The 72089-nt window shown below is 40.0% G+C and overlaps 2 protein-coding genes across 2 annotated transcripts; both read right to left on the bottom strand.

Annotated features, from left to right (window-relative positions):
• Positions 1–29151: 29151 nt before the first annotated feature.
• MAGEB5 (MAGE family member B5) lies at positions 29152–34671 on the bottom strand. The gene is given in 4 exon segments (XM_012500870.2): positions 29152–29300; positions 33165–33519; positions 33521–33723; positions 34347–34671. Coding segments are annotated over 4 exon segments (1032 nt in total).
• An 18690-nt stretch (positions 34672–53361) lies between these two features.
• Positions 53362–54802, bottom strand: LOC115833367 (melanoma-associated antigen B6-like). The gene has a single exon (XM_030807583.1). It carries the CDS (start codon positions 54800–54802, stop codon positions 53705–53707), a length of 1098 nt encoding a protein of 365 aa, XP_030663443.1. The 3' UTR covers positions 53362–53704.
• Between the last annotated feature and the right edge of the window lie 17287 nt (positions 54803–72089).

Raw genomic sequence — 72089 nt, 5'->3', positions numbered from 1 at the left:
TGCTATGATGATTAAATTAGCAAAATGTCTAGAAGTGACTGGCAGAGAGTAAGTACTCATATCAGTATGTATATTGAATATATATTTTTAAAAGTCAGTAACAAATAGATGCATTTGTAATAAAATCGAACAGCCAGCTACTTCATTAAAGTCCCATGAATGTTTTGTATTCATATAAACCAGTATATTCAAAACTACACCAATGGTACAAACTTTGATCTTAAGAGGAAAACAGTTGGGTTTGTCTCCTTAATTTTATTAATTATTTATCTATTTTAATGGATTTCACACATTGAACATTGTTTTTAGTGATAGCAACAACTTTCCATTTTGAGTATTTTTTTAAAAAATGCAAAAAGAAATTTAAATATAAGGAAATGATGGCATGGATGGTATGTAGGTATGACAAATGCAGATATGACAAAAACAGTACATATAAAGCTAACATTTTAAAACATACTGATATGAATGAAATAAATAACTACATTTTTCTTTCTTTAAACCATTTTGTTTCAGTTTTGTATATCAACTTTTAAATCAACTAATTGTCTGGCATGAATTATGAAACCATATGACACTCAGTAATAATTTATCTAACAAATGATATATGAGACCTTTATGGAAAAATTACAAAATGATAAATGTATGAAAGGACATAAAATTATCTAAGTGAATGTAGTGTGATGCCATGATTATTAATGAAAAACTTAATATTGTGAAGGTGATGATTCTCCCCAAATCATCTATTAATTCAATGGAATTACAATGAACAAAAACTCCTATCACCTTTTACATGGAACTAGATAAATACATCTAAACATCACAGCAAAAACAAGTAGAGGGTAACTTTTCTATCAACATTCATAGTAATTTTAACACATTTGAGCCTGAACCTTTGCCCCTCACCTCATGGGCTCCAATGTGGAAACTATATTATCCCAGAAAAAATAGAGCCCTGAAGCTCAACAAAAATTATAAACCTAGTGTTTTAGCTTCATGCAACAGGATAAAGGAGCACAATTACAAAGAAATCAAGAGAAACAAGGAGCTCAATGACTTCCCCAGAGAATCTGACAGACAGAAGCGTGAGTATTATCACACAATTCTAGTTTCAATTAAATCAAATGAGCAGGATAGCCTGAGAACTGAGTGGGATGAGTACAATGACTACAAGCTTTCGAAAAAATTGTACGAAAAGCCAAGGATGCTATGAAAAGATTATCATTAAGACTGAAGAAAAATGAACTAAGTAATGCTCCTTTATTGGAAAACCAACCTATGAAACGTTGCTGAAAGACACAACTCAAAATGAAACAACAGTAACAAACATGAATTAAGTGATATATTAAAGTATGTACCAGATCTGGGAGATTCAACTCTCAAAAGAATAACTAATGCTTATTAGGTTTAACCAAAAAATCAACTCTCAAAAGAATAACTAATGCTTATTAGGTTTAACCAAAAAAACTAAGTTCTTTGTCTGTTCTGTCTGTTTGATGGAAAGCAGAAAAAACCCAAAACATATTTCTTTGCATAGCTTGTTTCTTTAAGATCTGTTCCATTCAATTGTGATTATATATGTGTGAGTGTCTGTACACACATTCGTATTCAAACCAAATATGGCTCAAAACATTAACAATCACTAGTAGATATGTACCATGAGAAACCTACTTTAAAAGGCAACTTGTCTCATGTTATACGAACATTTTTTAACATATTACATCTTTTCCTTCTTTTGCTTATAGAATTGTTGACTATACATACAGAAATTGAATCTAATAAAATTTTAAAATACTTTAATAAATTAACTTTGACATTGATGCAGAAAACATATATGCATGTTAATATTTATAGATATACATAAAACAACGTATATGACTCAGAATGATTCAGAGAGCCATCACATAGACCCATGATCAGATGTGCATGTACATTTTTACCTCTTCTAAAATATACATAAAATAAAATTTTCTAGTTTGACTATGTTTATATGCACAGTTCAGTGGCATTAACTACATTCACATTGTTATCCAAGTACTAAGTTTTTGATAGAGGTAACCATATAAATCATTGGAAAAAGGATGGTCTATTAATGGTGCCGGGACCATTGATTTTCTAAATGAAAACAAAATAATTTCTTTCTTATATAATAAACAAAACTAAATCCTATGTGACTTAAAGATCCAAATGCAAAAAGCAAATTTTTCACATTGTTAATGAGAAGAAAATACAGAATATCTTTATGACTTCAAATTATGAAAGGATGTGTTAAACAAAATACAAAAAATGCCAACTTTAAATAAAAATACACATGAATTTGGCTACCATATAAAAAAAATTGTCTGTGTCAAAGATACCATCAACTAGAGAACAAGCAAAATCACAGTCTAAGGAACTGTTTTAACAATATTAATAGTTGAAAAAGATTACGTTATACTATATATCAATAACTGACAATCAAAATAAAAATGAGAAAAACCTATTTTTTAAAATGGGCAGAATAAGAAATCACCATTTTGGCTGGCTGGCATATGGGTGTTTATTTTAATATAACATTCCTGATCATTTCTGTCTTTTTTAGATGCTTTCATAAAAAAATTCACACAAGAGAGAATCATAATGACGGAATGATGGATAATGGGCAAGAAAATAAGAGCAGTGAACAAATTGCATCCAACTAACAGGATTTTTAGAAAAAGAATATATAACTTGGTTAAAAAAGTTGTTTAAAAAAATGAACAAATGAATGAATGAAGTGGTGAGGAAAAGCAGAAGGAAGGAAAGAAGGAAGGAAGGAAGTAAGGAAGGAAGGTAGGTCGCTCCCAGACTGGAAGAATATGATTTCTTGATTGAAAAGGCCCAATGGCCATCTGAAAATAAATTTTAAAGCCCCATCCAAGCAACATCAATATAAGATTTTATGTAAAATATATAAAATCTCAGAAGTTATTTAAATTGAAGAGTTTATGTAAAAAAGATGAAGAAGTGGAATGGCATTAGTCTTCTCAACATCATTAATAGAATCTTGAAGACAGTAGAACAATGTCTTTAAAATAATAAATCTGTCTTAATTTGTGAATTCTTTACTCAAGATTAACTATAATTTAACATTTCTAGAGCTGAGTGATAGTATAAGTAATTAAATTATTATATTTTCTTTTGCTTTTTAAATGTTCAATATTTTTCTTTATGGAACAGGCTATTTAAAGAGAAAAATTAAAATGAATTGTAATTATATAACATTTGAATAAAATATTATTGAACTATTACTGACTATGAATATAGAAGACATTAAGAGTTCCAGGTATCTGCTGGAGAAATATTCAGTAGCTAATAAAATACAAATATAAATTGCTGCATTATTTCCTGTCATAAGCTAAGTAAACTTGAATTTGAGTATAGACTTAGTTTTCTTAGGGATTGAAATTGATTTTATATATGAAAAACACCTACTATAAAATGCTTCTTTGTAGGAGGCCATAACATACCAAATGAACAATTAGTTATAACAAATGTAAAGTGATTTTGCTGTGACAGTTTTTACCATGACCTGGAAGAAAAAAAGATTTACCAATAAAATACACTCAGCATATTTTAAACAATGCACTGGGGGATGCCCAGTTTAAGAAAAGTGGGCACGTGTAAATACAAGGAACTAAAAGTAGAAAGAACATATACAGAAAAATGAAGGGACTGGTTGACCTTGCTGTTTGGATTTGGAGGAACCTCCCCAACTTCTCTTAATAGCTCCTATTACTATTAGGATGTTAAATAATCTTAATACCAATAGGTCTTAAACTAAATTCTCCTTAACTGGTTTATGGATTTTTTTTTTTTTGCAGGGGGTAGGGTATTCAACAGGTATTTTGGAATAATGAAATATAACTTATGCTACTAATATCACACATGAAACTAGGCATTTTTCTTAGGAGAACAAGATATATTAAGTAATTGATAAACTGAAAATCAGATAAGTGCTATAGACATAAAATAAGAGATTTACAAAGGAGGCATCTAAAAGAGGTTCCTAGAACCTGAAACATCAGAATTTTATCTCCTTCACCTCTATTGCCTGTCACTGGGTGATAGAATTTACAGGCTACTAAGAATAAATAAAACTTAGGCTCTACTGGGGCTCAAACCAAGAAGACAAGAAAACTGATCCAGTTTTTTACCTTCATTCCAGATTCTTTGGTTTGGATGTACATCTGGAGAACCAGGGACAAGGGTACATGATCATACATTTATACAGAAGAATAAATGTTGCAGAATAAACATGAAAACTATGGTAAAGAACAATCATGAGGAATAACTTGTCATTATAGATATTAGGACATGTTGGGAACAGGCCCCCCAAAATCTGGCCATAAACTGGCCCCAAAACTGGCCATAAACAAAATCTCTGCAGCACTGTGACATGTTCATGATGGCCATAATGCCCACGCTGGAAGGTTGTGGGTTTACTGGAATGAGGACAAGGAACACCTGGCCCACCCAGGGTGGAAAACCGCTTAAAGGCATTCTTAAACCACAAACAATAGCATGAGCGATCTGTGCCTTAAGGACATGTTCCTGCTGCAGATAACTAGCCAAACCCATCCCTTTATTTTGGCCCATCCCTTCATTTCCCATAAGGGATACCTTTAGTTACTCTAATATCTATAGGAAGAGTGCTACTGACTGGCTTGCTGTTAATAAATACATGGGTAAATCTGTTTGGGGCTCTCAGCTCTGAAGGCTGTGAGACACCTGATTTCCCACTCCACACCTCTATATCTCTGTGTGTGTGTGTTTAATTCCTCTGGCACCACCGGGTTAGGGTCTCCCCGACCAAGCTGATCTCAGCAAGGACATTATATAAAGTCAATTATTTCAAGCCAGTTTGGCATCGCTTTATAGAGTCAAATATCCAAAAATATCCAGCCAGCTGAGTCTCTCTTTTTTAATCTCAGAAAAAATAGGATTTTTCCATAAGTGCCATATAGAAGACCTCTATTTATGCTATTTGACCAGACCCAGGTTATATAGCCACCACTACACCACTGCCCAACAAATATCACAATTGTCAATTTGTATAATCTTCCACTGTATTTGGAGCAAACTTTTCTTCTCCTTGAGCTTCAGGTCCTTCTCTGATTGTAACAATTGAGTATCTCTTAACAGGAATGGGGTAGGTATTAAGCACTTATAAGATTATGTTTTTCACAATGTAGAAAAAGACAGCAGGGGAAGGAAATAGAGAATATAGAAATGTAGTGTTATTTAAGAACACGATATATAGCAAAACTAGTAGTTCAATTCAGTGGTAAAACTGATAGTAAAGAATAGTGGGGACATAATCTAAAATATATCTGAAAGAAAATAAAAGCAGGCCTCCTTTGCAAATCATAAATTAACATTGATTCCAGATGGGTGATAAATTTAAATGTAAAAATAAAACAAGAAAAATCTTCAAACCATCTTGAAATCCTCTTATGAAAGCAATAGCAGAGAAGACTTTAGCCAACTTTAATCATGACTGAAAGACAAAACTGTATAAAAGAAAAAATAAAAGTATTTTTAAAAAATCAAATACGACAAAAGATATCATCAACCAAGCTAATTCACAAGTATTAGAACAAAAACACAATGTAACACAATTAGCAACTAGTTAATTTCTATAAAATATTAAATGCTCTAACAAACGGACAAGAAAAGAAAAACATGTGATCCATTAGAAAATAATGTAAATAGACATTTCACAGAGATGCAATTCCAAGAAGTAAACAGACATATGAAACAATCCTCAAATTTCCCGGTAGTTAGGGAAATGCCAATTAGAGTAACAATAATATACCATTCTACCTATTAGAATGGCTAAAATTAAAAAGGGCTATAATTTCTATTGTTGATGGTGACTGAGGAAAGAGGTACTTTCATAATTAGTAGTAGAACTGTGATGCATTAAAGCCTTTTTGAAAGCCAACATATATTAAAACTGAAAATATGTGTGCCCACTCCTAGAAATCCATCCCATAGAAATAAAAGCACATAAGGACAAATGCGTGGAATTATTTATTGCTGCAATTCTTTTGGCAAAAAAAAAAAAAACTAGAAAAAAGTAAATCTGTTGTCATTAGGAAAATATTAAGATTAATCATGGCACATCCATATCAGTCATTATATTGCTACTTAAAATAATGAATTAGAACTTAATGGGGTTGGATGCTTTCCATGAGTTATTATTGAGTGAGAAAAGCAAGTTGTTGACACATGTGTACAGTGTGATGTCATTGTTATAAAATCAGCAGTAGCAAAAATGAATCATTCTTATATACATAGCTATGTATATCTATTTATACAGGACATACTTATATTTCTGTATATATTAATCGTATTGAAGGCAAATAAGGGGGTATATACTGATTTAAGGGGAGAGAGAAGAAAAAAGGAAAAGGAGGGCCAAATAAAAGAGGAAATGTAAAAAAAAGCTGCACTAAAAGTAAAGCATCTTTATTTATTTTACGTATTTATTTAAAATTTTGTATCTACCTCCACATAACATATATTTAATAAAATAAAAATACAAAAGTCCAGGGGTATTTGAATATCAATAACAACATGCTAATAAGTTTTCAACTTATTCTAGTTTGTTATTAGACACATAATAACCTTCAAAGTATCAATTTGTGTGTTTTAATGTTGTATTCCATTTTTGGTTGCTTAAAACCACTCATTGAGAAAATGAACTAGTTGTTCGGCTATGTGAGACACTTTTGTACCTGGCTTAGGTTGGCATTTTATGATGTTCTCTTTTATCATTCATATCCTCAGTGCTCCTTTTGTGTGCTTATTGAGCTTTCTATTGGGTACATAATAAATTGCATCTTCTTTTCTGTGATGGTTTCATTTACCCTACTGATACTTTTCTCAGTTCTGCTATCTTTACTATTTCATACTGTCATCAGGTCACCTCTTCCCTGAGTTCTTGTGTTTCTGCCTTGGGTCTTCTGTTGGAAAGCTGAATTTTCTTAAACATTCACTACAAAATATTCGATTACACTTAATTTCTGCTCTATGGCAACACATGTCTAGTGAGTGCTTTTTTAAGTTAATGAATGTTGATACTCCTGATTTTATTGTTTGTTTGTTTATTTATTTATTTTGAGACACAGTCTTGCTCTGTCACCCAGGCTGGAGTGCAGTGGCGCTATCTCGGCTCACTGCAATCTCTGCCTCCTGGCTTCAAGCGATTCTTGTGCCTCAGCCTCTTGAGTAGGTGGGATTACAGGCATGCACCACCATGCCCAGCTAATTTTTTATATTTTTAGTAAAGACAAGGTTTCACCATGTTGCCCAGGCTGGTCTCGAACTCCTGAGCTCAGGCAATCCCCCCGCCTCAGCCTCCCAAAGTGCTAGGATTACAGGCGTGAGCCACTGTGCCCAGCCTTGATTTTATAGTTTAATTGTGTCTTTATACATCTGTTGCATTCGTTTTCTTTTAATGGTAACTTTTTGAAAAATGCAATTTTCATGAACTGGGTATTTGCAAGAGGTTTCTGTATTTTGGAATGCCAAGATAGAGAGGTTCCCTAGTAACGGTTTTACAACAGAAAGGCCTTCTTCTTTCCAGTTTCTATCAAGACTTCTCTTAACATTCCTCATAGACTCCATTGCATCTGTTGCTCTAAAGCAGACTGGATTGACTATGTGTGTGTCGGAAGGGAGGTGCGGTAATCAGTGTGTGTTGTTGGGGGTGAGCATGCACACACGTGTGCATTATTATGCTGCCACCCAGCTTATACACAGACAACACACATACATACTGCCTTCCCCTTGCCCTCAAGCACATATTTCCACACACTGTTTTTCATATAGATAATATTGATTTTGCCCCCCGGGGAATGTTCCATGCCTTCAGGGAGTACACTTAAGGATGTATGGGTTTGTTGGCACCTTCTGAGATGTGTTGCAGTTGGGGTTTTAATGCTTAGATCTATCCTTGACTTCCCTCCTTTTCTTCTCCCCTGATTTCCAGTTTTAGCATCTCACAAAAATATCTTGAAGTTTGCTTCCGAGTTTTGTAGAAAATAGAATTTATGTTTTCTGTTTTGCTTTTCTCCTGCTGGATGGTTTCCCGAAGGAGAATGGGAGTGCTGTCTTAATCAAACATATTCATACCAGAAATCAATGATTATTTTTAACGTATGTGTTATTCACTATATTATTCTTTATATATTCTTGCATATTTTAGTTATGTAATAATCACATTTTAAAAAGGGAGCCTGATATGGTTTAGCTCCAAGTTCCCATTCAAATCTCATGTTGAATTGTAATCCTCAATGTTGGAAGAGGGACCTGGTGGGGGTTGATTTGCTCATGGTTGTAGGCTTCCTTTTTGCTGTTTTCATGATAGTGAGTGAGTTCTCATGAGATCTGGTTGTTTGAAAGCATGTATTGCTTCCCCCTTCACTCTCTTCCTCCTGCTCCACCATGTGAAGAAGGTGCTTGCTTCCCCTTTGCCCTTTTGCCATGATTGTAAGTTTCCTGAGACCTCCCCAACCATGCTTTCTGTACAACCAGTGGAACTGGAGTTGATCAAACCTCTTTTTTCATAAATTACCCAGTCTCACATAGTTTGTTATAACAGTATGAGAATGAACTAATACAGAAAATTGGTACAAGAGAAATGGGGCATTGCTATAAAGATACCTGAAAAAGTGGAAGCAGCTTTGGAACTGGGTACCAGGCAGAGGTTGGAATAGTTTGGAGGGCTCAGAAGATGACAAGAAGATGTGGGCAACTTTGGATCTTTCTAGAGACCTATTGAATGGTTGTGACCAAAAGACAGATAGTGATATGGACAATGAAGTCTAGGCTTAGGTGCTCTCAGATGGAAATGAGGAATTTATTGGAAACTAGAGCAAAGGTCACTCTTGCTATGCTTTGTCAAAGAGACTGGCAGCATTGTGCCCCTGCTCTAGAGATCTGTGAAACTTTGAACTTGAAAGAAATGAGTTAGGGTAGCTGGCAGAAGAAATTTCAAAGCAGTAAAGCACTGAAGAGGTAACCTGACTGCTTCTAAAAAGCCTATACTAATTTGCATAAACAAAAAATGACCTGAAACTAGAACTTATATTTAAAAAGGAAGCAGAGCATAAAAGTTTGGAAAATTTGCTGCTGGACCATACAGTAGAAAAGAAAAATCTATTTTCTGAGGAAGAATTCAAGGCTGCAGAAATTTGCATAAGTAAAGAGAAGCCAAATGTTAATAGCCAAGACAATGGGGAAAATGTCTCTGGGGCTTTTCAGAGACATTTGCAGAAGCCCCTCCTGTCACAAGCCTGGAGGCCTAGGAGAGAAAAATGTTTTTGTGGACCAGCACCAGGGCCCTGCTGCTCTGTGCATTCTCAGGACATGGCACCTGCATCCCAGCCACTCAAGCTGCAGCTGTGGCTAAAGGGGGCCAAGGTACAGCTTGGGCTGTTGCTTCAGAGGATGCAAGCCCCAAGCCTTAGCAACTTCTATATGGTGTTGGGCCTGCAGATGCACAGAAGACAAGACTTGAGGCTTGGGAGCCTCTGGCTAGATTTCGGAGGATGTATGGAAATTCCTGGATATCCACTCAGAAGTCTGCTGCAGGAGCAGAGCCCTCATGGAGAACCTCCACTAGGGCAGTGGAGGAGAAATGTGTGGTTGGAGCCCCTATACAGAGTCCCCATTGGGGTACTGCCTAGTGGAGCTGTGAGAAGAGGGCTACAATCCTCCAAAACCCAGAATGGTAGATCCACTGACAGCTTGCACTGCGCACCTGGAAAAGCTGCCAGCACTCTATCCCAGCCCTTGAAAGCAGCTATAGGGGCTATACCCTGCAAAGCCACAGGAGTGGAGCTGCCCAAGGCCTTGGGAGCCCACCTCTTGCATCAGTGTGCCCTGGATATAAGACACGGAGTCAAAAGAGATCACTTCGGAGCTTTAGGATTTAATGACTGCCCAGCTAGGTTTTGGCCTTGCATGGGGCCCCTTGGTTTTGGCCAATTTCTCCCTTTTGGAATGGGAGCTTTTACCAACAGAAAACTTGTTTTTTATTTTATAGGCTCATAGGCAGAAGGTACTTGTCTCAGATGAGACTTTGGACTTGGACTTTTGTGTTAATGATGGAATGAGTTAAGACTTTGGGGGACTGTTGGAAAGGCATGATTGGTTTTTGAAATGTGAGAAGAACATGAGATTTAAGAGGGGCCAGGGGTGGAATGATGTGGTTAGACTATGTGTCTCCACCAAATCTCATGTTGAATTGTAATCCCCAATATTGGGGGAGGGACCTGGTGGGAGGTAATTGGATCATAGAGGTGGATATCCCCCTTGTTGTTCCCATAATAGTGAGTTTTCATGAGATCTGGTTGTTTAAAAGTGTGTAGCACTTCCCCCTTCACTCTCTTCCTCCTGCTCCACCATTTGAAGAAGGTGATTCCTTCCTCTTTGCCCTTCTGTCATGATTGTAAGTTTCCTGAGGCTTTCCCAGCCATGTTTCCTGTACAGCCGGTGGAACTGTGAGTCAATTAAACCTCTTTTCTTCATAAATTACTCAGTCTCAGGTAGTTCTTTATAGTAATGCAAGAATGAACTAATACAGTGCCTATGTTAAAGGAATACTTATAACCTAATTAAAATACTAGGTTTAATTGTCCTCATCCAAGAAAAGAGGAAATGAAGGGAAATAATATTTGAATATTGACCACCGTATTAGTCAGGATATGATAAGCCATCCTACCATATTTTAAAAAACTCAAGATCTTATCTTATCAGAATTAAAAATGTTTATTTTTGCACACACTTTGTGACCAAAACTGCTCCAAAAAGTGTCTGAAAGAACCAGGCTGATGAAGGGTCTGCTAACTTGCAGCTGCACTAAAGGTAATGTTGGCCATTCATTGTTACCATGGGAGGGGAAAGTGAACTGGGTATTTGCATGTGGTGTTTGAACAGGCTTGGAAGTGACAAATATGACTTTTACACTTCTGCCTGCATTCCTCTGTCCATAACACAGTATTGTGGAATGCTGAGAAATGTAGCTCTCCCATGTACTCAGGAAAAGAAAATGAACATGGATTGGATGAACATATGGCATGATCTCAGCCATAGCCATCAGGATAGTAGTATCTTTGCTACATTATTGCATTCAGTCGTCATAAAAGCAGTATGATAGTAACTATGATCCGTGGATGAGGAAACTGAGACTCAGAGACATAGCTTAATTTACTTGAAGTTAAACAGCAAGTAGATGGCAACATAGAGTTCATTATTTAATAAACACACTAACACATACACACAAAAATACACAGATGCGTGTGATTTAGACAGAGAGTTTTGAAACACTGAGTTGATGTGAGTGATTTGAAATCTTAGACCCTCCATTGAGTATATTAACTATTAACTCAAAATAGTTATTCTGCAAAAAAAAATCCTAAAATGAGTATAACCTGAAATTAAAACTCCAGCATCAGTTTTTAGAATTATGACAAATGGAAATCTCTGATTAGCATTGTTACCCTAGATATCAGCAATAATATGAAGAATCATAGTTTTTAGTTATTCTTATCTGTTCTTTCCACTTTGGTAGTCAAAAAAATCTTGGAATTTTGACAGCCTTCATCACATTGGACAAAGCAATATACATGCCTATTTCTTGCACCTTTTGAACTTTAATGTCTAACTTATTATTTAGTGTTTTAGATGTCACAGATGTCCATTTAACTGCCTGAACAATTTAGAGAATAATTAGTAATTAAACACTATTTCTATGACAATAATAACTCTTGCAAAGCAGTAAAACAAAATGAGGTATCTGATGAAATTTGTGACTTAACAAATATACTTTAAAATAGTAACATAAAATAATATTCATCAGCAAAAATCTCTGGGCATTTCAGGACTACATAAATCAAAGCAAAAAGTGGAATTTATGTACATAGCCATTACATTTGCTCCACATTTTAATATCAATTTTTAACCCAACCACTGACCTCACAGTCCAGAAGTATAATTTCTAAATGCTTGTCCTGAGTTTTTTGACTGGATTGTTGCCATTACCTGAAACTCCTTATTTTAGAGAATACAACAAGGCAAGGAGGGGATTTAAAGTGTGTCTTCTTGTTGGTACCTTTATGGTCCCTGTTCACTTCTCACATTCTATGGACCTTTATTGTTCTTAAAGGTTAAAGGTATTCATTTGTTCTACACAGTATTTTTTTTTCTATTATCTGGCTTGGAAGGATAATGCAGTGAGCTGATTAATATTCTGTTTGAAGAATTGATAGAAATTTCATGCAAAAATAACCAGTTTCCAAGAGCATGTGATTCAACACAAAATAGCAACTATAATTCAACATATAATGCTCTTAATCTGTTGATTTGCCTATCTTATACATTCACTAAGTATTGATAATATGCCTTATGTTGTCCTGCACACTGGGAATATTTTCAAAAGGTAATGTATGTTATTTAATCTTATTTGATTGTTCAAATTAAGTACCAATATATTAAAGTATATTAGGAGCATTGTTAATTATTGTGCAAGATAATTTAATGGGAATTCTAATTTGTGGTATTTTTGTTATTTTCACAATATACTAGCAAAGACTACAAAATAGAAGACAATAATTCATTATTTTCTTTATTACCTCAGCCATTTAATGATTTTTACTTTCAGCTAAATAATCAGATAAAAAATTTAACTCAATCACAGGTAAGTATAATTATTTTATTCTACATAAATACATTTTGGATTATATGTGTGGGATGATCTGACTTAAAATAAATTATATATGTACATCATATTCAGCACAATACTTTCATTTTATAAAGGACAGTGTGCTATACCATTTTAAAGATTTTTGTTAAGAAATTTACTTACCCTTAGTTTTCTGCAATTAATTACAAAAGTTCTCCCAGCTATATAGAATTATGCTATGTAAAACGAAATTCAAAAGACAAGTAACTCTTATTTGCAAAATGAATAACTCCCCATCTGCAAAGGCTAAAAACAAATTAGTAATTTGAGGGTTGGAAGAATTTTAATCAGTATGGTCACATGAATGGAAGTCAAAAGAAGAAATTTTAGCTTCTGTTTTATGCATTGGTCCAAAGAAATTGTTTCTCTAAAATAAATTTTATACACCACCGGACCACATCATGAACTAGTCACATTTGATTCAAAAATAATCTTACTATAATTGGAACTACCCCTACAATTCTCATATGCCAAACTCTTAAATTTCCAAATATTGTTTTAAGAATACTATCATACACATGGATAGCAGGTGGCTTAGATCCATGCAGTATTTCAGCATTGTGGCCTAAATTTCAGTTTTCACAAGCAGCTTTTCATGCAATGAAAGTAATTGTACATGTTAATTCTAATGGGACTCCCCCTAGTACTCACAATATGCACTCTTTGTAAGAATGGGCATTATTATTTTGCTATCTAGTGTACACGCAGAAGGCTAAATGCCATCATAAATTATATATTACTATTTTTGAAATCAATATTTTAAAAGATTTTTTAAAAATAATTACATAGAAGTGGTATTCTAGACAAATTACTTGATTTATGTAAATTGGCTCTGGTCTCCTGGTAGGTATATCATAGATTTCCAAGGAAAACTAAGAAGTTCACCATTCCGTAAGCTATGTGATTATGGATGCAAGTTAAAATATGAATGCCATTACTAATTTTGTGTGACATTTTGCAAACCACATAGCTCTATATTTATTGGGTCAAATTTAAAATGACTTATTAATCCAAGACTAGTAACACTGATGGAAAAATAACTCAAAGAAAATAATGTATGATTGTATGAAAAAATGTATTTAAATGCTCTATTATTTAAATATTATTGTAGAAGGGAATGCACATTACATTTCTTAAACAACTTTTATCTTTTAAAGTGTGAATTCAATGAGACCAGAAAGAATACTGAAAAACTAAAAATCAATCATAAAAGTCTTCACTTTTGTTTACAATCCTATTATGTACATAGTGATATTCAGCCACTTTTTGTTTCTTGAGCCAGCAATACACAAGCCTTTTGCCATTGCCATTTCAAACGTGGTGAAAAATAAAATATACATTGTGAAACACTTCACAATCATAAAAGTTAAGGCTGTTTCTCCTCAAAAATAGGGGATTGAAGTGAAGTTAGTGAAAATGGTGGAGTAGAGAACTCCAAAAGTCTATTCCTAAACAACACTTCTAATACATTGACAGAAATCATCAGAATCAGTTTTATTAGAACTCTGGAAATTAATCACAGGTTCACAACAACCAGGGAGAATGGCTAATCAAGAAAAGGTGGCACAATCTTGGTAGAAGACGTTTGTGGAATTTTAACTATCGCTGGCTTTTATAGTTGGTGGTGGCCTTGAGGGTGGGAGTCTGCATTCCACATCTGGATTCCTTATGCCAGAGAGCGCAAAACAGATGTTGTTCTCAGTGAATTGTAGTTGTTTTTGCCTGTCTGCTGACTCCCTGAAGGATGGGCTCAAAGGACTCTTTATTTTTCCTAAATCACAGCTCTTCTAGGGTGGGAACAGTCCTGGAGCAGGTGTCAAAATCACTTAAAGGCAAATATATTAGTCACTGCCACCCTAGGCAAAGGATAACAGTTGGGGCAAAGAATAAGCAAACAAAAAGCATGGGAAGAAAAGAGTGATTTGCTTTTTGGAATAAGGGCTTTGAAAAACTACCACATACTTCTGGGAATCTAAAAGGCCATATGCATGCCTAGGGCCAAGAACTGCTCAAAAAATAACCCAAGAGCCCCTACTCTGTCACCGCAGGTTCACCTCTATGCTCTGTACAAGCAGGAAGGAAAGTATAGGCAGAGTTGTAAATTGCCAGACTGAGTGTAGAAGGCATGCTCCAACTCACACACACACAAATACACACACACACACACACACACACACACACACACACACACACGCATGCAGAGAGAGAGAGAGAGAGAAAGAGATCATCACATTGGGATTAGTTTTCAACATAAGAATTTGGGGAGGACACAAACATTCAGTCCATGGCAGGCACCAAACCATAGATCCTGAAAGCTTAGAGAACACCAAACAAAATAAATTTAAAAAAAGAAAGAAAGAAGAACAATTTGGCATATCATATTCAAATTGCAGAAAATCAAAGATGAAGAAAAAATCTTAAAAGAGGAAAAAAATCACCATACCTATAGAGGAGCAAAGATATGAGTTACATTTGGCATTTCCTCAGAAACCATACAAAATATATGAGTGGTGTGAAATATTTAGGGTTGAGAGAGAAAAAGCCATCAACCTAGAATCTTACTGATATGGTTTGGCTCTGTGTCACCACCCAAATCTCACCTTGAATTGTAATCCCCGCAATCCCCACATGTCAAGTGTGGGACCAGGAGGAGGTAATTGGATCATGGGGGTGGTATTCCCCATGCTGTTTTCATGATAATGAGTTAGTCTCCTGAGATCTGAAGGTATAAGCATCTGATATTTTCCCTGCATGCTCTCTTCTCCTTCCTGTTGCCTTGTGAAGACGTGCCTTGCTTCCCCATTAGCCTTCCACCATAATTGTAAGTTTCCTGAGGCCTCTCCAGCTATGCTGAACTGTGAGTCAATTACACTTTTTTCCTTTATAAATTACTCAGTCTTCAGTATTTCTTCATACCAGCATGAGAACAGACTAATATGATAAACTGGTACCACAGAGAGTAGGGTGCTGTTATAAAGATACCAAAAAATGTGGAAGTGACTTTGGAACTGGGTAACAGGCAGAAGTTTGAAAAATTTGGAGGGCTCAGAAGAAGACAGGAAGATGTGGGAAAGTTTGAAACTTCCTATAGACTTGTTCAATGGTTTTGACCAAAATGCTGATGGTGATATAGACAATGAAGTCCACATTTAGGTAGTCTCAGATGGAGATGAGGAACTTATTGGGAACTGGAGCAAAGATCACTCTTGCTATGCTTTAACAAAGGGACTGGAGGCATTTTGCTTCTGCCCTAGAGCTCTCTGGAATTTTGAACTTGTGGGAGATGATCCAAAACTGGAACTTACATTTAAAAGGGAAACAGAGCATAAAAGTTTGGAAAATTTGCAACCTGATGATGCAACAGAAAAGAAAAACCCATTTTTGGCAGATAAATTCAAGCCAGCTACAGAAATTTGCGTAAGTAACAAGGAACCAAATGTTAATCACAAAGACAATGGGGAATATGTCTCCAGGCATGTCAGAGGTCTTCATGGAAGCCCCTCCCATCACAGATCTGGAGGCCTAGGAGGAGAAAATTCTTCTGTGGGCCAGGCCCAGTGCCTTACTGCTTTGTGCAGTCTTGAGACTTGGCACCCTGCGTCCCAGCCATGGCTAAAAGGAGCTAACTTACAACTCAGGCTGTTCCTTCAGAGGGTGCAAGCCCCAAGCCTTGATGGCTTACATGTGCCCTTTGGCCTGCGGGCACACAGAAGTCAACAACTGAGGTTTGAGAAACTCAGCCTAGATTTCAGAGGATGCATGGAAACGCCTGGATGTCCAGACAAGAATTTGCTGCAGGGGTGGAGCCCTCATGGAAAGCCACTACTAGGGCAGTGCGGGAGGGAGATGTGAGGTCATAGTCCCCACACAGAGTCACCACTGGGGCACTACCTAGTGGAGCTGTGAGAACAGGGCCACTGTTCTCCAGACCCCAGAATGGTAGATTCACTGACAGCTTTCACTGTGTGCCAGGAAAAGCCACAGACACTAAACACCAGCCTGTGAAAACAGCCAGGAGGGGAGCTATACCCTGCAAAGCCACAAGGACAGAGATGCCCAAAGCTGTGGGTGACCACCTCTTGTATCAGCATGACCTGGATGTCAGACAGGAGTCAAAGAAGATTATTTTGGAACTTTAAGGTTTAATGACTGCTCTATTGGACTTCGGATTTGCATGGGGCCTGTAGTCCCTTTGTTTTGGCCAATTTCTCCCATTTGGAATGGGTGTATTTACCAAATTCCTGTACCCCCATTTTATCTAGGAAGTAATGAATTTGCTTTTGATTTTACAGGCTCATAGGCAGAAGAGACTTGCCTTGTCTCATATGAGACTTTGGACTTAGACTTTTGAGTTAATGCCAGAATGAGTTAAGAATTTGGGGGACTGTTGGGAAGGCATGACTGGTTTTGAAATGTGAGGACATGAGATTCGAGAAGGGCCAGGGGCAGAATGGTAAAGTTTGGCTCTGCCGCCACCCAAATCTCGAATTTTATATCTCATAATTCCCATTGTTGTGGGAGGGACCTTGTTGGAGATAATTGAATCATGGGGGCTGTTTCTCCCATACTATTCTCCTGGTAGTGAATAAGTCTCATGAGATCAGATGGTTTTATAAGGAGAAACCCCTTTTGCTTGGCTCTCACTCTCTCTTTGCCTGCTGCCGTCCATGTAAGATGTGAGTTGCTTCTCCTTGCCTTTTGTCATGATTATGATGCTTCCCCAGCCACGTGGAAATGTAAACCTCTTTCTTTTGTAAATTGCCCAGTCTCAGGTATGTCTTTATCAGCAGCATGAAAATGGACTAATATACCAGCTATGCTGAGCTGTGTGTAAATTAAACCTCTTTCCTTTATAAATTACCCAGCCTTGGGCAGTTCTTTATAGCAGTATGAAAACAGACTTATACACTTACCCTGTGAAATTATCCTTCAGAAGAGAAGGAGAAATAAATACTTTCTCTGACAAACAAAAATTGAGGGAATTTCTTGCCAGTAGATCTACCTTGCAAGAAATGTTAAAAGAAGCTTTGAAAAGAAGGAAAATGATAGGTCAGAAACTTGGATCCACATAATGGAAGAGAAGTCATAAGTGAAGGTAAAATAAAAACTTTTTATTTTTCTTATTTTTGATTTGTCTAATAGATATCAATTTGTTCAAAATAACTCTGTATTCAATGATAATAGCTTATATATAAGTGAAATGAATGGCAGAAATGATAACAACAGACAGGAGAGAGAAATTAGAAATACTTTGTTATTTTAAGGTACTTGCACTATCTTTGAGGTGATATAGAATTATTTGAAAGTATACTTGGATTGGTTGTAAAACTCTATCTCTACTGATATCCTGTTTTCAAGGTTTCAGGATATAAGGTCAAACATTGATCACTTTTCTAAATAAAAGAAATGAACAAGTAGAATTTGAAATTTAAAACACATTACCATTGACATAATACCTCAACAATGAAATCTGTAGGTATAAATCTAGCAAAATATGTATAAGATCTATATGAGAAAAACTATAAAATTCTGATGAAAGAAATCATAAAGAACAAAAAATTTGAGAAATATTCTATTTTCATGGATAGAAATTATTGTCAAGATGTCAGAGTTTCCCATTTTTACAAATTCAGTGTAATCCCAGTCATATTCTCAGAAAGTTATTTTGTGGATATCAACAAAGTAGTTCTACATTTCATATGTAGAGAGAAATGACCTTGAGTAGCCAACACAATATTGAAGAAGAATAGCTTCAGAGGATAGATAGTACCTGACTTTGAGACTTACTATAAAGCTATAGTCATCAAGACAGTGCGGAATTGGCAAAAGAATAAACATATAGATCAACAAAGGATAATAGCCCACAAATAGGAAAAGAAGAGCTAACTACACCCAAAGCTGATAGAAGGAAGAAAACAATAAAGGTTTATGGTGAAGATGAATGATAGAGCTTTAGTTTCTAATTTCTAAACAAGGCATAATAATAGTATAGACCTCATAGGTCTATTGTAAGAAATACATGACATGAATCAGATAAACTGTGTCTGCCACATGGTAACTACCCTGTAGGAATGAATTGTTTTTTCTAAAAGGGAATAAAATGCAAATATCAGTGAGGTTTCAAAAAACCTCTTCTCTAATTTTATGAATACATCCAACTAACAAGGAGTTGCACTGAGGAAATACAGAGTATGCACATCTAACACAGGCTGGCAAGAGGTGGTGGTGAAGATAGCGAGGGAAGGCTTCCTGAGTATCCTGCTGTCACACCTCAGCTCCATCACTAGGCATGGCTTATGAGCAACGTTAAAAAAACAAGACCAGGGAGATTAAATGATAAGGAAATTTACACAAATGGACCTGGGGAGAAGATATGATCAGGTATATAAACCTCACTCTCCAAAGTAAACTTTTACATTGAATGGGGTTGTTATGGGGTGGAGATGGGGCATGGTTGGGATGGGACAAATATGGGTCATCTTCAGAGACTAGGAAACCTCTGAGTTAGAGAGAAGACAGGTGATTCTGATTTATTTTTTCCATTGGGGGCAGTGGAAGAGGCTGTGAAGAAGAGCTGGTTAGCACGTCAAGACACATAATTTGACAGAAAAACACACTGGGAAGGCTGTGGTGGAGGGTCCTGTAATGTGGTATTGTGCTACATATGGATAAAATACAGCTGCTGGAACAGCATCAGCTTTCAAGTAACCCTCGTGTGAAGACAGAAAGATCCTGAGTAAATGAATCCAATTGGCAATCCCAAAATTGTGTTTTATTTCTATTTACATTTATTTTACCCTCTTTAGGCCTGCTTTTAGAATGTTGGCTACAGTTATTTTTATCTTATATGAGATATTATGAATAGTGGGAAGAGCACTTAAAGAGGAGACACAGAGACTACTTCAGGCTGGGAAGAGTGGAGACAGTTTGAGATCTACACAGATTACAACAGTCCAACCTTTGTTACTTACCAGCTATGCAATATTGGGGAAATTTCCAAAACTTTGAGTCTTGAGTTCAGCATCTGAAAAGTTAGCTTCATTTTGCAAGGCTGTTGGAAAGGTCAGAGATAATAAATGCAAAGAACCTAGCCAACCTCTCCACATATATTAAACCTTTAGTAAATGGAAGTTGTTACCATTACTGGTGCTGATTGCTACCTTACCTTCTAGAATTTTAAAGAAACTATTGAACAGTTCTCAGGGAATCTGAGGTACTTAGGACCCAGAATACCAAGAGTCAAAATTACTACTTAATAAATACAACTAAACAACGGAGAGAAAGTTATTTAGTTTGAATATGGGCCAATTGTTTCCATCTGAATGCCATTCAAATGACCTAGTAGTTGTGTAAGGGGCCATATACTATTATGTTATTCTCCTTTGTTTTGCTCCCAGCTGTATCTTCAATCAACATCCCAATTGCCACTCATTTCACAGCCACCAAACACTCAGCCCTTGCCAAATTATATTCAAGATATTAAATTTTATTGCAATGTACTTGAACTGGACTTCCTCAAGCCAAAGGAAAGAGTGCCAGCCAACTGCTTTCCAAAGATCAGCTCAAAAGAATATAACACTTGTTTTACAGTAAATCTTTTGAGAAGATATAGGTAAAACAACTACTTTGCAAACTGTGTTCAAATACAATGGGAAAGGGTCTGGAACATCTACCTTGGACTCTACCAGTGGGAAGTTTCTTTACTATCTCTCCAGGATTCGAAGGCCACTTTGCATCCCAAGATTTAGTCTCTGAGACACACTATCTAAAGGGCTGACCCTTGTTCCCCATTCCCAAAATTCTAACTCCCCATGACATAGCAAAATTTAAACTTCAGTCACTCTCATGAATTTGCAGTTTCCCTGAACAGACTTGCCTTGAGGCATTTACACTTAACTGCCACTTTACTACACTCATGTGGACCACAACCCTCTTCATTCTTTCTTTTTATTTGTCCTTCTGGTCTAGTGTATCTCACAATCTTCCCTGTGATACTATTGCTCCTAGACATGAAAATCCTGACATCTTCAGCAACAGCACAGTGTATTCCACAGAGCAGATGTCCAATTAATATTAAGGGAATAAATGAGCCAATGAGCACAGTATCTAATTTAATAAGATTTAATTTCTCCTAAATTCTTAAATAAGGTAAGCAAATCCAGATGTAAGTCATTTAATTTTACAGACCAACAGCCTAAAAATAATAGGGAAGACAAGAATTGACAATCTTTTACTTTATTTTGCTCTATTTCTTTGTTGTTGTTTGGACATGATTTTATTTACATCAAAGTCCTTATAAAGGCCTAAAAATTTGATTTTGTGGCACATATTTTGCTCTATTTCTTGAACCCAACAGTTTTATTGCTGAGTAATCTCACATTTCCAGAGAAACACCTATTTCAATGCCATATTATCCTGTTCTGGATCACAAAATGAGACGGAAAGTTTCTCCAACTTGTTTCACAAAATATAAAAACTCCTACTTTTAAACTCGATACACTGCAATAAATGTGTAAACGACATGATCCATAAACTCATACTCAGAAACGATTTAAACTAATTTTTAATGAAACATTTGAAAAATAAGAAAGAGAAGGAAAGAAAGGAAGGAGGAAGATCTTCAAGTTATCATATAAATAGGAATACTAAGTTGATATGCATCCAAAGTGAAGGAAGTGACCACTACAGAGTTTGAATGCTCTAAATCATGAGGAGAGCAAATAATAGTCTTCAGAGGAGGATGCAGAGTGAAGAGCTGGCCAGCAGGTCAGCTTCCAGAGTTAGGGGTGCACACTGGAGAAATTCCAGGAGAAAGGTGTTGTAATGATGGAAACAGCAAGAGCTGGATGAAATAGCTCCTGGTCAGAGTTAGTTCTCAGGGATACCATGGGCCTCAAAGCAGCAGGATACTAGGTTAATGAAGTTTAAAGACAATCTCCAAATTTTGATTTATTCTCACACTTAACTTCCTTTTATAGGCCTGCTTTTAGTACTTTGACTACAAGGGTCTCCTTTTTTCTTTTGCCTGAAATACATTTTGGAATAGTGAGATTAAAAGGTTCATTAAGAGACAACATGTCTACCTCAGGTGGGAAGAGTGGAACAGTTTAGACTCTAGACAAATTCAGACCAGGGCTCTTGTCCTAGCTCTGCCATTTACCAGTCTTGTGAACTCGAGAAAATTGGAAGTTTATTATCTGCCAAATGAATTTGGTAAGCCCTATCTTGTAAGACCGTTAGAATGTATGTACTACATATAAACCACATGGCAAGATGACTGGAATATATTACCCAATATTTAAAGAATGGCAGTTTTTAATATTATTATTTTGAATCAAGATGATAGAATCCACCACACTTGAAGTTTTTTGTTTGTTTGTTTTGGTCCAGATGTTAGAGAATACGGAATACTCTTGTACAAAAATATTGAATCAGCCAAAAAGTATCCCTAGCAAGTAAAGCTACGTAAATATTGTCCATGAGAGCACCTGTTGTTTAATTCAGTTGTGGGGTTGTCTTCTCCAGCTAGATGTAACTCAAGCTCCTAAAATTTGTGTCAAGGCACAAGTTCTTGTATCCTTCTCAGGTGCCTTTCCATCCCAAACCATCTTTGTTTACATTCCTTATACCCTTAACAAAATCTAGCCCTCTTTTAAGAGTTTGGCAAATTATCCTCAATATAACTAAATCAAAATGCCCTTTTAATGCACTGGGATTTAGCTCTCCCAGTTCAAGGCAAAAACTGCCAATGTAGTGGCTTCTGTGCATTTCGTCTCAAAGGATTATCATTCTTATTCTTCAGAAACTCCTTGTAGAACATGTGTTTAGAACACCTAATTTGCCAACTGTGTTTACCTGCACTGGAACTAGATCACAATACACCTTCCTACCCTGCCCACGTGGAGATTTGTCTCTGGTTTACCCACAATCCCAATAGAAGCAGTTTTCCATTATAGAGTGAACTTTGTATTTCCCCCAAAATTCATATAATGAAGCCCTAGCTCCCAACATTATGATATTTGGAGTGGGCCTTTGAGAGATAATTACGTTTAGTTGATGTTATAAGGGTAGGGGCCCCATATTAGGATTTGTGTCTCTATAAGAGGAAGAGAGACTGGAACTCGCTCTCTCCCCGCCTTGTGAGGAGACACAGAAAAGTGATTTCATGCAATCCAGGAAGAGTACCCCCATTAGGAACTGAATATGTTGGCTCCTTGATCTTGGACTTCCCAGCTTCCAGAACTGTGAGGAATCAGTTTATGTTGCTTAGGCCACCCAGATTATGGTATTTTGTTTATAGAAGCTCAAGTACACTAACTCTTGGGTTTTTATCTCTCAACTGAAGCACACCCATCAAGGGTATGGCTGCTACTCATCAACTCCAGAACCTCAGCTAGCCCACCAACTTGAATAACAAGGTCATATGAGTGATGGGTTGAATTGACTTCCTTCATATCAATGTAAAGGCAACCTTAACGCACTCAGAAGTTCTTCTGAGGATCTCAGCATACTGATTTCGGTATCCTCCTTTGTAATGGGCTGTTTCATTTTATGCTTGTAGAGCAGGAACTGCTCCAACAACCCAGCTTTCCTGGTTCGAGGGTCTCTGCATGAGTTCTCACTGGAAGGTGGGGCCTCAGCCATGCTTTTCTCTTCCTTATCTTGGCCATTGGAAAATTTATCACATCTAGTACAAAAAAAATGCCTATTTAAGTAGTGGTGGATGAGGCTTTCTGAGGCTCCTTCAAAGTGCTACATGACCCACCAGTAGGTAGACTCTCAGTAACACCTCCACAAAGAAGAGGTAAGGAGGGAGGAGACTCTTCTGCTGCCACTGCTGTTGCCTGAGTACCCCTATTTCCCCGAGTCTTACTTTGAGTCTGGTGACATTTCTCATGGACATGGAGCTTACGTTTCTGATACCAAGACAGGATGACTCTGGTTAGAAAGAGTAGGAAAAAGTGTGGACAGGATGGCTGGCAATGTGGGCACCTGAAGGAGGGAGAATGAGATGGTGTGAGCACCAGTAGCAGGGAGAGACTACCATGGCTTTAACAAAGGCCACAGCTACAGGTTTCCAAGAGCACTGCTTTAGGAACCCATGGAACTCCTGTTCTCCTGGTCAGCCTGTCCACTGAGAACGCTGTGGATAAAGTTAGAGTGAGTTTTAGGCTACAGCCTGCCAACTCTGCCTTAGGTGTACTGAGATGGTGGCAGGGGCTGGTAATAGGGGTTCTCTGTTTTGGAGTGTGGGGGTCTAAGTTCATAATCCTAATCATCATATCAACTGTTGGCAGGGCCTAGTTCCCCTCTCTTCTGCTGCTCTGAAGTTGACACCTCAAACCAAAGCCAGCACCTCCCTGAGACCCCAGAAGATAAAGTGAAGGAGCATCTCAGTCTACCACCTCTGTCAGAGGGCACCCAGCTGGGAGCTATATGGAGGTCTCTCTGTCATGAGATGCTTGGGTCTTCAGTTCTCATTCTAGGAATCCACCTGATCTCTAGGTAGTACCTAGAAGACTTCCCTTTTGCTGACTGGTGGCTACAATCATACACCAAAGATTTCATCTGCCTTAGATTTTATATCTATAAAGAAGTGGGGAGGAGCCTCAGCCTGATAGTCCTGCCCTGGTCCTTTAAGTACTGAGTGCAAGGGTGGGGCACAGATGCTTTGTTATCTATTCAATGGTGGGTGGTCCTCCCAACCCTTCCTTTGTCTCTTGGCATGGCCCAGGGCTTCTCTATTCCCACCAGAATCTCCTGAGACTCTCTAGCAAGATATGGGCACCACCTCACCTGCCTGTGGTCTTCCAAGGCTGAGAATAGGGGATGGATTTGGTGGTCCCCTCCAACACCATGTCTTCACCTTAATTCCTAGAAATACCTGGAAATCCTCCTACTGCAGACCTCAGGCCATCTACTTTAGACAAAATCCCTCACCATCATTACCAATAACCACCCCCATACCACAGCAGGAAATGAGTGCAAGTCATGTAATCAGTGCACAGGCATCCCAGAGTTCCAGTAGAGCAGGGGTTCCTTCAGTCCTCATGTAGGGCACTTACTTTGATTCCTGGCTGCACCTGGGCTGCTTTTCTTTGCTGACTTGGGTACCCTTCCCTTAGACCAAGGCCCTCACATCTCTGAGACCCCCCTTGAAGAAGTCAGCCTGGCCCAGGGCTTCCCAAGATTGATGGCAGGAGCAGGCTTTGTGCTACCGCACTCTTCTGAGATCAGTGATCCCTCAGAAATCATGCAGGCTTCTGCTGTTGATTCCCTGAAGTGCATGGTACTCCTTCCTTTGCTGACCTTAGCCCTCCATCCCCTGCCCACTCCAGGCCAAGGGCCTCAGCTCCTGGCATCATCAAGTAGGAAAGGAGAGCTCACATATACTTGACATCCATGTTCGGGTACTCAGGGAGCTGCAAACAAGAGCTTGATGGGATTCTCCACCTAAGCTTCCTCACCTTGACTGCTGCTAGGGTTTGCTCCTTTTCCCTCAGCTGCTCTGGGTTCACGTACTTTTACTAAGGCCCTCACCTTCCCGAGGCCCTAGAGGCAGAAGTGAGCACACATCTCAGCCTGCCTACTCTGCTCATTGCCTCCCAAGACTGAAAACAGGGGTCGGGCTTTTTGTGGGAGAAGGCCTGGGGCATGCTTCTGTGGTGGGTGGTTCTCTTACTCTCATTAAGTATTCTCACCTTGACTTCTGCCTGAGCCTAAGACCCCTCACTTGCTTGCACTTGTGCTAAGGTGGCCTGCCTAAGGCCACGTCCCTCACCTTTCTGTGACCCTCAGGTGGAAATGAGTCCTACCCATATCCCCAGTGAAAGTGTTCTCAAGGCTCACTGCAGGGGTGACATCTATGGTGCCTTCTCTGTTCTGGAGTGGGTAGTTTCCTCAGTCTCACAGAGGATTTCCAATTTGACTTCTCTTAGAGCCTTACTTCAATGAGAGCCCTTTGCAGCAAGGCCCTGACATCCTTGGCTCCTGTCTCTTTAATGAAAAGCTTCCTGGGAAATGCCACACTCTTGAAAAATCTTGAGCAGAATAAGTCTGTGTCCAAGTGGAGTGATGTGAAATGGGGAAGCTGAAGAATAAGGCAGAGGTCCTGGGATAGGAGGTGGCTGTCAGAAAACACACACTAATCTAATTCACTTCATCACTCAGACTTAATCTTTCACAGTCACTGGCAAATGTTAGGTGTTTAATAAATGACATTTATTTATGATTATTTATGATTATCTTCTTATCTGAGATTTTTTAAAAATCCAGGATATGTCAGAGAAAATGCAATGCTCTCAAACAACACCAAATCAGCCAAAAATTTACTTGCTGTAGCAAGTAAAACTAGATTTTCCCCATTAGGGCATCCATTATTTAATTTGGATGTTGGGGGTTCTTCCCCATCTGGATACAATTCAGATCTTCTAGAATTTTGTTAAGGACTAACTCCTTCAGTGCATCCCAGCTACACTTCCATCCAAACCACCTATATTTTCATTCATTTCTTCCCCACCAAAATCTAGCCCTCCCTTAGAATCTGCCAAATTACACTCAGGATAATCTCATTAGAATGTCTTTTTCTAGTAGGATCTAGTTCTTTCTTCCAGTTCTAGGTAAAAAGAAAAAAAAAATCCAACACAGTGGCTTTTGTGCATCTCACTCTTATTTTGGGGAAACTCCCTGGAGACAGTTTGCATAGAAAACATAGCTTGTACATTGTGTTCTACTGTACTGAGATAAGAGCAAAGGTATCTCCAACTCCTGCCTATTATGAAATTTATTTTTGCCCTCAACCTCAAATTCACATGCTCAAGTCCTAACCCCCAGTACCTCAGAATGTGACTCTATTTGGAGATAAGGTCTTTAAACAGGTGATTAGTTAAAATAAGACCATTAGAGTACTTTTATAAAATCTGACTGGTGTCCTGAAAAGAAGAGGTTAGGACACACTAGGAAACACCAGGGATGCACACACACAAAAGACAACAATGTGAAGAGAAGATCTCGGACTTACAGCCTCCAGAACTGTGAGAAAATAAACTTCTGTTGTGTAAGCCACTAGTCTAAATGTAAAGATTTCTTTCGGGATTATCTATGATCTCAAAGTAATTCATAAAAGCATGCTTTAGTGGTGTCCTATTTATTGGTGAGGAGGGGATTTCCACATTATGGTTATGTGGTATTCAAACACATGATACTGGGCACTGTACAGATGAGGTCAACAGCAGTTTATTAATCACATATACTCACAGCCCAGGGTAGCAGTATACCACATACCACACAGGGTCACACAAGGGTTGTACTCGGGAACAGAGTAAATGAATAAGGTCTCTGGGAGGCATGATTTGTAGATCAAGAGGGAGAGGTGACCTCTAGTTCTCACAGGAAGATGTGATTGGCTTGCGTGAATAATTCTGAAGGCTGTCAGGGAAAGAAAACATCTGTGCCTGGTTCTCTTAGTAACGATGGTTGTTTGGCTAAGGGACCTAATCTGCAAGTGCATAGTGTAGACCAGAATTTCCAGTTAGGTCATTTGAAAAATCGAAGGCAATATATTGTAGGAGATTGGTCAGGGTGGTGGGGAAAATTGTAGAAAGATGCAAACCTTCTTGGAAAACCAGGGGTTTGCAAAGCTTCAAAAGAAAATTTGGCTGAAGGCAGCTGAGTTCTCTTAAGAGCTTAGGTTAGATAACAAGGAGATGTAAAGAAACTGATCTAGATAAGTTAATTTACTTAGGCCTCGGAACCTGGCCTTTAATCATCCATGCGCAGGACTGCTCTCTCCAGAGGGGCGACTATCTTAATTATCCACAAGTGTGTTGTCTCAAAGCCTTTGTCATTAAATCTGTGTTGAATAAATGCCCGCAGCACCAGCTTGTCAGGGCCTCAGCTGCTGACTCTTTACAGCACCCTCCTTGGGGTCTGTGCGTGGCTGGTCCCCTAGCCCACTCTTTCACTGGATATCTGTGTCTGAGTGCATTCTTTCATCCATCGTTTGGCCAGGGTCTGCAGGTCAGACCCCGGCAGGTAATGCCCTGTGAGGAATGCTGCAACAAATCATGAAGGAACCCTCCAAAATGAAGGTAAGGAGACTGTGCAGTCAGTAAGTCAGTAAGTCAGTAAATCAGTAAGTCATGGGTGCCTGCTCAGGATTTCCAAGTTCGAGGGAATTGTTCAGGCTAGGGTTTCACCATGGGACAACAGTTATCAGCTCAACAGAAACAGTATATAAAAGTATTGAAACAGCTGCTTAAAGCTAGTGGAGGCTTGGTTTCACAGGCTCAATTAAGGGACCTAATGCAAACTGTTGTATCTCATAACCCATGTTTCCCAGAAGGTATGCTAGACGTAGAGCTCTGGAAACAAGTGGGGAGAAATCTTAAACAACATTGTGTGCAAGGGCAATGGGTCTCAGTAACGTCTTTAACATTATGGGCTTTAGTTAGGGCGGCTTTGGTCCCATTATACACAGAAGAGCCTAAAAAGGGGAGGGAAGAGGAACCGTCACCTACCTTACTGCCTCCTTATCCCTCAGCCCCACTATCACCAGGCCAAAATAACAAAGAGGAAACAGAGGTTTTGCCTGAGCCCCCTCTTCCAAAAGATAGGAAAAAAGACAAGGGATACACTACAGCTATGGGACCCTGTGTTAGGCAAGCGGCATTAGAAGAGGAGCTCTTAGCCTGCCCGGCAGTATATAGTATTAGGCCTTAATTTTGGGCTTTACACTACAGTTTTCCATTAAAGGGTTTTCTCTCTCAACTTTGAGATGCATCATCTGAGGGTTCTGACCTCTGCTTACCAATTTCATAGCCTCATCTAGCACCCCCATGCAGCTAATTTAAAAATTACAACACATTGACTTTCAGTTTCCTAAAACTCAAACTGTCTTGCCTCATGAAATTTATGCTTACTGCTCTCAACTGGAATGCCCCCTTCTCATCGATCCTTTCTACTTTCCTGTAAGTCATAGAGGGTGGCTCAACATTTACTTTATATGACTGCAGCTTTTAGCCTCAAAGATTCTATGGGCAGAAGCTGGGCCTTTATCTGAGCAGCTCCAGTACTGTTACAGAGCCTTCCAAAAAGCAGATACTCAAATGATGTTTGGGGAATATGAGAGAGAGTGAGCAAGAGATCTAACTTATTAAATTTAATTTCTCCTACATTGTTAAGCTAAATATATCAAGGTGTAAATCATTTAATTTTATAAAACAAAAGACTGAAAGGAATGAAGAAAACCAAGATCATGTTTTATTGTTTTTTTCTATTTCATTATCTCAATTATTTTACTGGGGTTTTTTTTGTATTTCCATAAAAATCCCTTTTGGTGATGTTATATCTGCTCGACTGGATGAAAAAAGCTTCAGACTTCAATAGGGTTGAGAGAAGCTGCTGAACTTGGCCCTGAAACAGTCTTGGCCACTGCAGTAGTGCCAGTCTCGGCTGCATCTCTGGCTTGAGCTCTCTTCCTCATCTTGCAAAGCCTCTTCATATTGTGATGAGAAGGCACCTGGAGCAAATATCATTGACCTTATCACTGCTGTCTGAGTGCCCATGGTGCTGACTGCTGAGTAGATAATTTTCTGTCCTGGCCTTTCTGGCCTTTCTGGGATCCTCAGTCCTCACTTGGGGTCCTTACATTGGCATATAGGGCCTAGGAGCCCAACTCTCTTCATTTGAATGGTGACTACTGCACCTTCAGACTAAGGATCTCACCTCCAATAGACCTGACATAAAGAGGTGGTGGAGAGCTTCAACTTCACAACCCTGCCCTGGCCCTTCAAGCACTGAAACCAGGGTAGGGCCAGATTCTTTTTTAACTCTTCTATTTAGTGGTAGATGGTTCCTTTAGCACTTGCTTTGTCCTCTGGTAGGGTGTGGAACTTCTCCTTCCCATGTCCTAAGGCCTATCCCCTCATACTAAAGACAAAACGACCCTGAAACATGCCCTATGGGGAATGTGAGGGTCTTCTCATCTGTTCTCATTTGTTCTTACCTGTCCTCGTTGTCCTAAGGCTGAGAATAACAGTTGAATTCTGTGGTGTTCCCACTCATAGTGTATGTGGTCTCCTCAGTTATTAGTGTACTCACTGTGGCCTCTGGAGAAACCTGGAAATCCTCTAACTGCTGACCTTAACTCACAATCAGACCAACTTCCTTACTTCCTTGTGACATCATACGAGGAAGTATGTCATATCATGTCAACAATGCCCATGTATTCCAGGGCTGCCAGTAAGGGTGGGACTCCGTGTGGTTCTCTTAGTTCTGAGAGTAGAGGGTTTCCTAAGTCCTAACTAGGGACCATCACCTTGACTCATAGCAGGGCCTTGGACTTTTTGTTGACTTGAGGACCCTCCCCTCAGACTAAGCCCTCATATCTCTGAAACCCTTCTTGCAGAAGTCAGCCTGACAGCCCTGCCCAAGGCCTCCCAGGGTTGATGGCAGGGGGAGGTTCTGTGCCACCTCCCTACTATAGGGTCTGTGGTCCCCTCAGTCATCACTCATGATTTTGCATTTGATTCCTGGCAGGGCATGGAACATCTCCCTCTACTGTCTAAGTCTCAAAACCTTAGAACAAGGTTCCCACTCCTTGAGGTCCCAGAATGAAAACAGGAAATGCCACCTGTCTGTGCCCTCCCAGGGATGACATCAAGATTCAGGCTCCTTGGGGCTATCTCTGTGGAGGGTAAAGGTCTGCCCTCAGTCCTCACTCAGGGTCCTCACCTTGACTCTTTGCAGGCCTTGAATTTCTTCTTTCAACTTTAGGTCACTCATGTAGACTAAGGCTCTTATGTTCCTGAGAACACTGAACAATAAGTGAGAAATAGCCTAACAGTCCTGCTTCAGTCTTCCAGGTCTAAAAGCAGACACAGTCTGATCTCTGTTACTCCATTTACTGTGGGGTGTTTGTTTCTTTAGTTCTCATTCACCAGAGTCTTCATCTTGGTTTCTACACTTTCTATGAGAGGCTTCTGGAGAAATGCCACATCATTCCAAACCCTTCATTAGCTTTCCCTCTGCAAACGTTGCAGAGAATAGGATGTGTCCTAAGGATGATGTGAGATAGGAAATCTGAAGCACAAAGCAGAAAGCCCTGGACAGGTGTGCTTTCAGAGAGAAAAAGAAAAAAGAAAACCATTGCCAATACATACCTTCTTGTCACTAGGCAGACTTAGCTTCTTATGTAACTTCTGTTCAAATACATCTACTTGCTACAGCGAAGAGGCTGAGCCAAATGATTTTGTGAGTCCCTAGTCTTTTGAGGTTTCTGACATTGACTTTGCAGATAATGATATTGTCAACAAATATCTCTTTCTTTATTCACAACTTGCATTTATTTTGGTATTTTTATTGCTTATTCCTTGGGCTATGTATTCCAAAACAGTTTTTGGGGTTTGAAGTCTTGCTTTGTATCACCTGAGATATATTTTGAAGTAATGAGTAGAAAATAAGTAACACAAGGTCTGCCTGAGGCTGGAAGTGGGACAGTTGTGGACTCTAGAGAAATTCAGAGCCAGGGTCTAGTCTAATTCTGTCACTTGCCAGTTTTGTGAACTTGAGAAAATTGCAAGTTTTTAACCTGCAAAGTCAATTTGATAAACCCCATCTTATCGAATTTATATATATATATATATATTCTATGTAAATCACCTGACATAGTGTTAGGTAAACTTTGGGTCTTTAATGAATGGTAATTATTACCAAACTTAGTTTGACCCAAGATGATGACAATCTTCCCTTACAGAATTTTATTTCCAGAATATATTAGAGAATACTCTAAATAACATAGAAATCCACATCTGCTGAAATGCTGCCCAGCCAGTAAAACTGAGTAGTGTTTCCTCATTAAAGCATCTGTTATTTGGCTGTGGAGTTGTCTTCTTCAGCTGGAGGCAACTCAAAGTTCTTAAAACTTCCCAGGTCATTTTTCCATCCAAACTGCCCCTATTTTCATTCACTTCATCACTACCAAAAACCAAACCCTCCCTTAGAGTTTGACAAATTATACTCAAAGTAACCTAATTCAAATGTCTTTTTAATGGAGCAGACTCTGGCTCTCCCAGCCTATGATAGGGGTGATGGTTCAGTGGCTTCTTGGCATTTTGTGTAAAGGAAGTATCACTCATATTGCTCAGATAGTCCCTGGACATCATGTGCCCAGAAGACACAGTTTGTGAACTGGGGCAACTGCACAGGTCTCTTTGCCTTCCTATCCCAGTTGGGGATTTCTTTCTGGTATATGTACAATGTTAAAATAACTTTTAAGACTTGCTTCCCATTTCAGGGACAGCGTCTCAACTCTGAGAGGCACCATCTGAGGGCCTGGCCCATGCTCACCACTCCCACAGCCTCATCCAGCCCAACCTGCAGCTTCACTTAAATTAACTCCCATGGAGAGACTTGCAGTTTTCTAAGACTCTGAACTGCCTTCATCAGGTAATTTACATTTGACTACATTAATGTGAAATCTTCTCTTCCTTATCGCCTCCTTTTACTGTCATTTGTGTCTTAGAGATGGTACCTCATCATCTTCCTTATATGTTAGTTGCTGCTTGACTCTAAAATTCTACAGGCGGAAGTTGGATCTCCTTTTGCTTACCATCACCAGTACTATCAGGGAGCCTTCCAAATAGCAGGTACTCGATTACGGGTTGAGAAACAATAATTAAAAAACAATGAAAACAGTAAGCAGGAAGTCTAATTTGTTATTTATTTTCTCATGCAGTTTGAATAAACAAAGCAAGTACAGGTTTATATAATTTAATATTACAAGCAATGAGCAAAAAGATTAGGAAAAAACATAAATTAACTACTCTACTTTTGTTTCACTATTTTGTGATCTCAACTATTTTGCTGTGGGGTTCTTTCACATTTCCATGAAAATCCCTATTCCAATGCCACGTTACCTTATTCTGTACTAAAAATAAAATGTTGAAGATCTTTCAGTTTGTTTTAAAATAACAAAACTTTTAGTCTTAAACCTGACAAACAGAAATAAATGTGAGATCTATGACATTAAGAAACTTAGACTGTGAAACAATTTAAAGCTTCACTTAAAGAACATTTTTGAAATAATAATGAAAGGAAAAGATAAATCTACAAGTTACTCATGTATAACAGGACGAAAGAAAGATACACATCTTGTTCCCTCCAGCCTCTAATGTACTGTACTACTTAAATGGCTCACTACTCTCTTCTAACATAAAGTGAAACTTCTACTTCAGACTTCCGTAGAAGTGGGAGGATCTGTAGGATGTGGCCCCATAAAGTGCCCTGGCCAAGGGAACAGTGCCAGCTCTGTGTGCAGCTCTCAGGCTCATTGCTCTCTCTACCTCATCTGTCAAAGCCTCTTCATACAGATTTGGAAAGGAAATGGGGAGAGTGTCATTGATCTTGGCCAAAACTTCCAGGACTCTCATCTTGGTGGTTTCAGCATGGGCTCGTGGACCCCACAGGAACTCATAGCACAGAGGATCACTGTTGTACCCCTGCCAGTACTCCAGGTACCCTTCTTACACCAAATCTTCTGTGACGAACTTACGGGGCTCCCCAAAGATTAAGTGCCTCCTCCCAGCATAGATCCCCACCACATTCAGGAACTTCCAGACTTCCTCTTCAGTGGCACGGTTGCCTTTCATGAAGATCAAACCCAGGAACAACATCAGGAGACCCGTCTTCGGCAGCCCCTTATCATCACTCAGACTTCCTTCACTGGAGAGGCCCAGGTTGCTGACAAGGAGTGTAGGAGTCACCGCCAGATTCCATTTCTTTCAATTCAACACCAAAGACCACCTCCAAGAGCTCAGAGGTTCTCCTGAGGATCTCAGGGAAGTGCTGCTTGTACTTTCTGCTGACAAGCTTCAGCAAGTCGGCCTTCACAATGAACTCTTTCTTCTCCAGCAGGAATTGCACCAACATGCTCAACTTCCTGTTCAGAGGATCTCAGTACATGCTCTGAATGAAGGCTGCTTCCTGGGAGGTACTTGCACTTTTCTCATCTTGGCCCTTGGCAGCTACATCAGATCTTGAGCATGAAACACCTGCATCAGGAGAGCCAGTGGGTGAAGCTCCCCGAGACTCCTGAGGAATGGAGGCATCAGGAGACCTGCGGTGAGCACCCCGACAAACAAGAGAAGAGAAGGAACAGCAAGACTCTTCTTTCTTCTCTGCAGTGGCCTAACTCCCTAGGACCCTTGAGATCCTGGGGCTCACCATGGGTCTCTTGGCATTTCTCACGGGCATGGAGCTTACTCTTCTGACCCCAAGGCATGATGGCTGTGGCCCGTGACAGCAGGTAGGAGTGTGGGCAGGTAAGCTGGCAAGGTTGGCACCCGAACGGGAGAGAGTGGCATCACGTCAACACCTTCAGCAGAGAGCAACCATCTTGGCTTTAACCAGGGCCCCTTCTGCAGGTTTCTGTGGAACAACTGCTCTAGGAACCCACAGGACTCCTGTTCTCCTGGTCAGTTTGTCTCCTTGGAACGAAGGAGGAAGTTAGAGTGAGTTTTAGACTATAACATGACCGCCCACTTTGGGGCTTACTGAGGTGACAGCAGGGGCTCACAGTGGGGGCCCCTGTGATAGGGGTTGGATCCTCTCTGTTTATATTCATTATCATCATAAAAATTGTTGACAAGACACAGAGCCCCACTCCCCTCTGCTGCTCTGAAATTGACACTAGGAATTTTCACAATACTAATGAGGAGGAAATAAAGAAGAACTTCTGCCCAACACTTCACTCTGGGGACACCCAGACCACCTAGGGCTGACAACAGCGAAGACATTTGAGTGTTCTTGCTGTTACAGTGAGAACGGTCCCCACGATAATCAGACTCCACACTCTGACTTTTCCCACAACCTGGAAATCGCCCTCGCTGACCTGCTGCCATCTTCTTACAACCAGGGCCCTACCTCTCTAACTCTCATGGGGACAAAGTGAGAATGCACCTCAGTCTTGAGAGACCTGCCCGGACCCCCAGGCTGATATCAGGGGCAGAGTTCGGTGTCACGCCATTCTGGGAAATGGAGTCCCCTCAATCTTAAGGAGGGTTCTCTTCTTAACTATGTAGTGCCTGAGATTTCTCTCTCTACTGACCTGAGTCCACCAGCCTTGGACCGAGGCCTTCAGGTTCTTCAACCCAACGGAAAAAGTGAATGGACTTTGGGCCTAACAGCCATGCTTGGGGACTCCTCAGGGACCAGCTCAGGAGCGGGTTGGGGCAGGGCTCTGTGGAGGACACAGACCTGGTTGGCTTTGCCACATGCTGAATGTAGAACCCCAAGGCTTCGAGCAAACATGGGCAGTAGCCAGGGAATGGTTACACAGGCCTTAGGTGAGACCCAGCACTGTGCTGGCTTCAGGTCTGACCCAGTGAAATCATAGTGGTGGTCACAGAGGCACTTGTGTCACTCAACCTGCAGCTTTAAGGTGTCTCAGAATGGAGAGAGAGGAGGGAGAGACGTGGGGGGGGAGAGAGAGAGAGAGACTGACTCTATATGTCTGTGAGAAAGTAAGGGAAGAGAAGAAGAGTCTCTGCCTGGTAATTCAGAGAATCCTCTTGGATTGTGTCCAATACCATCAAGGCGATACCTCTGCAAGTCTGCAAGAATCACAAGGTTGGACTTGGGATGCTCCATAAAACAAACAGTTTATAAGAAACAGCTTGTAAGGAGACATTACAATAACTGATGCTACAGAAATTCAAAGGATCATTAGTGGCTCTTATAAGCAACTATATGCCGACACATTTCAAAATCTAGGAGAAATAGATAAATTCCTAGATACATACAAACTACCGAGTTTCATCCGGGAAGAAATTCAAAGCCTGAGCAGACAAATAACAAGTAACGAGATTGAAGACACAATAAAAAGTTTAGTTGCATGCGGTCCTTTCATATAAATATTGAATCCAGTCATGTCAAGGAGCATATGTTTTAGATATAGAGATGTTCTTTGACTTATAATTTTTTTTTGGAAAGTAGTCCCATCATAAGTTAAAAATATCAACTGGAAATGCATGTAATACCACTTACAATGGGGTTACATTCTGATAAACCCATTGTAAAACCAAAAAACTCATAAGTTGAACCTCATAAGTCAGAGATGATCTGTAAATATAATTTCTGCTCTTAAAATATAATTTGAAACTTTTTCTGAAGGGAGTCTTTCAAGTTGGTTGAATAGACATAGCCTATACTTAACTTTTAATGTTTTCACCTAGTTATAAAAACAGCAAGTAAACTAGAGGCTAAATAGAGTCAGGCAAGAGGTTGACCAATATTAAAAAAACAACAGCAACAATAAAAACCCAGAGGATGTGTGTTCATTATTAGTATTGTGATGGTTAATTTTACATGTCAACTTGCCTGAGCCATGGAGTGCCCAAATATTTACTCAAACACATTATTCTGGGTGTTTCTGTAGGGCTATTTTTGGACGAGATTAACATTTGAATCAGTAGACTGGGTAAAGCATATTGCCTTCCCCAATGTGTATGGGCCTCATTCAATCAGTTGAAAGCCTGAATGACAAAAACAATAACTTTTCCTTGAATAAGAGAAAATTTCTCCCTCATTACTTCATTCAAGCTGGGCCATCAGTTGCTTCCTGACTTCACACTTGAACTAAACCATAAGTTCTTCCTGGGTCTTGAGCCTGTATGCCGTTGAACTAGAACTACATCATTGGCACTCCTGGGTCTCCACCATGTTGACTCATCCTGCATATCTTGAACTTTTCATTAGGGTCCATATCAAGCAAGCCTATCTATATCTATGTCTATTGATATATCTATATTACCTATATCTATGTCATCTCTATATATGTTTTCCATATGTATGTATTTATCTATATTTATCTTAATAAATTTTGGCTGCTATAACAGAATACCATAGGTATACCATAGGGTGGTTTTAAACAATAGATAATTATTTCCCACAGTTCTGGAGGCTGGGAAGTACAAAATGGAGGCACTGGCAGATTTGGTTTCTGGTGAAGGCATGCTTCCTTCTTCATAGATAGCCATCTTCTCACTGTCTCCTCACGTGAAAGAAGGGACAAAGAAGCGCTCTGGGATTGCTTTTATAAGAGCACCAATTCCAGTCATGAAGGTTCTGCCCTCATGACCTAATCACCTCAATACCCAACCAGCAAATAGAATATCTGTCTATCCATTTATCTACCTATCTATCTATCTACCTTCTATTGGTTCTGTTTCTCTGGAGAACTCTTACTAGTAGAGGTATCTATATCATATTTTGAATATTTATAGCATTTTATAATAAAGTCTATATGTTTCATCTCTTTTGGAAAATCTTGAAAGCTTAAATAATTAATCACAAATTTACATGATCAGAAAAGGAACATTGTTGATATCCCTTTATAACAGTTATTCCAGAGTATAAACTAGTTTATAGCATTTTATACTCTGGAACCAAAAATCAGGTGAGCAATCACAATACCTGGTTTTAAATTCCTATCACTGAAAGGAGCATTGAGGAAGGCAGAAGAGAGAGTCTTGAAACACTGTTACCCCTCACCCAGCCTCTTCCACCCCCCACACTTCCCCACAGTAGCCATGCAGTGCAGAGGGAGAATCTGTGCACTATGGGGAGAGAACGCAGTGACTGGAGGATTTTACATTGAATTTGGTGCTGCCCTGTTACAGTGAAGTATAAACTGCTGATTTATACTCTCGTACTTATATGTTAATCCATCTATATAAATATATAGGTAAACACACAAACATACATACTTATTACATGTATGTAGGTATGAGTGTGTGTGGCCCATAATCTCTGTACTCAAGTTTTTGCTCTAATGTTCTTCAACTGTTGATTAGCTTGCAGTTTGGGGACATTTACATGCCATAATAATTTAGGTTTTAAATTTGGGTTATACTACTTACACTTCTGGAAAAGAAGAATAAAAGGGGATAGATTTAACAACATACCTAAAACAACTTTAAAAAATAGATAAAAATGACAACATATCTATGTCAATTTTTAATATAGTGGACATCCGGCAACAAAAGACAGTGATTCCTATGAGACTGAAAAGAAGGTGAGCCTGTAACTTCCCCAGCTTGCTGCCTTGAGCCTGCAGTGCAGGGAGGGGTAGCTCAGTTGAAACCTGGCCATCTTCTGTTGTTGAGGAGATGAAGCTGACGGTGAGAGGAGGATCCGATGTCTAGAGTTCCTAGCACAAAGTATCTGAGAGGAAAGAGTTTCAGAGAGAATTCCAGCCTACCTAGGGGGGGTTCCTGTTCTCACCAGCCAGTGTAAAATCATGTCATGCCCAGAACATGAGAGAGACAGACTAGAGAGAGAGAGAGAGTACTCAGAAGGGCTTAATCTCTGTAGTGATGCGAGATTAGTCCTAGATGTATGAAGCTCTGGTCACACCTAAGAAACTTTAAAAGCAAGAATTATCAGGATCATAGCATTTTGAACAAACTTAACTGAGTCACAGAACAAAGTATAAGAATCTATTTAAAAAATAAATATCCAGCACACTTATGCTGTACAAATGTGAGCGAGGCCAAATTCACAATACTTGGCATACGATCTAATTGCCAGACATGCAAAGAAAACGGAGAATATGTCCACTAGGGAAAATATATAGATCAAAACATCATATTGTATCCCATAAATGTGCACAATTATCTGTCAATAAAGAATAGATTTTAAAAATCAATGGATTAAAATTCATTGAGAAATGACATAGATAACATAAGCAGACAATGACGTTAAAAGTTCGTGTCTCTTCAATAAATGGTTGTGTGTAAACTAGACATCTATGCAAAAGAATGAAATTAGAACACTATCTCTCGTCATATACAAAAGTCAAATTTAAATGGATGAAAGACTTAAATCTAAGATCTCCAACTATGAAACTACTACAAGTAAACATGGGGAAAACTCTCCAGGACATTGGTCTGGGCACAAATTTCTTGCATAATACCCCATTAGCACAGGTAAGCAAAGCACAAAAAAAACAAAAATGGAAAAATAGGATCACATCAAGTTGAAAAGCTTCTGTACAGAAAATGAAATATTTAAAAGTGAAGAGACAATCCACCGAATTGGAGAAAATATACTCAAACTACCCATCTGACAAACAAATAATAAACAGAATATATAAGGAGCTCAAACATCTCTGTAGGAAAAAATCTAATAATCCCATTAAAAAATGGGCAAAAGATTTGAATGGACATTTCTCAAAGGAAGACAGGCTAATTGCAAGCAGGCATGTGAGAAGGTGCTCAGCATCACTGATAAACAGAGAAATGCAAATCAAAACTAGAATGAGATATCATCTCACTCCAGTTAAAATGGCTTATATATAAAAGACAGGTATTAAATGTTGGAGAGGATGTGCGGAAAAGGGAAGGCTCGTACAATCTTGGTAGCAATGTAAATTAGTACAACCACCAAGGAGAACAGTTTGGAGTTTCCTCACAAATACTAAAAATTAAGCTACCATATGATCCAACAATCCCACTGTTGGGTGTGTACCTAAAAGAAAGGAAATTAATACATTGAAGATGTATCTGAACTCCTACATTTGTTGCAGCACCGTTTACGATAGCTAAGATTAGGAAGCAACCTGTTTCCATCAACAGATGAATGAACAAAGAAAATGTGTTACATATACACAGTGGTGTACTATTCAGACATTAAGAAAGAATGAGATCCTGTCATTGGCAACCACATGGATGGAACTGGAGATCATTATGTTAAGTGAAATAAAGCAGGCACAGAAAGAGAAACATGGCGTGTTCTCACTTATTTGTGGGATCTAAAAATTAAAACAGGCCAGGTGCAGTGGCTCATGGCTGTAATCCTGAGACTTGGGGATGCCAAAATGGGTGGATCACCTGAGGTCAGGAGTTCAAGACCAGCCTGGTGAACACGGTGAAACTGTGTCTCTACTGAAAATACAAAAAATTAGCCGGGCGTGGTGGTGCATGCCTGTAATTCCAGCTACTTGGGAGGCTGAGGCAGGAAAATCGCTTGAACATGGGAGGTAGAGGTTGCAGTGAGCCAAGATTGTGCCACTGTACTCCAGCCTGGGTGAGAGTGAGACTCTGTCTCAAAAAACTAAAAACAAAAATAAATAAAAATGAAAACAATTGAACTTATGGAGATAGAGAGTAGAAGCATGGTTACCACGGACAGGGAAGGGGAGTGGGAGGAAGGTTGGGATGCTTAATGGGTACAAAAAATAGTTAAAAATAATGAATTAGCCATATTTGCTAGTGCAACAAGGCGACTATGGTCAATAGTACCTTAACTGTACATTTAAGAAAAACTAAAAGAGTATAACTGGATTGTTTATAACAATCAGACATTAAGAAAGAATGAGATCCTGTCATTTGCAACCACATGGATGGAAGTGGAGATCATTATGTTAAGTGAAATAAAGCAGGCATAGGAAAAGAAACATGGCGTGTTCTCACTTATTTGTGGGATCTAAAAATGAAAACAGGCTTGGTGCGGTGACTGATACCTGTAATCCTGGCACTTTGGGAGTCCGAGGTGGGAGGATCACCTGAGGTCAGGAGTTCAGGACCAGTCTGGCTAACATGGTGAAATCCTGTGTCTACTAAAAACACAAAAAATTAGCCGAGTGTGGCAGCACACACCTGTAGACCCAGCTACTTGGGAAGTCAAAGCTGCAGTCAGCCATGATCAAGCCACTGCAATCCAGCCTAGGTGACAGAAGGACACCATTTCCATGATAAAGAGCCCACTGGAACCTACTCCTGCAATAACAGCATTTATCCACTCATGAGGGCAAAAACCTCATGGCCTAGTTACTTCCCCCTAAGCCCCATCTCTCAACACTGCATTGGGGATTAAGTTTCCAACACATGCTTTTTGAGGAACACATTAAAACCATATTAGTCAGGAATGACCCTCATAATGCAGGATCCTCTGAGTACTGCTTATTATGATTAATACAATGAAGTATAGAAGTGACTGATGCTTGAGATTCTTTGAAGGTAGCTAGGCAAATAGGTTATTTATTTCCCCTCTTTTTAAACTGGGTGAGGTGCTTGAGGCTAAGCAACGGGTTATACTCTAGTTTCTCACATTTGCTTGAAGGGCTCTTTGGAAAACTTTAATATGCTTTGTTAACCTTTTGTGCAAAAAGTCACTTTCTCTCTATCCAATCCTTCTCCCATAGGCCTTTGGATCACCTTAAATGAAAATCTTACACAGAGTGCAAAATCTTATGCATGTACAATATCTCTTTTTCCCCTTCTTGCACATTAGCATTTTCACAGCTGGTCTTTTGGTATATCTGTCTTGTTTTCCTTCCCAGCAGATACCCTTCTTCATGGTTCTTTGTTTAAGGAACTAGAGGCCGTTGGCCTGTGAAATTCTAAGGTGAGCCCTCAAAAATCAATGTTGTGGAGAATTAGTGCCAACAGAAATTCTGGTAAAAGAGAAACCTCGTGGTATTTGGAATGTTGGGAATTTTGAGTGAAGCTGACCTGACAGCTTCAGGTTTTCCAGGACTCAGGAAAAGAACAACGAACTGAGAATATTTTTCTGGAGAACAAACCAAGACATATACGTTCAGAAAAATGAGTTTTCCTTTGTGCATCTGGGGAAGTGAGGCTGACTTTGGATATTGGTAAGGAGTGAGAATAGAAGTAGGCATAAGTCTGAGGTTCTAAACCTAAGAGGCTGAGCAAGAGATTTGGGAAAAATCCTTAGTCTTCGGCTACTCCTACCTGGTGCTGAAAGCTGCCTTGTTGATATATCCTTTTAAAATTTTCAGGCCAGGCTCAGAGGCTTATACCTGTAATCTCAGTACTTTGGTAGGCTGAGGTGGGAGGATTGTTTGAGACCAGAAGTTCAAGACCAGACAGGGCTACAAAGACCCCATCTCTATAGAAAATAAAAAATAAAAATTAGGTGGTCATGGTGGCATCCACCTGTAGTCCTAGCTACTCAAAAGGTCAAGGCAGGAGGGTTACATGAGCCCAGGAGCCTGACGCTGCAGTGAGCCATAATCCTGTCACAGTGCTCCAGCCTGGGCCACAGAGACCCTGTTTCTAAAACAAACACATAAATAAATAAAATTTTCATCGTGATGTCCCGAGGTTGCTCTGGAGGCTAAGAATAATTTCAAAAGTAGAAATATGGCTGGGCAGTGTGGCTTATACCTGTAATCCCAGCACATTGGAAGGCGGAGTTGGGAGGATCCCTTGAGCCCAGGGGTTCAAGACCAGCCTGGGGAACATGACAAAACCCCGTCTCTATTAAAAATGTTTTTTAAAATTATCTAGGCATGGTGGTGTGCATCTGTAGTCCCAGCTACATGGGAGTCTGAGGAGGGAGGATCACTTGAGCCCAGGAAATTGAAGCCACTGCACTCCAGCCTAGGTGACAGAAAAGAGACCCTGTCTTAAACAACAATAACAAAGTAAAAATCCACAGATAAATGGTTGGTTCACCTCCCAAACCAAATACTTCTTAAGGGTGACTCAGGCCTGTGTGGAAGACTGTCCCACCCTGGAAGAGGGCTATCACGTAAATCTATTCCTTACTGGTTTCTTCATGTCCCACTGGATTTCTGCAGTCCCAGCCACCCAGCCTTGTTCTTTAAAACAGGAAGCCAGATTGGTTGTCGTCTTTGTGTGAACTGGCATTTCAGGGTGAACTTTCAGGAGAGATGGAAAGTAAAAGAAAGGCTCTATCCAGTGGGAAATTACCTTCCGCCACAATTTCTATGTTGAAATCATGACAAATCTTGACAGTGATAGAGAGACATCCTATAGCCTCTGAATGCGCCTTTCCACTCTGCCCTGTGCTAAAACATTAAATTAGAAGCCCTATGGCACCATGATTCCATGGGGTAAAAGGAACAGTACTGAGGTGGAGGAAGCCACCTGAAACAAGCAGAACCCACTCTACATCAGGAAGGGGCTCTGCCTTGGGCCAGATGCCCTTAGGGAGTAGGGGACCTCTGCTGTGTTCTCAGAAACTGCTAGGAATCCTGTTGGAATTCTGGGCCAGCCAAGCCTCTGGTAGCTTAAAGCCAGATACAAAGGCAGTAGGTATTGTGTCCGGAATTGTGGGTTCTTGGTCTCACTGACTTCAAGAATGAAGCCGCGGACCCTCGCGGTGAGTGTTACAGTTCTTAAAGGCGGCGTGTCTGGAGTTTGTTCCTTCTGATGTTCGGATGTGTTCGGAGTTTCTTCCTTCTGTTGGTTTCGTGGTCTTGCTGGCTCAGGAGTGAAGCTGCAGACCTTCGCGGTGTTACAGCTCTTAAGGCAGCGCGTCTGGAGTTGTTCGTTTCTCCCGGTGGGTTCGTGGTCTCGCTGGCTTCAGGAGTGAAGCTGCAGACCTTCGCGGTGAATGCTACAGCTCATAAAGCCGGTGTGGACCCAAAGAGTGAGCAGCAGCAGGATTTATTGCAAAGAGCGAAAGAACAAAGCTTCCACAGTGTGAAGGGGACCCAAGTGGGTTGCCACTGCTGGCTCGAGCAGCCTGCTTTTATTCTCTTATCTGGCCCCACCCACGTCCTGCTGATTGGTAGAGCCGAGTGGTCTGTTTTGACAGGGCGCTGATTGGTGTGTTTACAATCCCTGAGCTAGACACAAAGGTTCTCCAAGGCCCCACCAGAGCAGCTAGATACAGAGTGTCGATTAGTGCATTCACAAACCCTGAGCTAGACACAGGGTGCTGATTGGTGTGTTTACAAACTTTGACCTAGATACAGAGCGCTGATTGGTGTATTTAAAATCCCTGAGCTAGACATAAAGGTTCTCCAAGGCCCCACCAGAGTAGCTAGATACAGAGTGTTGATTGGTGCATTCACAAACCCTGAGCTAGACACAGGGTGCTGATTGGTATGTTCACAAACCTTGAGCTAGACATAGAATGCCAACTGGTGCATTCACAATCCCTGAGCTAGACATAAAGGTTCTCCACATCTCCACCAGACTAAGGAGCCCAGCTGGCTTCACCCAGTGGATCTCCCACTGGGGCTGCAGGTGGAGCTGCCTGCCAGTCCCGCACCGTGCGCTCGCACTCCTCAGCCCTTGGGTGGTCGATGGGACTGTGTGTGGTGGAGCAGGGGGCGGCGCTCGTGGGGGAGGTTTGGGCTGCACAGGAGCCCATGGAGGCGGGGGAGGCTCAGGCATGACAGGTTGCAGGTCCCGTGCCCTGCCCCACGGGAAGGCAGCTAAGGCCCGGTGAGAAATTGAGCACAGCAGCTGCTGGCCCAGGTGCTAAGCCCCTCACTGCCCCGGGGGCGGTGGGGCCGGCCGGCCGCTCCGAGTGCGGGGTCCGCCGAGCCCACGCCCACCTGGAACTCGCACTGGCCCACAAGCGCCGCGCACAGCCCCGGGTCCTGCCCGTGCCTCTCCCTCCACACCTCCCCGCAAGCTGAGGGAGCCGGCTGCAGCCTCGGCCAGCCCAGAAAGGGGCTCCCACAGTGCAGCGGCGGGCTGAAGGGCTCCTCAAGTGCCGCCAAAGTGGGAGCCCAGGCAGAGGAGGCACCGAGAGTGAGCGAGAGCTGTGAGGACTGCCAGCACGCTGTCACCTCTCAGTATGATTGTACTTGGTCTTAGCCAGTCTATGTTTCCTTTTGTCCCCACCAGTCTTTAGAATTTTCTCTTTTGTCTAGGTGAGTTCCTGCAGGGAGGAGGACAGAAAATCAGTCTCTTTGCTCTGGGAAGTCAGCCAGAGATTTCTGGCAAGATAATCCTTAAAATCAACTCTTCTCAGACTCTCCCCTTTGCCCTTCCAGAGTCTCCTTACGTAGTTACTGTTGCACTTGATGCTGTAACATCTTCCATGACTCCTACTGGCACTTTCTTGACAACCCTGGTGGCATCCCGCCTACTAAAAGTTATGCTGGTTTGGAAGGAATTTGAGCTTTTAAATTATCTCATTCTACATAACCTTATAGATCTTGTAAATAGGGGGATCACAAAGATAATATACTGTGTCATGGCAGATATTTTATAGAGTGTTGTTTCCTAAATCATACTAATATCTTAGAAGTCATGCACTTCCCAGATTATTATGATCTTCAAAATGCTTTGTAAGATGGGGTGAGGGGTGTATAAGTTTTATATATATGTGTAATATATATAATATTTATGTATACACACACACACACACACAGCGTATACATTTTTCTAACCTTTCTTGTGAATTCCTTCCTGAGCTTCCTGTTTGAGTCATGATAGAAATGGAACTGAATTTCTGTGTGTAGGAAATTTAAGCTTCCTGCCTGCTGGTGTTCTGGAAATTGCCTTATGTATTCACAAGCTCTAGGAGTTTTGAGAATAAGCAAGAGGCACTTTATCCAGTCCCACTCATCTACAAAAACCTATATGTTTAATGTTTAAAAAATGAAGCTTTATGGACCCACACATTATTGTATGTCTATAAGTGTTTTTTATAATTTGTAACTGTAAAGAAGTTAAAATACACAGTTGGAAAATCAAAAGAGCAACTGGAAATCAAGTTAACTGCAATAAAACAAGATGACTTGCATGTACAAAGATACTGCATGCAGATTGTGAAAATAGCAAATAAAGCTTTGATGTAAGTTAAAAATAGTTTTTAACTGATAAATACGTACATAAAAGAGCATTTTTCCCATATATTTATTGGCCACTTGCATGTCTTCTTTTGAGAAGTGTCTGTTTAGGTCCTTTGCCCATTTTTTATTGGGGTTGTTTGTTTTGTGCTTGTTGATTTCTTTACATTCCTTTTAGATTCTGGATATTAGACATTTGTCAGATGCATAGTTTGCAAATATTTTCCCTCATTCTTTAGGTTGTCTGTTTGTTCTGTTGATAGCTTCCTTGGCTGTGCAGAAGGTCTTTAGTTTAATTAGGCCCCACTTGTTTATTTTTGTTTTTGTTTTTTTGGTCTATTTTTGGTATTTTGTCTATTTTTTATTTATTTTTGTCTAATTTTTGCCTATTTTTTGTTTTTGTCTATTTTTCTATTTTTGTTTTTTTTTTTGGTCTATTTGTTGTTATTTTTGTTACAATTTCTTATGGTGTCTTCATCATGAAATGTTTGCCGGGAACTCTGTCCAAAATGGTATTTCCTAGATTTTCTTCAAGGGTTTTATAGTTTTAGGTTTTATATTTAAGCCTTTAATCCATCTTGAATTGAGTTTTGTATATGGTGTAAGGAAGGAGTTCAGTTTCACTCTTCTGCATATGGCCAGCCAGTAATCCCAGCACCATTTATTGAATAAGGAGTCCTTTCCCCATTGCTTGTTATTGTAGAATTTGCAGAAGATCAGATGGTTGTAGGTGTGCGACTTGATTTCTGGGCTCCTTAACCTGTTCCATTGGTCTATGTATCTGTTTTGCTGCCAGCAACTTGCTGTTTTGGTTACTGTAGACTTGTAGTATAATTTGACGTCACGTAGTGGGAGAACTCTGGCTTTGTTCCATTTGCTTAGAATTGCTTTGGCTATTCGGGCCCTTTTCTGGTTTCATATGAATGTTGGATAGTTTTTCCTACTTCTGTGAAAACCGTTGTTGGTATATCATTGAATTGGTGAATTGGTTTGGGCAGTATGGCCATCTTAATATTAATTCTTCCTGTCTATGAATATGGAATGTTTTTCCATGCGTTTGTGTTGTCTCTGATTTCTTTGAGCAGTGTTTTATAATTCTCATTGCAGTGATCATTCCCCTCCCTGGCTAGATGTATAGCTAGGTGTTTTATTCGTTTTGTGGCTATGTGAATGGGATTGCATTTTTTATTTGACTCTCAGCTTGGACATTATTGATATATAGAAATGCTACTGATTTTTCTACATTAACTTTGTATCCTAAAACTTGACTAAAGTTGTTTATCTGATGTAAGAGCCTTTGGAAGAGGCTATGGGGTTTTCTAGGTATAGTATCATGTCATCTGCAAAGAGAGATAGTTTGACTTCCTCTCTTCCTATTTGGTTGCTTTTTCTTTCTTTCTTTTTTTCCTGATTGCTCTGGCTAGGACTTCCAGAACAATATTGAATAGGACTGGCGAGAGTGGGCATCCTTGTCTTATTCCAGTTCTCGAGGGAATGCTTTTAGCTTTTGCCCATTCAGTATGATGTTGACTGTGGGTTTGTCATAGATGGCTCTTATTATTTTGAGGTATCTTCCTTTAATGCTTAGTCTGATGAGAGCTTTTAATATGAAGGGATGTGGACTGTTATCAACACCTTTTTCTGTATCTATTAAAATGATCATGTAGTTTTTGCTTTTACTTCTGGTTATATGATGAATCGCATTTATTGATTTGTGTATGTTCAACATCACCAATCATTCGAGAAATGTTATCATGACCACAGTGAGATACCATCTGATGCCATTTAGAATGACTATGATTTAAAAATGAAAAAAATAAATGTTATTGGTGAGGTTGTGGTGAAAAGGCAACACTTATACACTGCTAGTGGGCATGTAAATTAGTTCAGCCACTGTGAAGAGGAGTTTAGACATTTCTCAAAGAACTTAAGACAGAATTTACCATTTCATCCAGCAATCCCATTACTGGGTATACACCCAAAGAAATATAAAACTTTCTACCATAAAGAGACATGCACGCATGTGTTTATCACAGCACTATTCACAATAGCCAAGACTTCACCTAGATGCCCATCAACAGTGAGTAGGATAAAAAAAAATGTGGCACATATACATCACAGAATACTACACAGCCATAAAAAAGAACAAACGCATGCCTTTTGCAGCAACATGGATGCAGCTGAAGGCCATTATCCTAAGCAAATTAACACAGGAACAGGAAACCACATACCACACGTTCTCACTCACATGTGGAAGCTAAATATTGAGTATACACAGACATAACGAATGGAAAAATAAACACTAGATTCTACTTGAGGGTGGAGGGTGGGGGTGGGAGAAGGGTGAGGATCAAAAACTACCTGTTGGGTACGATACTTACTACTTGGGTGATGAAATAATTTGTATACCAAACCCCAGCAAGTTGCAATTTACCCATGTAAAAATTCTGGACATGCACCCCCTGAACCTAAAATAAAAGTTGGAAGGAAAAAAATAAATAAAACAATATTTGAAAACCAAAAAAAAAAAAAGTTATTCACATAGAACAGAAACACAAAGAAGATATAAACTATATTTCTTCTAGTCCTGCTTATGTCCTCTACTAAGTTGAACATTAACTGCATTATTTTTCAAAAGGGTAAAGAATCTCCCTCAACTTTCACTTGACACGGGAGAAACTGCTATTTGTAGCCCCAGAATGTGCACTGGCCATGGCATTAGCCTCAGTACTGGCTGCAGCTATACCTCAGGCTCTCTCTTCCTGTCTCAGTGCCTTGTATAAAGGGATGGAAAGACACCTGGGGATGGTATCACTGACTTTGGCCAAAAGTCACCAGTTTTTCATCTTGCTGATTTCAGCATGGGCTCTTGGATTCCACAGGAATTCATAGTGTAGAGGATCTCTGTTGGACACCTGCTGGTACTCTAGCTACTTTCCTGTACCAAACTTTTTTCTGGACTCTTCATGTATGAAATCACTCACCCAGCGTAGATCCAAATCTTACTCAGAAATGTTCGGATCTCTTCTTCTGTGGTGTAGTTACCCTTCGTGAAGCTTATACCCAGGAGCATAATCAAGATACCACTTTTAGGCAATGCTTTATCACCACTCAGACTCCTGTTGCTGGGGATGTCCAGTTCACTGAAAAGAGCATTGATGTGACTGCTGGGGTCAACTTCTTCAATTCAAGGCCAAAGACCAGCTCCATGCACTCAGAGATTCTCCTGAGGATCTCAGGGAAATGGGCCTTGCACTTTTTGTTAATAACGTTCAGCAATGCTGCTTTTGTCATGGGATCTTTAATTTTACACTTCTCCAGCAGAAATTGTATTACCAAACTTCCCTTCCTGAATAGAAGGTCTCTGTGTGAGCTCCAGTGGTGGCTCTTGCTGGAGAGGTGCTTGGCTTTTCCTCATTTTGGTTCTTGGCATGTTCATCAGATCTTGTGCATGAAACATCTACAGAAGCAGTGATGATGAAGGGGGCTCTCTGAGACTCCTGGGGAATGTCAGTAGCAAGAGAGCGCTGAAGAGCACTCTCCAAAACAGGAGAAAAGGAGGAGAGGGACTCTTCCTCTCCTGCAGTGATGTGAGCACCCTGGTGGCATTTCTCATGAGTCTGGAACTTCCTCTTCTGACCCCAAGGTATGACTATGGGCAGAGACAACAGACAGAAGTGTGAATAGGGTTGCAGGTGACACGGGCACCTGGTGGAAGGAGAATGAAATGCTGTGAGCACCGTCAGCAGGGAGAGACAACTTTGGCCTTAACCAAGGCTGCCAATGCAAGTTTCTGTGAAATCACTGCGCTAGGAACCTATTGGGCAATTGTTCTCCCAGTGAGTCTGTCCCCTGAGAACCTGGTAAAGCAACTTAGAGTGAGTCTTAGGCTGCAGCTTGGCAACACAGCTTGGGGCCTAGTGGAGTGACAGCAGAGACTAACTGTGGAGCTCCCTTTGTTCTGGGGTTGGGGAGAATATTCAGATGATATTCCAGATCATTATGCTAACTGTTGACAGGGCCTGGTACCTCTTTCCTGTTCTGCTCTGAAGTTGACACTTTGAAGCAACCTGGAACCCACAAAAAGTGAGAGAGTGCCTCAGCCCACCACCCCTGTCAGGGGTGACAACTTTGGGGGATCCTTTCTGTCTTGGGATCACTGGACCCTCAGTCCTTATTCAGAGTTCTCATATTGACTCCGTGTAGGGCCTGGGACACCCTCTTCTGCTCTATCGTGGCTTCACTTTCTTACTAAGGAGCTCACCTCCCTTAGGCCCAATATAAAACATTGGGGCAGCCTCTCGCTGACGTCCTGCTATGGGTTTTCAAATGCTGAAAGCCAGGGTGGGGGTCGGACATTATGTTGCCCCTTCTATTGGGGGAAGGAGTATAATCACCTTAGTCTTCACCAAGGGTCCTCAATTTGACTCCTAGAAGGACCTGCAGCTCCTCTGTTCTCTGACCTGAAGGCATCTCCTCACAGCAAGGCCCAGAACTCTCTGAGACCTAGTAGAGGCAAGGGAGGGCAGCCTTATTTGGCCATACCTGCCTGGAGTCTCCCAAGGCAAAAAGCGGTGGCAGGCTCTTTTGGGCCTCATGAGGGTTGGCCTCACCAGTCCTCGCTCAGATTCTTCATTTTGACTCATGACAGTGCCCACAATTTCTCCCTTTCATGGCCTGTTACCATATCCCTCAGAATAAGGCCCTCATTTCTCTGTCACCCTGAGGAGGAATTGAGGGGTGCCTCTTCTCTGCCTGACATTTATCCCTGAATCTGCCAGGACTAACAGTAGGGGAGAGATTATGTGCTGCCTCCATTGTTATAGGAGGTTTCATGCTCTGCTCCTTCCTCCTGGTCCTCGCCCTGACTCCTGGCTCAACCTGGTAATGTTCTCTGTGATGAGATGGCCAGGCTCAGACCAAGTTCCTCACCACCTGGAGTCCCCAGACGTGGAAGTCAAAGTGATCTCGCTGCAGATATTAGGCGACTCTGAGAACTAATAGCAGGAGAAAGACTCTGTGGGACTCCACTGTTCAGGGGTTTGTGACTCCCTGAGTTCTCACTCAGCCAGGATCTCTGACTCCTCCCTCTAGTGACATGAGTCCTCCGGGGAGAGGAGTGAGTGGCTGACATATTCAGGTTATTCGTGCCTGGGGATTTCCAGGACTGTAAGGGGCGGGACTATGTGGGTTCCTCTCTCTTCTAGGTTGGTTGCTCCCCTCATTCCTTGCTCAAGGTCCTCACGATGAACATTCCTAAGACCTAGAGGCCTGTCTGCTTATATACAGCCTTTAATTCCGTAAGACTACCAAGAAGGAAATAAGAGTTTCCTTGACTACCAAGAAGGATGTAAGAGTTTCCTTATCTGAGCAAAAAGCCTTATGGGCAACTACAGCTGACAGTACCTGAGGGATTCTGCGTTGTCTGTACTGTTATGCTTTGAGTGGTTCCTTCCATCCTCATGGTCCTCAGCTTGCCTGTTTGCATGACCTGGAATTTATCCCTGTGGTAATCTCAGGCTGACCCCTTAGACCAGATGCCTTACCTCCTTGAGATGCCTTGAAAGGAAACGAGTGGGACTCATCATCTCAGAATTCCTGGGTTTGCCAGGGAGAGACATCAATGGCAGGGCTTCGTGTGGCTCCACCTGTTCTGGGAGGAGTACCGTCACCCCTGTTTAGGGTCAGCAGTGTGACTCCTTTAAACATCCTCTGCTGACTAGGGTTGCTCCCATTAGACTAAGGCTCTCACTTCCTTGAGACCACTCCCAGAGGAACTGAGGGGGCACTTCAGCCTGAGAGTTCTGCCCTGGGCCTCCTAGGGCTGACAATAGGGACAGGACACTGTGCATTCCCGCTGTTCTGGGGTGACTGGTCTCCTCTATCCTCCCTCAGCATCTTTACCTTGACTCCTACCTAACGAAATCTGAAACTCCACCCTCCAGTGACTCAAGGCCGCACTCCTCAGACCAAGGCCATATCTGCCTGGAATCTCCCAGTTGGAAGTTAGGAACAGCCACATCTGGCCACAGTTATTGAGGATCCTCTGAAGAATAATAGCACGGTCAGAATCCTACAAGATTCCACTGTTTTGCAGTCAGTGGCTCCCTCAGTTTGCACTCAGGTTTCTAACACTGATTTGGGGATGTGGAACTCCTTCCTCTACTAATCTGAGTCTGCCAGCCTCAAGCCAAACTTTTCCTTTACTGAGAAACCAGAGGGGGAAGTCAGGGTGCTTCACCTTGGCTACCCCAGTGTCCTCACCTTAAATCCAATCCAGGCTTGTGAGGACCCCCTTCGTGGGCAGAATAGGAGCTACTGCCATGAGATCAAAGCTTTATCTCCCCGGGGCACCAGTAGAAGCCCTAAAGAAAATGAGGGGGAACCTCAAGCAGATAGCCCTGCCTATGGCCACCCAAGGCAGAAAGCAAGATATAGCTTTAAGAGCCCCTACTGTTCTGGGTGGATAATTCCTCATTTCTCATTCAGAGTCCTCATCTTGATCATTTTCACAGGCTGAGATCCTCCTCCCAAAAACCAGAGCACACCACCCTTAGACCAGGACTCTTATGTACCTGAGAACCTTGAATAAATAGAGAAATTTTAGCTTACTGCTATAGCTTGGGCCTTCTAGGTCTGAGAGTAGGCAGGGCCTGGTCTTTCTGTGACCCCGATATTCTGAGGCAGTGATCTCCAGAATCCTCATTTATGGGGGTTCTCATCATGCCTCCTTACTCTTTAACACTGCTGGGAAATGCCACACATCTGCAAACAATTGAGCAGGTTCCCTACTGCAAACCTTGAAGACAATGGCTCCCTGTCCGAGGTTCTGTATGAGATAGGGAAGCTGTACCACAAGGCAGGAGGTCCAGGACAGGTGGTGGGCTGTCAGTGATAAAAACACACTGATCTATTCCTTTGCTTCACCAGCCAGACTTAGCCTATTATGTACTTTGCTTTGAGGAGATTTAATTTCTATGGGGAAAGGGCAGAGCAGGACGATTTTGGGAGCTCCTGATCTTATTGGGTTATCTAATGTTGCATATGGAGATGATCATACTGTCACTGTGTATTATTTTTGTCTTTTCGTAATTCATACTACTCATTTATTCAGCATTATGATTACTCTAGTTGTATAATCCAAAGAAGTGCTTTGGGTACAGTGTCCTTTTAATGCTCTGATAAGCATTTTGGGCAGTGAGAGGAAAAATGGATTAAAAGACACAAAGTCTGGCTCAGGCTGAGGGGATTGGAAAAATATGGGCTCTAGATGAATCCAGACCAGAGATCTAATCCCAGCCCTGTCAATTACAGGCTTGTGAGCTTTTAGAAATTTGTAATTTATTCATTTTGAAGTGAGTCTGCTAAACCCTATCTTGTAGGAATTTTGGGGTATAAGTACTGTCCATAAAACATATGGCATACTAAGCAGGAAATACTGAGTCTTTCGTAAATGACAGTTACCATAATATGTGTTTTTACACAAATTATTAATTTTTAATTTTCCTAACGATATATTAAGAAACAAAATTACCACATCTTGAAAATATTTGAGACAGTTTAAGCCTATGGAAGTTCTTTGAATTTAGCAACCTTGTTTCAAAAAGGTTTTTAGTGAACTCATTCTGGCTTATATTGATCACTGCATTTCATGTGATTATTTAAACCCAGAAAATACCACCCTCCAATCAGAGGGGTTTTTTGATGCAGTAGATAACATGGAATATGAAGTGCACTAGAACAAAACAAACTAATGCAGTCTTAATAACCTAAATAAATCCAGGTATCCTTTATTTATACTAAAAGAAATAGGAAAAGGAATTAGGCAAACCAAGGTTAAACAACTTTTACATTTCTGTTTTTCCTTTTCTTTCTCTTCATATTATGATGTCAACTATTTTACTGTGGAGTTCTTTAAGATTCATATGAAAATCCATTCTCTGTTTCCATGTTATCTAGTTCTGAATTACAAAGAAAATATGTTGTATGACTTTGTTTTGTTAATTCCCAAACCGTAACTTTCAGATTGGTTAAACAGCCATGAATGTGAGAGCTATGTTATTGATAATTGTATAATCTGAAGCAAAATAAACCTTCACTTAAGAGGAACAATGTTGATAATTGACAAAGAGATAAAACAGAAATCTACAAGTTACTCATGTGTAACAAGACAAAAGAAAGATACATATCTTGTTCCCTCCAGCCTCTACTACACTGCACTACTTAGAAGGCTCACTACTCTCTTCTAACATAAAGCGAAAATTCTACTTCAGACCTCCCTAGAAATGGGAGGATCTGTAGGATGTGGCCCCATAAGGTGCCCTGGCCAAGGGAACAGTGCCAGCCCTGCCTTAAGCTCTCAGTCTCAGTGCTCTCTCTACCTCATCTATCAAAGCATCTTCATACATATGTGGGTATAAACCGGGACTGGTGTTATTGCTCTCGGCCAAAACACGCAGGACTCTCATCTTGGTGGTTTCAGCAGTGGCTCGTGGACCCCACAGGAACTCATAGCGTGGAGGATCACTGTTGTGCACCTGCCGGTAAAGCACGTACTTATCTTGCACCAAATCTTCAGTAATGATCTTCCGAGCATCCCCATAGATTGAGTGCAGGATCCCATCATATATCCCCAACACACCCAGGAACTCCCAGACCTCCTCTTCAGTGGCACGGTTGCCGTTCATGAAGATCACACACAGGAGCGACATCAGGAGACCCGACTTCGGCAGCGCATTATCACCACTCAGAATTCCTTCACTGGAGAGGCCCAGCTTGCTGACAAGGGTGTAGGACTCGCCGCTGGAATCCGTTTCTTTCAATTCCACGCCAAAGGCCACCGCCAAATGTTCGGAGGTTCTGTTGAGGATCTCAGGGAAGCACGGCTTGTACTGTCTGCCGACACGCTTCAGCATGTCTGCCTTCAAAATGGGTTCTTTCTTCTCAAACTTCTCCTGCAGGAATTGCACCAACGTGCACGCCTTCTTCTTTACAGGATCTTGCCTTAAGTGCTTAAAAATGATGGCTTTCTGTGAGGCGCTTACACTTTGGTCATCTTCACCCTTGGCAGCCATATCATATTTTGAGCCTGAAACACCTGCATCAGGAGAGCCAGTGGGTGAAGCTCCCTGAGACTCCTGAGGAACGGAGGCATCACGGGAGGTGCTTGGACTTTTCTCATCTTGGCGGTTGGCAGCCACATCAGATTTTGAATATGAAACAACTGCATCAGGAGACCCAGTGGGTGGCGCTCCCTGAGACTCCTGAGGAACGGAGGCATCAGAAGACCTACGACAATCACCCAGACAAAGGTGAGAAGAGGATGAGGAAGAGTGGGACTCTTCCTGCTTCTCTGCAGTGGCCTGGGGACCTGTGAGACCCCGCGGCTGACCATGGGTCTCTTGGCATTTCTCACGGGCACGGAGCTTACTCTTGTGACCCCGAGGCATGATGGCTGTGGCCTGTGACAGCAGGTAGGAGTGTGGGTAGGAAGACCAGGAAGGCTGGCACCTGGATGGGAGAGAGTGACGTCACGTCAATGTCTTCAGCAGAGAGCGAGCATCTTGGCTTTAACTAGGGCCCCTTCTGCAGGTTTCTACGGAACAACTGCTCTAGGAACCCACAGGACTCCTTTTCTCCTCGTCAGTTTGTCTCATTCAAACTCAGGAGGAAGTTAGAGTATTAGACTATAGCATGGCAGTCCATTTTGGGGCTTACTGAGGTGACAGCAGGGGCTGGCAGTGAGGGCCCCTCTGTTCAGGGGTTGGATCCTCTCTGTTTACATTCAGGATCATCATTAAAATTGTTGTCAAGACCCAGAGGCCCATTTCCTTCTGCCGCTCTGAAACTGACACTAGGAATTTTAACCAGGAGGAAATAAGGAAGCACTTCTGCCCAACACTTCATTCCGGGGACACCCAGACTGCCTAGGGCTGACAACAGAGGAGGCATTTGAGTGGTCTTCCGGTTATAGTGAGAATGGTCCTCACGGTAATTAGACTCCTCACCCTGACTCTTCCCACAACCTGGAAATCACCCTCACTGACCTGCTGCCATCTCCTTACAACCAGGGGCCTACCTCTCTGACTCTCACAGGGACAAAGTGAGAATGCACCTCAGTCTCTAGAGACCTGCCCGGACCCCCCCAGGCTAACGTCAAGGGCAGAGTTCGGTGTAACCCGTTACGGGACATGGAGTCCCCTCCCTTAATCCTAAGGAGGGTCCTCTTAACTATGAAGGGCCTGAGATTTCCCCTCTACTGACCTGGGTCCACCAGCCTTGGACCGAGGCCTTCATGTTCTTCAACACGACGGAAAAAATGAATGGACTTTGGGCCTAACAGCCATGCTTGGGGACTCCTCAGGGACCAAGTCGGGGCAGGTTGGGGCAGGGCTCTGTGGAGCCGCCTTTCTTCGGGGGAAGGGGGTTGAAGTTGTTGGGGAATGCCCCCCAGTTCTAGGTCAGGATACCCACCAAGACAGCTGAGAAGATCTGGGACGCCTACTTCCGCTGACGTGACACGGCACTTTTCAGACTGAGGCGACTGCTCGGACCGGTTTTTTAGGTGGAAGTCAAGAGGAACCACTTCCGGCCACGCCCACCTGGCGCTCCCTGCGTAACAGCAGCTGCAGGGTTCTGTTACTCCCCCTTGTGTTGCGTGGGTGCAGCAGATTCCAGGGAACTCAACATAAAGTTGCTTTCAGGGGCTCTTCGTGGACCCTTGGACTTCTCTGTCTGTTGAGCTGAATCAGTCAACCGGAGATAGTGGCTCTCATTCCCCGAGAGTCCAGAGTTGGAAGTAAGGTGCAGCCTGAGCCCGGGAGCCATGCCGGGACCTTCCAAGACTGACAGTAGGGGTGGGGCTCTGTGGGACCCCCTTTTTGGAATGGACTTTGCCCTCAGCCCTCACTCAGTGTCGTCGCTTCATTCTTGCCATGTCCCCTCTACTGACTTGAGGACACCCTCTCAGACTAGACTTCAACTTCCTGAGACTCCTCATATGCAATTCAGTTACACCTCACCTGGCCACTACTGCCTGGGGCCTCCTAAACCTGGCTGCTGCTATTAAGTTGTGATGCAAGATCGGGGAATGAAGGGAGATTTGGGGGGCACTCTTGTCTCTCCTGATGCGTGGAGCCCCTCAGTCCTCACTCAGGGTCCTCACATTGACTGCTGTCAGGGTCTCAGTTTTCTCCATTTTCTGATGTAAATTCATCCCCTTCCTCTGACTAGATCCTGTAAAATTCAGAAGGAGAAAGTGAGAAGACTTCTTAGCCTGATAGCTATGTCTGGGACTTGTCTCTTGGCTGACATCAGTGTCTGTATTCAACACTTTCATGAATGAATTTCTACCCTTATCTTGTGTGACTCACTGCAATATTTGCTATCCTAATTTAGTCCATTCTTTATATTATATTAAAATACTATGAATTTAAAGGCCAGTCCGCTTCCACTAAAGAAGTTTCAGGTGGTTATTAGCACAGTGTCTGGATTCATACTTCTTCAGCCCACCCAATGTTTTTGCTGTCCCAGTATTACCCCATGGAACTGGCACATAGGGTCCAAGTTCCTGACTGAATTTCCTTTAGTGAAGCAGAAAAAAAAATGCATTGTCCAATGGCACAGTGAAAGAAGCAAAGACCAAAGTTTTAAAGCTTTTCCTCTAGCCAATTCCGTTATCTGCCTCTGTTGTAGGCTACAGACCTGTCTCTACTTCAGCGCATGCCCCTACCTGCCCACACACCAGTTCTTGTTCAGTACAAACTGACCATCTCTCAAGATTCTCATTTTTGTTGTTTTGCTGTTGTTAATTCTGCTTTAAGAAAAACAAAAACAAAAACAAAAAAAACTCTTCCTTTAACTTTTCTATGGTTGAGTTTGGTCATGGGAAAGAACCACCCGGGTTTGGTTGTCATTTTCACAGCTATGGCTAAGGCAATGAATCTGTAAAAAATTTAAGGAGAATCAACATCTTTACAATATCTCCTCCACAGTAAATAAACATAGTACACTGCTTTATTGGAGACTTATTTTTCCTAAGTCTTTCAGTAAATTTTTATAGTTGTCTCCTTAATGAACATGTACATTTCTATTTGGTTTTCTGTTAGATATATTTTGGATATTGTTGCTGTTGTGAAAGGCGTATTTCACATTACATATTATAATTAGTTATTGATTTTGTGTGACTATACTCCTGACTTACCTACAGTGATCTTTTGTACACACGTTTTCTTAATTTCCTTATACATTTAAATATTTTTCACCAATTACATTGTTTTATTTTTAAATTAGGAGATTATATTATCACAATGATCTCCTTTTGTTATTGTTACCTCTAATTTACTCGGTATTATTATAGTTGTGAAGTATAGATGTATTTTCATCCAGTTGTCAGCAGTAGGGTTTATACTATACAGGTGTATATTCTTCTGGACTCTATTCGGGATGTTTGTAATGTTTCACATTCAGTATGTCAATTATAGATTTTACAAGATGGAAATTCTCTCCTAATGTAAGTTTGCTAAAAGTTACTATCATGCACTGGTGTTGAGGGTTTTTTAAGGCTCCTTCTTTACCCCTGCACATGATCACATGCTTTTTCACCATTTTTGGTAACATAGTGATTTACAATTGATGGTATTTTCTAATATGATATCATCTTCGCATTTCTTGGATGCAGGCTATTTATTCATTAATTCACTGCTATATTGGATATGCCTATATTGGATATACTATGAATTTATTGAGAATATTTTGTCTCTATGTGAATGAACTGGTCTCAAATGTTATTTTATTGGAATATCTTCATCTGGTCTTTGTGTCAAAGAAAGCAAGCCTGTTAAAATGATGGAGTAATTCTCCCAATCTTTCGTGTTGTTTGGAAGAGTTTACATGAAGTGGTGATTAGTTTCTTCTTCACCATTTGATGTAATGGGTCTCTAAACCTGGCTGGTCCTAAAACAGTTTGATGGTACTTTGGGTTTGGACTATAGTTTCAGTTTCTACTGTGCATTCAAAGAGTTCTGTATTTTTATGAGTCATTTTCATTTTGCTAAAAATTGTTCCATTTTACTTAGGTTTTCATATTTAAAAGCATGATATTCATAATAAAATCCTGTTACGGAAATTCTCAAATATATGCAGTAGTACAGAGAATAGAATAATGAACTCAATTAGTTAAGATTTGTCACTAATAATCTTCAATTTTTATAAGTAGAATATTGTTCATATTAAAGTTTATTGGCAAGTGCACTCCAGAGGTGATATGGTGCACTTTCATTAAGAGATAGATCATTTCTGTTGTTTCTTTTGTGATGATGTTGGCAGCCACCAATTTTATCCATTAATCTAGCATGGGTTGCAAGATGGTAATTCTCTGATTCTAAAATTCTTTTGAGTTTATTACCCGAAATTTTTCAGATAGAACCTTCTCCTTGTCCATCATTTGTTATCTGGAGATACAGATAATACTTGATAATACTTACAGTGTTCCCTGTTAGTATTACGTCTTTTCTACACCTAAATTTTGTATAATTTTACTTATCTAATATCATTTATTTCTGCTTTTTTCATTTGTAATTGATAGTACTCAGACACATTGTTATATAAATCCTTTCAAAGAACTGGCTTTTACTAGTTGGTTCGACTATTTTCTCATTTATCACTTTTGAATTTATCTTCATTATTCCTACCTTCTTCTTTGTGTTTAATATGCTATTCATTCTCTAGCTTCTTGAATTGTTACAATGTTTCAAACATTTTTATAGTAAATCTATTTAATGCAATAAATATCCCCGTAAGTACTGCTTGGGCTACTTTTCAACAATTATGCTATTAGAACTTTATGTGTAGAGCTCAATGTTTTTACAAGCTGAACATATATCTCAATGCTCTATAATATTTTCAATATATAAATATAAATATATGTATATATTTTGTGTGTGTGATTATGCATACAAAAACTAGGGAGTGTAAAATTTATTTAGGACAGAAACAGAGAATTATTTAAAGGAGGTTTAAAGAGCCATGGTATGTTGTGTTGTGTTATATTTTACTTAATGATAGAAGACACTTGAGCAAATTTAATTACTAATGACAGAATGGCTGTTTTTTTAAAGAGTGAAAGAGCTTCAGATGAGAAAATCAATACAAATAATTAGCTAACTGCAAATATTCATGGGTTATTCCAGGAAAACAAACTACTCTAAATACATAACACAGGGATGGAGTTTTAATGGGCATACTTTATTTTGTAGAGCAGTTTCCAAGTTTACAGAAAAATTCGGTGGTAAATACAAAGAATTCTCATATACCCTCTCATCAGTTCACACACTGATGAGTGAAATACAGTTTCTCGTATTATTAACGTCATACATTAATGTGGTATACTTGTTAAAATTGATGAGCTAATATTGATACATTTTTATTAATTAAAGTCAACCGTTTATATTAGAGTTTAATCTTTCTATTATATATCCTATGGGTTTTTAAAAATGAATGACGTGTACACACTATGACACTGTCATACAGAACAGTTTCACTATACTAAAAAAAATCCACTGTGTTCCCCTTATTCCCCCATCCCCCAGAACCCCCCTTTTTTGTTAACTGTCTCCATAATTTTGCCTTTTCCAGAATGTCATATAGTTAGAATCCTACAGCATGTAACCTTTTCAAATAGGCTACTTTCACTTAGCAATATGCATTTAGGCTCCTGCATGTCATTTCATAGCTTAATAACACATTTTTTAATCACTAAACAATATTTCATTGTATGCTTGTGGGACACTTAATTCTTGTTGGTTTCTGCTAAGTTTTGAGAATTAAGAATAAAGCTGCTTTGAACATTTGTATTCAAGTTTTTTTGTGGACATCAGTTTTCAACCCATTTGGCTAAATACCAAGGAGAGTAACTGCTGAATCATATGACGAGAGTATTTTAATTTTGTAAGATATTGACAAACTGTCTTCCAACGAGGCTGTACCATCTTTGCACTCCCATCATTACTGAATGAGAGATTCTATTGCCCTACATCCTCTCCAGTATGTGGTCTTGTCAGTGTTTTGGATTTTATCCACTCTAATACATGTGTAGTGATATCTGATTATTGTTTTAATTTGCAATTCCCTAATGATCCATGATATTAAGCATCTTTTCATCTTTGTGCTTGTTTGTAGAGAATTGATATCATTGCTTCCTAAGGATTTGACAGCATTCACCAGTGAGCTCATTTGGGACTGTTGTTTACTATTTTGGAAGTTATCAGTCATTGATTCAATTTCTTTAATAGATATAGGCCTATTAAGATGATCTCTGTCTCCTTGTGTGAGTTTTGGTAGATTGTGTCTTTCAAGGAATTGGTCTGTCTCATCTAGGTTACCAAGTTGGTGGGCATAGAATTTTTCATAACATTCCTTTGCTATCTGTTTAATGTCAATAGAATAATCAGTGATGGCCTTTCTTTCATTTTTGACATTAGCAATTTGTGTCTTCTCTCTTCTTTTCTTAGTTAATGTGACTGGAGGTTTATTAATTTTATTAATCTTATCAAAGGACTGCCTTTTAGTTTTGCTGATTTTCTCTATTGATGTGTTCAGTTTTATTGATTTCTTCTCTAATGTTTATTTTTAATTTTATTAGGATTTAATTCACTCTTCTTTTTGTAGTTTTCTAAGGTGGAAGGTTAGGTTAATATATTAGATATCCCTTTTGCTAGTATATGCAGTCAATGACATAAATTTCCATCCAAGTTCTACTTTTGCTGCACCTCACACATTTTGATAAGTTGTATTTTTAAAATTTCCCTTGAGATGCCTTCTTTGACCCATGTGTTATTTAGAAGCATGTTGTTCAATCTACATATATTTGAGGATTTTCCAGCTATCATTCTGTTTTCAATTTCTGGTTAAATTCAATTGTAAATTTAGAGCATACTTTGTTTGCTTTCTATCCCTTTAAATTTGATGGTGTATTTTTATGGGACAGAATGTGTTCTATCTTGGTGTATGTGAGCCTGAAAAAGTGCATTTTATCATTTGGTTAAGTATTATATAAAAGTCATTTAGATGTGGTTGATTGATGGTGCTGTTCAGTTCAACTATACCCTTACTGATTTTCTCCTGCTTTATCTGTCAGTTACTTATAGAGGTGTGTCCAAGTCTTCAACTTTAAGAGTGGATTTGTCTCATCAGTATTTGCCTTATGTGACTCATTTTAACACCCTGGTTTTGGTGCATACACAATAAGTACTGGTATATATTCTTGGAGAATTGACCCCTTTAACATTATGAAATGCCCCTCTTTATACCTCATAATTTTCCTTGACCTGAATTCTGCTTTGATTGAAATAAACATGGCTACTCCAGCTTTCTTTACATTTGTGGTACAATCACATATCTTTTTCCAGTTCCTTTACTTTTAATCTGTCTGCATCTTTAGGTTTGAGGTGGATTTCTTGTAGACAACATAAAGTTTTTTTTTTTAATCTCCTCTGATAATTTCTGGTTTTTGTCTTTTTATTGGTGTATTTAAATCATTGTATTTAAAAGTTATTATTGGTATAGTTGGGTTACTATCTACCAATTTGTTCGGTTTTAACTTTGTGGCCATTGTGTGTTTTTTATTTTTATTTTTATTCATTTTTTATTTTTTATTATACTTTAAGTTCTAGGGTACGTGTGCACAACATGCAGGTTTGTAACATATGTATACATGTGCCATGTTGGTTTGCTGCACCCATTAACTCGTCATTTGCATTAGATATCTCTCCTAATGCTATCCCTCCCCCCTCCCCTTACCCCACAACAGGCCCCATTGTGTGATATTCCCCACCCTGTGTCCAAGTGTTCTCATAGTTCAATCCCCAACTATGAGTGAGAACATGCGGTGTTTGGTTTTCTATCCTTGTGACAGTTTGCTCAGAATGATGGTTTCCAGCTTCATCCATGTCCCTACAAAGGACATGAACTCATCCTTTTTTATGGCTGCATAGTATTCCATGGTGTATATGTGCCACATTTTCTTAATCCAGTCTATCATTGAAGGACATTTGAGTTGGATCCAAGTCCTTGCTATTGTGAATAGTGCCACAATAAACATACATGTGCATGTGTCTTTATAGCAGCATGATTTATAATCCTTTGGGTATATATCCAGTAATGGGATCGCTGGGTCAAATGGTATTTCTAGTTCTAGATCCAATTGCCACTCTGTCTTCCACAATGGTTAAACCAGTTTACACTCCCACCAGCAGTGTAAAAGTGTTCCTATTTCTCCACATCCTCTCCAGCACCTATTGTTTCCTGACTTTTTAATGATCACCATTCTAACTGGTGTGAGATGGTATCTCATTGTGGTTTTGATTTGCATTTCTCTGATGCAAATCAGAGATGACCAGTGATGATGAGCATTTTTTCATGTGTCTGTTGGCTGCATAAATGTCTTCTTTTGAGAAGCGTCTGTTCATATCCTTTGCCCACTTTTTGATGGAGTTGTTTGATTTTTTCCTGTAAATTTGATTACGTTCTTTGTAGATTCTGGATATTAGCCCTTTGTCAGATGGGTAGATTGCAAAATTTTTGTCTCATTCTGTAGGTTGCCTGTTCACTCTGATGGTAGTTTCTTTTGCTCTGCAGAAGCTCTTTAGTTTAATTAGATCCCATTTGTCTATTTTGGCTTTTGTTGCCATTGCTTTTGGTGTTTTAGTCATGAAGTCCTTGCCCACGCCTATGTCCTGAATGGTATTGCCTAGGTTTTCTTGTAGGGTTTTTATGGTTTTAAGTCTAACATTTAAATCTTTAATCCATCTTGAATTAATTTTTGTATAAGGTGTAAGGAAGAAATCCAGTTTCAGCTTTCTACATATGACTAGCCAGTTTTCCCAGCACCATTTATTAAATAGGGAATCCTTTCCCCATTTCTTGTTTTTGTCAGGTTTGTCAAAGATCAGATGGTTGTAGAGGTGTGATGTTACTTCTGAGGCCTCTGTTCCGTTCTATTGGTCTATATCTCTGTTTTGGTACCAGTAACATGCTGTCTTGATTACTGTGGCCTTGTAGTATAGTTTGAAGTCAGGTAGTGTGATGCCTCCAGCTTTGTTCTTTTTGCTTGGGATTGTCTTGGCAATGTGAGCTCTTTTTTGGTTCCATATGAACTTTAAAGTAGCTTTTTCCAATTCTGTGAAGAAAGTCATTGGTAGCTTGATGGGGATGGCATTGAATCTATAAATTACCTTGGGCAGTATGGCCATTTTCACAGTATTAATTCTTCCTATCCATGAGCATGGAATGTTCTTCCATTTGTTTGTGTCCTCTTCTATTTCGTTGAGCAGTGGTTTGTAGTTGTCCTGGAAGAGGTCCTTCACATCCCTTGTAAGTTGGATTCCTAGGTATTTCATTCTCTTTGAAGCAATTGTGAATGGGAATTCACTCATGATTTCGCTGTCTGTTACTGGTGTATAGGAATTGTTGTGATGTGATTTTTGCACATTGATTTTGTATCCTGAGACTTTGCTGAAGTTGCTTATCAGCTTAAGGATATTTTGGGCTGAGACAATGGGGTTTTCTAAATATACAATCATGTCATCTGCAAACAGGGACAATTTGGCTTCCTCTTTTCCCAACTGAATACCCTTTATTTCTTTCTCTTGCCTGATTGCCCTGGCCAGAACTTCCAACACTATGTTGAATAGGAGTGGTGAGAGAGGGCATCCCTGTCTTGTGCCAGTTTTCAAAGGGAATGTTTCCAGTTTTTGCCCATTCAGTATGATATTGGCTGTGGGTTTGTCAAAAATAGCTCTTATTATTTTGAGATACGTTCCATCAATACCTAGTTTACTGAGGGCTTTTAGCATGAAGGGCTGTTGAATTTTGTCAAAGGCCTTTTCTGCATCTGTTGAGATAATCATGTGGTTTTTGTCTTTGGTTCTGTTTATGTAATGGATTACATTTATTGATTTGCATATGTTGAACCAGGCTTGCATCCCAGGGATGAAGCCAACTTGTTCTTAGTGGATAAGCTTTTTGATGTGCTGCTGGATTTGGTTTGCCAGTATTTTATTGAGGATTTTTGCATCAATGTTCATCAGGGATATTGGGCTAAAATTCTCTTTTTTTGTTGTGTCTCTGCCAGGCTTTGGTATCAGGATGATGCTGACCTCATAAAATGAGTTAGGGAGGATTCCCTCTTTTTCTATTGATTGGAATAGTTGCAGAAGAAATGGTACCATCTCCTCCTTGTACCTCTGGTAGAATTCAGCTGTGAATCGGTCTGGCCCTGGACTTTTTTTGGTTGGTAGGCCAAGAATTACTGCCTCAATTTCAGAGCTTGTTATTGGTCTATTCAGGCATTCAAGTTCTTCCTGGTTTAGTTTTGGGAGGGTGTATGTGTCCAGGAATGTATCCATTTCTTCTAGATTTTCCAGTTTATTTGCATAGAGGTGTTTATAGTATTCTCTGATGGTAGCTGGTTTTTCTGTGGGATAGGTGGTGATATCCCCTTTATCATTTGTTATCGCACCTATTTGATTCTTCTCTCTTTTCTTCTTTATTAGTCTTGCTAGTGGTCGATCAATTTTGTTGACCTTTTCAAAAAACCACCTCCTGGGTTCATTGATTTCTTGAAGGGTTTTTTGTGTCTCTATCTCCTTCAGTTCTGCTCTGATCTTAGTTATTCCTTACCTTCTGCTAGCTTTTGAATTTGCTTGCTCTTGCTTCTCTAGTTATTTTACTTGTGATGTTAGGGTGTCGATTTTAGATCTTTCCTGCTTTCTCTTGTGGGCATTTAGTGCTGTAAATTTCCCTCTACACACTGCTTTAAATGTGTCCCAGAGATTCTGGTACGTTGTGTCTTTGTTCTCATTGGTTTCAAAGAACATCTTTATTTCTGCCTTCATTTTGTTATTTACCCAGCAGTCATTCAGGAGTAGGCTGTTCAGTTTCCATGTAGTTGTGTGGTTTTGAGTGAGTTTCCTAGTCCTGAGTTCTAATTTGATTGCACTGTGGTCTGAGAGACAGTTTGTTGTGATTTCTGTTCTTTTACATTTGCTGAGGAGTGCTTTACTTCCAACTATGTGGTCAATTTTGGAAGAAGTGTGATGTCGTGCTGAGAAGAATGTCTATTCTGTTGATTTGGGGTGGAGAGTTCTGTAGATGTCTATTAGGTCTGCTTGGTGCAGAGCTTAGTTCAAGTCCTGGATATCCTTGTTAACCTTCTGTCTCATTGATCTGTCTAATATTGACAGTGGGGTGTTAAAGTCTCCCATTATTATTGTGTGGGAGTCTAAGTTTCTTTGTAGGTCTCTAAGGACTTGATTTATGAATCTGGGTGCTCCTGTATTGGTGCATATATATTTAGGATAGTTAGCTCTTCTTGTTGAATTGATTCCTTTACCATTATATAATGGCCTTCTTTGTCTCTTTTGATCTTTGTTGGTTAAAAGTCTGTTTCATCAGAGACTAGGATTGCAACTCCTCCTTTTTTTTTTTTTTTTTTTTTTTTGCTTTCCATTTGCTTGGTAGATCTTCCTCCATCCCTTTATTTTGAGCCTATGTTTGTCTCTGCAGGTGAGACGGGTCTCTCGAATACAGCACACTGGTGGGTCTTGACTCTGTCCAATTTGCCAGTCTGGTTCTTTTAATTGGGGCATTTAGCCCATTTACATTTAAGGTTAATATTGTTATGTGTGAGTTTCCTCCTGTCATTATGATATTAGCTGGTTATTTTGGCTGTTAGTTGATGCAGTTTCTTCCTAGCATCGATGGTCTTTACAATTTGGCATGTTTTTGCAGTGGCTGGTACTGGTTGTTCCTTTCCATGTTTAGTGCTTCCTTCAGGAGCTCTTGTAAGGCAGGCCTGGTGGTGACAAAATCTCTCAGCATTTGCTTGTCTGTAAAGGATTTTATTTCTCCTTCACTTATGGAGCTTAGTTTGGCTGGATATGAAATTCTGGGTTGAAACTTCTTTTCTTTAAGAATGTTGAATATCGGCCCCCACTCTCTCCTGGCTTGTAGGGTTTCTGCTGAGAGATCAGCTGTTAGTCTGATGTGCTTCACTTTGTGGGTAACCCGACCTTTCTGTCTGGCCACCCGTAACATTTTTCCTTCATTTCAACCTTGGTGAATCTGACAATTATGTGTCTTGTGGTTGCTCTTCTTGAGGAGTATCTTTGTGACGTTCTCTGTTTTTCCTGAATTTGAATGTTGGCCTGCCTTGCTAGGTTGGGGAAGTTCTGCTGGGGAATATCCTGCAGAGTGCTTTCCAGCTTGGTTCCATTCTCCCTGTCAGTTTCCGGTACAACAATCAAATGTAGACTTGGTCTTTTCATATTGTCCCATATTTCTTGGAGGCTTTGTTCCTTTCTTTTTACTCTTTTTTTGTCTAAGCTTCTCTTCTCGCTTCATTTCATCAATTTGATCTTCAATCACTGATACCCTTTCTTTCACTTGATCGAATCGGCTACTGAAGCTTATGCATGTGTCATGTAGTTCTCGTGCCATGGTTTTCAGCTCCATCAGGTCATTTAAGGTCTTCTCTACACTGTTTATTCTAGTTAGGCATTTGTCTAATCTTTTTTCAAGGTTTTTAGCTTCCTTGTGATGGGCTAGAACATCCTCCTTTGGCTCAGAGAAGTTTCTTATTACCGACCTTCTGAAGCCTACTTCTGTCAACTCATCAAAGTAATTCTCTGTCCAGCTTTGTTCTGTTGCTGGCGAGGAGCTATGATCCTTTGCAGGAGAAGAGGTGCTCTGGTTTTTAGAATTTCAGCTTTTCTGCTCTGGTTTCTTCCCACCTTTGTGGTTTTATCTACCTTTGGTCTTTGATGATGGTGACCTACAGGTGGGATTTTGGTGGGGATGTCCTTTTTGTTGATGTTGATGCTATTCCTTTCTGTTTGTTAGTTTTCCTTCTAACAGTCAGGTCCCTCAGCTGCAGGTCTGTTGGAGTTTGCTGGAGGTCTACTCCAGACCCTGTTTGCCTGGGTATCACCAGTGGAGGCTTCAGAACAGCAAATATTGCAGAACAGCAAATATTGTTGCCTGGTCCTTCCTCTGGAAGCTTTGTGTCAGAGGGGCACCCGGCTGTATGAAGTGTCAGTCGGCCCCTACTGGGAGGTGTCTCCCAGTTAGGCTACATGGGGGTCAGGGACCCACTTGGGGAGGCAGTCTCTCCGTTCTCAGAGCTCAAACACTGTGCTGGGAGAACCACTGCTCTTTTATTTTTATTTGTATTTTATTTTATGTTGTTTTTCATCTTCCACTCTTTTGCTGCATTCTCTGGTTTTGAGTATTTTGTACAATTCCATTTTCTCTACTCTTTAGCACATCAATTATACTTCTGTGTTTTTAGTTCTTTCAGTGGTTGCCCTAGAGTTTGAAATATGATCACAACTAATCCAAGTCCACATTCAAAACATTCTCCACCACTTCAGAAGTAGCACAAGTACCTTATAGAAGAATATTCCCAATACCTACTTCCTGTCTCTTATAACACTGCTGTCATTTATTTTACTTGTTCATAAGGTATAATCATTGAATACATTATTGCTATTATTATTTTGAACAAACTGTTGTCACTTTGATCAACCAAGAATTAAGAAAATGCTTTCTTTCACCATCATTTATTTTGTAACACTCTTCCTGCCTGCAAGTAGATCTGAGTTTCTGATGTATATAATTTTCCTTCTCTCTGACAAACTTCTTTTGACCTTTCTTGCAAGGCATGTCTACTGGTGACAATGTCCCTCAGGTTTTGATTTCTATTTGAGAGAGTTTTTTTCCCCCTTCATTTTGAAGAATATTTTTACCGAATATAAAATTCTAGGTTTTTTTCTTTTAACATTTTATGTCTTTAACTCAACTCTCCTCTGTCTCATTTTCCTGTTTACCCACCATTCTTGCATGTTGTGCACTTTTTCCATTATAGTCCTTAGCGTATTAATCATAATTATTTTAAATTCCGGGTCTGATAATTCCAAAATGTCTGCCATATCTAAGTCTGGTTCTGATGATTGATCTATCTCTTCAAACTGTGTATTTTGTCTTTTAGTATGACTTGTAATTTTTTTGTCAAAAACCAAGCATAATATACTGGGTGAAAGGAGCAAAGGTCAGTAGGCCTTTAGTGTGAGTTTTCATATTTTTCTGGCCAGGAATGAGTCTGTGTTTACTGCTTGCTATAGTTGTAGGTGTTAGATTCCATCATTTCCTTGGATGCCCGTGTTTTTGTCTCCCCTGTTCTTCTTAAATAAGTCTTAGTGATGTGCAGTTCTTTCAGTTATAATCCTTGGTTCTTATATAGGAGCCCTGTTGATGTAGTGGTAATGTATGGGGTAAGGGGAAGCGTTCTATGATCCTATAGTTAAGTCTCAATCTTTTGATGAGGCTCTGCCAGTTCAGTAAGCTATGACTTCACAAGTACTTCAGGTTTTTCACCCCTTAGGGGAAACAAGAAGTCAAGAGGACCTGTAAATGAGTATTTCTCGTCCTCCACTTGCAAGGATATAGAAGGGGCTGGCATGGAGACTTTTCCTCTTTTGAAGTTGTTTAGGCCCCAGTGAAACCCTTGTCAGTTAGACTCTGGTAAATAGGTTTATCTTTAAGCAGGCCTTTTTATAAAGAACAGTTTGCTCTGGGCACGTTTCAAAATGGCATTTTTCCTCCCCTGCTGAAAGGACAAGGGCATTTTTATCTGATGTCCAGTCATCACTGTGAGAACCTATTAGGACCACTGGAGGAAAAATTCAAGAGAGTATGAAGGCCCCCTAATATACTGGGCCCCAGTAGATTTTTTAACTGTGAAGCTAGTCTATACTGAAGATTCAGTAACTTGTCAAACATAGCTTATATTTTCCTATCCTGGTACCAGCTCTAGCAGTGGTTTCTACTCCTGGGGTTCTGCTCCAGTGACCTGTGGATTCTCTGTATCTTCTAGTCTGTCTTCATTTTGTGGGGACAGCCATTTGCTCTGTGACCTCAGTTAACTGATTGGTCTAAGAAAGGTGATTGATTTTCAGTTTCTTCAACTTTTTTCTCATTGGTAGGATGGAAGTGACACATGTCTAAGCTCCTTACATGTTGGACTGGAAACTGAAAGTGGACAAGAAAATATCCACTGTCAAACTCACTTGTTTTTTTTTTTTTTTTTGCATGATTCATTTCCTTTTGTCTATAGGACTAAGAGTGTTTTTTAAGCTCTTGCTTAGAGACCAACCTGAGTCCTAACCAGAGCCTGCAATTTCATGCCACATTTCCCTCTTTACAGGCCATTCAAAACATGGCAGGTTTCTTCTTCAAGACAAGCAGGATAGCAAGAGCCTATCTGACAGCAAAATAGTGTCTTACATAGTATCCGTTATTAGACGAGTGTCATCTCTACTCTGATATCTAATGTAATTGCTCGAGTGATATCCCATCACCTTTGTCATAATCTATTGTTTAGAATAAAATCATATGCCCTACCTACATTAAAGTTAGGAGTATACAAGTCATGATCACCAGAAGGTGGGACTCTCTGGGGACCCATAAGATTTTTTTTTCTGTTGCAGTCTGCCCTCTAGAGCCCACTGTTTCCTATCTCTACCTTATGCGAAATACATACATCCCTTCCAAAGATCCCCAAAACTCTGTTCTCATTACAGCATCAGCTCCAAATTCAAATTGCACCATCTAAATCAGGTCCATCTGTAGATGAAGAGGCTCTGGGGTAGTAGTTACGTATAGCGATTGGGCAAGATACACCTTTATATGTAGATTTCTGTAACAAAAGAAGCAAGTTGTCTGTCAACACACCCAGTGTACAATGATGAGATATGCATAGGATAACAGCTATCGACATGCTTATGTAAAAACAGGCATAACTGGAGGTACAAAAGAGTATCTAGAAAATAGCAGTTCTGAAATCCCAATGAACAAAGGTTGTCTGTTCCTTGATTAGATTTCAAAGTCTAAGAATAATTTTCTTGGGTAGTGGCTCCATCCTATGGGTTCTTGGTTGTACCTTCTATTTCACCTTTCTTTTTTAATGGAAGGTAGCATATGTTTGCAGTTTAGTATGGAGAACAATTATTTACCAAACTATGATCAAATACACTGAGTCAAGTACAGGGAACGCCTATCTTACTTCTCTCTGGAAAAGTTTGCTTTAGTTTATCCAGGATTCAAGAATAATTGCTAAGAGCCATTCTGCATTCTAAGCTTTAATCTCTCGACCCTGAGACACATCATTTGAGGCCCTGGTGCCAGTTCGTCACTCCCAGAGCCTTACCTCACTAACCACAGGGAGAAACCTAAACATCAGTACCACTGAAGAAATACTGTTTTTCAAGTACCCAAACAGACTTATCTCAAGACGCTTACACTTAACTGCTCTTGCCTTGATTCCCACCTTCTCACTCCTTCTTTTAAATCATCCCGCCTGACTACCATTAGATACCACCAACTTGTACTGCTCCTATAACAGAAATCCTAGGATCACCAACAATAACATGGTGTTTTCCAAAAAGTAGATATTCAATTACTATTTAGAGAATAAATGAGCCAATGAGCATTGTTATGTACTGAATGTTTGTGTCCCCCTAAAATCTGTATGTTGAAATCCTAACTTCCAATATGATGGTATTAAGAGGCAAGGTCTTTGAATAGTAGTTAGGCCATGAGGGTGGAGCCCTTGTGAACGGAATTAGTGCACTTATAAAAATACATGAGGAAGCTTGCTTTCTCTCTCTCTGCCTTGTGAGGATACCACGAGAAGACAGCCATCTGCAAACCAGGGGCCTTGATCTGTCTATATTTATTAAGATTTAATTTCTCCTACATTCTTGAATAAGCTAAGTAAATTTATGTATGTTATATGTATATGTAAATTTTAAAGAACAATACACTGAAAATTTAGAGAATCTAAAAGTTGGACATCTTCCACTTCATTTGTCTCCATTTCTTGAGCCAAACAATTTTACTGTTATTTCATATTTCCAGTGAAATACTTAATTGATTGCCACATTATCTTGTTTCAATTCATGAAGTAAGATAGATTTTCCTTTTTTCTCAAAATAGCTTAGTTCCTACCCTTAGACCTAATACACAGCAATAAATGTATAATCCAAGTGACAATTCATAAACTTATATTCTGAAGCAATTTAAACCTTCGATTTAAAAAATAACATTTAGAAATTAACTGAAAAGAGAGAAAGAGAATTAAGAAAGAAGGAAAGAATTAAGGAAGAACAAGATAATGGAAGGAAGGAAGGAAGGAAGGAAAATCTTTGTTATTTGGTAAAACAAAATACAAAAATGATGTATGTACAGTGTGTTTCCTCCTGCCCAATAATGGCCTCTACTACTTGAAATTTGTTTGCTCTATTCAATTGGAAATAGAAGAACCTACCTCAGACTTTACTAGGAGTATGAAAGGCTGTTGTACGTGGCCCTGGAACATGCCCTGGCCATAATGATAGTGCCAATCCTGGCTGCAACTCTGGCTTGGGCTCTCTTTTACTCATCTCACAATGACTTTTCACGCAGGAATAGAAAGAAACAATGACATATCATTGGCCATAGACAAAAATTTTGGGACTTTTATTCTTGCCGATTTAAGTGTGAGCTCTTGGATACCACAGGAATTTATAGCATGTAGGATCACTACTGGGAACTTGCTGGTACTCCAGGTACATTTCCTATGTAAAATTTCTGGTGATGAGCCTTCTGAACTACCTACCGATGAAATGCTTTGTCCCAGCATAT

The sequence above is a fragment of the Nomascus leucogenys genome, chromosome X, assembly GCF_006542625.1.
Source record: "Nomascus leucogenys isolate Asia chromosome X, Asia_NLE_v1, whole genome shotgun sequence".
Lineage (NCBI taxonomy): Eukaryota > Metazoa > Chordata > Mammalia > Primates > Hylobatidae > Nomascus > Nomascus leucogenys.
Note: the sequence above shows the minus strand (reverse complement) of the source record. Positions and strands in the feature narration are given on the sequence as shown.

Excerpts from the sequence above, each read along its gene's own strand:
- LOC115833367 (XM_030807583.1), bottom strand. The coding sequence starts at position 54,802 with ATGCCTCGGGGTCACAAGAGTAAGCTCCGTGCCCGTGAGAAATGCCAA.